Here is a 72,089-nt window from a genome sequence, read left to right on the forward strand (position 1 = left end):
TTGTCACCTAGTTAAATTTCATTGAAATAGCATTCCCTTTGAAGTAATATAACCTCTCTCCCTTTCCTCCCTAGCTTCAAATCCTTGTATTTTCAAGAGGAGAACCACATTTGGCCTTTGAATAGTGAAGAGCCATATTGCAGAAAGTAAGCAGAGATCCAGCAAAAAAGTAGAGAGGACTGGAAAAATATCTTTGATAGTACTTAATTACCATTTGAATAATATTTGATAAATTAAATACATTTAAGATTATTGTTTCCCACGTATTTAAAAAGTGTTCCCCTTCTGTTACCTAAAATATCACAAGTTAATTGCAGCTGTTAGAAACTGACAGCTATACAATATTTGGGGAAAGAGGTTACACAAAGCATTGACAGATCAGCAATACACTTCTGACTGCCACTCTGGCATACTGGATTTCAGTCAATGAAAAAGGATTTTGTTTTGAGGTATTGATGTTACAGCCTCCAAATACCTCAGTAACATTGTAGCCCTCCAGACATTGCACAGCTAAAATTTACAGCATTTCTTATCATTGGAAATAACTAGGTGAGCACACAGGTTCTCCACCATTATTCCAAAATCTAAAAGAAATGTAAGCTTTCCACCTAAGTCCTCTAAAAGGCACATACTATAAACATATAGAAGTCATTAGAGTTTAGCCATAACATGAAATAACAGAATCCAATCATAGCAGTAAGTTCTGACTTCATAGTACCGCAATCTCAGAGACATCGAGTTTAATATAAATTATGAAACATTGTTGGCAGGCATTAAAATCTCCAGGAATAAGGATGGCATAATTTTCCTAGCTAATTTATGCCATTTTGCCACCACTCTCACCGATAAGGTGACTCTGAGTGGCTTACAAATAAGAAAAAGATAAATATAAAAGCAATTAAAATGTTAACTACATACAAAACTAGAACCAAGGAGATTGATGGCATGGGTATGAGATCTTCTTACCCTGTGCAAGATTTTCTTGCTTTCTCCAAAGATAGGTTTTTGGTGTGTTTTGTGTGTGTGTGTGTGTGTGTGTGTGTGTTTGTGTGCGCGTGCGTGTGTGTGCATGCATGTGCATGCATGTGCATGCGTGTGCATGTGTCTCTGTATAAACTAAGCCTAATCTTTCTATCAGTTCCTGATTTTCTCTTCTATGAAACGAAAGGCTCATGAAATGGGAGGGGTCATTAAGTAGTTGATAACATTCAGTTATTGGTGTTTATTCAGAAAATTGAAATTGGCAGTGGTGAATTTTTGATGTAGTAGTAATATATAATTTATAACTCAGAATAGAAAGTTGTGACTGTGATGGGAAGTTTTCAAGTATTACACAGTAAATAATGATCTATGCAATGAAATAGTAGAAACTTTAGTAAGAAAAAATGTCACACAAACTAGTAAATAATACTCAGAACTTATTAAATGTAACCATTTTGTACGGGTAAGACTACCTATATTTTAAGTTGATTTGGTTCATTCATCTTTGCTCTCATTAGTTATTTTTGCAGAATGTTAGTCCAGTTGTGTTAATGATGCCATTCTTACTATTTTCCCTTTTTTAACTGAAAGGTTTCTTCTACTTTAGTACTACTATTCCAAAAGTGCACGCATAGTACTACACTTGTTTCATCAGAGGATGAAAGTAGTTGTCATGTGAAAAAATAAAACTGAAAATGTGGCAATATTCTTGAAGAATAATGTTTAAACTTCTGCAGTATTGACTAATGTGCTCATGTCAGAACAGCTCTAAATGAATATGCATTTCATTTCGGAATACAGAAATAATGCCACAGGGAGAGCTCCATTTATGTCAAATGTCATTTTTGTCATTGTGAACAATGCAGAGTCCTTACACGTTATGCTGAAATAGCAAGAACAGATATGTGAGTTATGATTATCAGGAAAAAAAAATTTTTTTAGTGAAGTCAAAGGTCAATGAACCAAGTCAAAGACAGGCCAGCAGCAAGCAGAAAGTATTGAGACTCCCAGCCTTATCTGGAATCTTTACGACAAGAGTATCAAACTCACAGGATAAGTCTCTAAGTCATTTTCTGTAACCCACAGCAATCATCTAGGTGGCATGGGGACAGCAGTCTAATGGCTTACCTCTGCTTGCTTCAGCAGATCTTTGGGGAACAGGGAGACCAGTTATTCTAAGCCAACCGGTGCTGCTCCCCAGGAAATTCTGCCTGCTCTTTTAATCATTCCTGAGGTGACTCCAGGCTCTTCAGGCAGGGGCAATGGAGAGGGGTGGCTTGACTAGAGAAAAGAAAGTGGGGTGGGAGTGTCTGGTCTTAGGGAGAATTAGGGAGGAGGGAGGAGGAATCAAAGGAGCAAGCTTTAGCTATCCCACCATGTGGGTCTTCCTACTAAAGCAAAAACATCAAGCCTGAAAGCAAATGACATCTCTCCATTAGCAAAAGAATGGTGGCTATGACTGGGATGTTTTCCTAGACTATATCGTCTAAGGCAGGATTTTTTAAAAAATATCACATTTCACTCCAATAATAAAACCAAATATTGGTGTTCGTGACAGTTGAAAAAAACAAAAAACCCACCATTAGTTAAATCACAAAAGTTAAATACAGGTAGTCCTTGACTTATGACTACAATTGAGCCCAAAGTTTCTGTTGCTAAGTGAACATTTGTTAAGTGAGTTTTGCCACATTTTATGACCTTTCTTGCCACAGTTACTAAGAGAATCTCTGCAGTTGTTAAGTTAGTAGCATAGCTGTTAAATAAATCTGGCTTCCCATTGACTTGGCTTGTCAGCAGTTTGCAAAAGGTGATCACATGATCCCGGGACACTGCAACCATCATAAATATGGATCAGTTGCCAAGTGGCTGAATTTTGATCAGGTGACCAAGGGGACACTGCAATGGTTGTAAGTGTAAAATTGGTCATAAGTCACTTTTTCACTGCTGTTATAACTTTGAACATAAATGAACTGTTGTAAATTGAGGACTACCTGTAGCTCTACACCACAAGTAGATCTATTTTGCTGTGAAATTGTTATAGGTTAATTGCATTGTCAGTCATATGTTTAAACTGGATTTGTCATTTTAATCCACCTATTGAATCCTTCCCAAGGGCCAAGGATAGGCAGATGTGGATGTTATAGGTGTTGTCACAGGATGAAAACTTTTCCAACTAAAGCTGCCTTTTGCAAATGACTGATGGTGAATTTGTTAGTGCCAATGGTGTTCAAGTAGTGCTCCAATTGTTTTGGGATTGCACCCAAGGTGTCTACTATTGCTTTCTTTTGCCATAGTTACTCTATTTCTAACTGCAGGTCTTTGTATTTTGTTACCTTTTCCAGTTCTTTCTCTTCTATTCTGCTGTCTCCAGATACTGCAATTGGAACACCACTTGAACACCATTACATTGACAAATTCACCACCAGTCAATTGCAAAAGGCAGCTTTACTTGGAACCACTTACATCCTGCAACAATTTAACAGCATCAAACAACATCTGCCTATCCCAGTTACTTGAGAAGGACTTGATAGGCAAACAGAAATACCAAATCCAGTCTGAACATCTGACTGTACAACAAACCAAAATATAATAACAATAATAACAACAACAATAATAATCCTACTTTTTATGTGAAAAGTGTACTTGAAATTTCCTCTCTGCTGCAATTTTTCCAAGATATGCTAAAATGTATCTATTTCTAGGGAATATATTCAAATTTATTAGTTAGGAATAACAACCTATCATTTTAACCAATGGAACAAGCAAAATGACAACATATGATCCAGTGGAACGTTGAAGATCCAACAAATTTTCCCCACAAACTATCACATACTGGGTGATAATGAAGAGATAATTGTTCCAGAGATCCTAAGAGAATCATTAGGACAGCAATCTAAAGATAAATTTCTAATAAAGAAACTCCATCTCCATCCCGAGACTATTTCTCCCAATTATTGCTGAAGAAGAATACTTACATGGGACTTTATAGGGGAAAACAGTTCAACCTCTGCTCTTGTTTCTTATTTGATTTACATTGTTTGCTTTTAATCTAAGTTATACACTGCTCCTGGGAAGGAAAGCCATGGCAAATCTAGACAACACACTAAAAAGCAGAGACATCACCCTGTCAACAAAAGTGCGTATAGTCAAGGCTATGGTCTTCCCAGTTGCAATGTATGGCAGTGAAAGTTGGACCATAAAAAAGGCTGAGCGCCAAAGAATTGAGGCCTTTGAACTATGGTGCTGGAGAAGACTCCTACGAGTCCCTTGGACTGCAAGGCGATCAAACTGGTCAGTCCTAGAGGAGATCAACCCTGACTGCTCTTTAGAAGGCCAGATCCTGAAGCTAAAACTCAAATACTTTGGCCACCTAATGAGAAGGAAGGACTCACTGGAGAAGAGCCTAATGCTGGGAAAGATTGAGGGCAAGAGAAGAAGGGGACGACAGAGAATGAGGTGGCTGGATGGAGTCACTGAAGCAGTAGGCGTGAGCTTAAATGGACTCCAGAAGATGGTAGAGGACAGGAAAGCCTGGAGGAACATTGTCCATAGGGTCGCGATGGGTCGGACACGACTTCGCAACTAACAACAACAACAATACACTGAGATGTTGTACACTGTTTGGTGCAACTGAATTGCTGATTGAAGTTGCCTATAAGCCAGATAAATAAATGTAACTTTTAGGAATTAATAGTAAAATTAATCATGCTATTAATGCAAGTGAACAGTTGGATTATTGTATAAACCTAGAAATTGCTTCTCATGGGACAGCTTGAAATCAGCATACTCATCTCTCTGCAAATTGGTTACCCACATTGATTATTACCTTGATAAGCATGGGATTATTCTCCTACCATATACAGTATTACCAATAGTGTAATAAATACATTTCAAGATGGTGGCTTGCTAAGGAGGCAGCAATGCTTTCACAAAAGAAATATAGTTCCAATTTTTTCTTTCCATACTGAGTGTTGAAGACTTTATTCCTTGTGGTCATTAACTGTCAAGAACCTGGTAGAAGACAATTTTCTTCTAGGGACTGTTCTGAACAGGGTGAACTAGGGAATTAAATCTTCAAGATTTGCAAAAATAGGGACCACCACAGTGGGAAGGTAACAGCGTTCCGTGCGCCTTTGGCGTCTAGTCATGCCGGCCACATGACCACGGAGACGTCCTCGGACAAGCGCTGGCTCTTCAGCTTTGAAACGGAGATGAGCACCGACCCCTAGAGTCATAAATGACTAGCACTCATGTGCGGGGGAACCTTTACCTTTACCTTTATAGAAACCTATGTTCTATTTCAGCCAATCATGCATTTAGATTTTCAAAAGTATAGGGAGGCATGAAATTTAAATTAGAATGCCTATGGAATCTTTTCTGTATCTGGAATGCCATTTCTGTGTCAGAATTTTACAGATCTCTCTCATTCTCTCTCTCTCTCCCTCCCTTCCCCCTCCCTCCCCCATCTCTCCATTTTAACTATCTGATTACAATTGTATATTCATAGACATATATGCATCCTTTCAGGAACCAACTGCTAAATTTAGAAACTTGTTGAGAGAGATGTGAAGCTCAAAAGGCAAGATAAGTTCATAAGATGTTACCTGCTTTATTGGTTACCATCCAGATAGACATTATGTCCCATATTAATTTTGTTCTGGAAAACTATTTTTTCACATGCTTCCATTCTTTTGCACTACATATCTACTATTAAGAAATAAAAAGTAATAAGAAAGTGGGTATTCCATATTTCTATGATCACCAAAGGGAAAGAAAAAGAAAAAAAAGATCAAATTTGGAAAGACACCAATTTTCTTTCAATGACCTCAGAACCTGTCTTGATTCATATTGAAGATTCAAGAATCAAAGATGGCATAATTATATTCAATATTCAATAATGCCAGAAGTGGTAATTTTTGGAAGGAATTTAACCCTGCCCAATTGTTAGCCATACAGATTCAAGAGTCATACTGCATGTTACAAAAATATTCTCCTGAACTCATTTTATAGAAGATATAGCAGGGTTGAAGCACACAAGAAGCCTCCACATTTCCCAATACAAATACAGTATTGAGAAAGTGACTGAACAAATGCTGCACCCTTAAAAATTGAAATGTTCTGAATAGTTTTCAAATCTAAACTTTCAGCTGTATTTTCAAAAATAAGTTCTTACTTTGTACTATACTTGTTTTTTCTGGGGTGCCACAAGATTATGCTTTGGTGCCCTTCCTTGCTGCTTTTCTGATATGCCAAGAGAACTGACATAGCTGCTTGACAGATGGACGTTCCCAAGAATGACTTGCTTATCACTGATCTCAATAAGGTGCCAGGTTGGACAGGGAACATTGACCACATGTGATCTCCTCAGGGAAAGATTGTAGAAAATAAAATTTGATTTGTCCTACTGGAACAGCACTTTGTTTTCTGTAGGAACCTACCATCTAATTTCTGGGGAGCTAGGTGGGTAGTATTGCTTCTGGGCAAGCTTAGACCCTTCAACAGACACCTTCAATGTTGTTAGTACTTTTGTTTGCTATTAATGTACTATGTGAATTGGCCAAAGCAATAGAAGCAGTCTGGCAAAGTAGGATATAAAATTATAGAGATAATAAAGCAAAACAAGTGGCATTTATAATTTGCCTCCTTTCTCCCTCCCAACTTGCAGGTTTGAAAAGCAGCTAATGTAAAAGCAGCTTGATAGTGAGCATAGAACATGTTCAATCACTGCAATAGGGAAAGGCTTCAACATGTCCTAATTGTATCATGTGAAATGTAACAGGAATATTCTCTCCCCCCCTCCCCCAGCTCACATGACTTGATCTGCTTTGAGCTTAGCTTCAGAGTCCTGAGGACAGGGCTAAATGTACACTGGTGTTGGCAGGACCATCATAGAAGTGAAACACAAGAGATAAAAAAGTTAAAAGAATCTGAGAACCTAGGAAAGTGAATGAAACCCAAATCAACTTTGGCTTTGCTACCATACCACTTCTAGCCTTGTTTAGCAATACGCTTTTTGAGAGACAACCAAGAAGTTGGCCACCAACCAATAAAACAATTAGCAAATTGCTAGTGGGTTAACAAATACTCAGCAATTCCTACCCATTGACAGATATGAATGTGTCTTTGCCCATTCAGTTCTTGTTGGTTGAGATTTAAAGGTACCCCAAATCAATCCTGAACTGGCACTTTACAAATTAATGTCTTAGATGAGTAGGCTGGCAATGCTTTAAATGGTTCCTTGGGAAGATTCAGTTGTTAGAGTTCCCCAAACCAATATTTTAAAGATGAAATGAGTATTTTCTATCACTCTTTGATCATTTATTTTGGAGGGATGCTACAATGGAAAGGCTTGCTTCAAGCTTGACCATCATAGCTCTTTGTGGTAATAGCCCAATGTCATTTAAACTTCAACTCAATGATTGTGCCTTTCTGGCAGTATTCAGCATTAGTGATTTGAAGGGTTGCCCTGAGAGAACTTACCCCCAGTAACAATATTGGCAAAATGTAGATAAATGCCAGCTGTTATAAAAGGCTGGCAGAGTTTGGCTCTTGGCCAAAATAACATCGGGAGAAGTGGTTTATCAGAGTTGAAATAAGGTGCCCAGGTGGAGAATGCTTGGCAGGCAACTAGGTTGGCAAGGTAGCATTTGAAGAGCAGGTGGCACTGTGGGCACAGAAAAAAGGCAGTCAGGAAAATCTGGCAGAGGGAAGTTGGAACAGAAGAAAGTTGTACTAGTTTATCACAGTTGAAATAATATGACCCAATGGAAAAGGATTGAGAAGCAGAAATTATAATATGCACTCATTACTGGACCACTGCAGTCAACATCCTTTCATGGCACTGTATACACAAAGAATGGCAGACTAGAGGAAGCTGAAAAAAGGGGACTGACACACTGGAGATAACTATGACTTTTTGTTCTAAGCAGTAAAGTAACTTTAGTCAAGCCATTCCCAAGCATTCTTGACAAAATCCTCTTCTAACTTTAGCAGATGAGGTTACCTAGTATGGTAATGAAATGTTCAGACTAAACTGAAACAAGCTTGGAGGGCAAACCACTGCCAAAATCCGTCTTTCAGTCACCAAAGGTTAGTGCTTTTTCCATGGAAGGCTTCACAAAAAACATCTGGCTGAGGAAGACAGTGCAATGTCATAATGTTGGTGGCCTCATGAAATAGTCTTCACTGTGCAGTGGCTCACTCATACCAATCAAAGCCACTTGTGGATTTCTAACCTAGCCACTTGAGCTCAGATACATGGAGTTTTACGGAATCATCAAATTCTTGATAAGTCAGTGCAGTAGGAGTCCCACCAATCCCTGCTTTCTCCACAGCCACAAGCGGATGTCAAACGTGCTGTAATGTTGATCCATGGCTCAAAAATAAGTGGTCTAAAGTGCTAAATGGGCATGAAGACAACTGGTTACTTTGGACCTGTCACTGGCCCAGCCCTAGGAAGGACGCAATGGCAAACCATGTCCAAAAACATTGTCAAAAAAACTGCAGGAACTGGTCCAGGGTGTCACCAGGAGTCAACACTGACTCAAATACATAAAAACAAACAGTGCTAGATGCTAGAGTTTTCAAGTATCCTTGTCCCTCAAAGGCATCTCAAACAATTGGATCAGGTGAGTTAGAAAACCATCTGTAACAAATATTATTATTGTTTGTTATCATGGAATCATGGAAAGCTTCTCCAGCCCTGGAAGCTACTTCTCTGTAATATGGTTTACTGCATGCTTCAGCTCAGTATGGAACCTACCTATCATTTTGGCGTATAGATGTGCCCATTGATGGTTTGTCTTCTGCATTCCAATATTTTTCTCACCAAAATCTTGATGGAAATATATACATGACCTCCACTTCTTCTGCTCCAAATCTCAAACATGAAATACAAGCATGTGCATAGCTTTGCAACCAGCAATATCTTGCTTAATCGCTCTCTGCTTACAGTGAATAAGGAGACCAACGTTGTTTGACTAAAGATAGTGCAAGAGAACATGGTACACTCAGGAGCAATTATCTCCATTAGATGAGAAACACTTTTTTATCAGCTTATGCCAGCATCCCTCCTAACCTTTGTTAAGGGGATTTCTCACATTACTGTATGCCTTCCTCTTTATATATAAACTACAAGGCTCCTGGTTTGTTTGCTTTTTTGTTTACTATGGAATGTATAATGTATCCAACCCAACCCAATTCAAACACGAAGTACAACAGAATGGGCTACATTACCAATCTGAGCCAATACACAGGAAAAAAGCCAAGTCTATAAATGACTAATAGGGTTGGGGCCAGCCAGCTCTCAGGTGAGAATTTGCTATGATATCCCCTCATTATGTTATCCTCTTCTGTCAATTGCTCTTTCTTTATCATTTATATGATTTTCCGGATGGAAAGCTCCTCTGCTTCCCTATAAACAGACAAATATCAGAAAACAGAACAATGGGTTTTTTTGTTTTTTAAAAAAATGTTGTAGAATAGGAATGCAAAGAATTAGAGGGGAGACAAATAAAAGGGGATGAATAAAGGAAGCAGAAGACAGAGGTAGAGTGTCAAACAGTAAGAAATCATATATTATGTGATAAACAAATAGGGTTTTAATAATATATGGAAGAGATATGAGAGCAATGATAAAATGTCAGCATTAAAATCCACGCTTTAGGGCATAGTGAATAGCTCAACAAGCCTATTACTGAAGCATCAACTGAAGGTATAATAAAACATACAAATACTAATCTTCAGGGGGGAAAATTGAAATCACTGGGAAATGTTATAACTATTTTATGGATATCTCCTTACCCTTATATGCTAAAATTATTTTAAAATGTCTTAAAAGGAAATCCTATCCCAGATTACTAGAAACAATCTTGAATAGTTTTTCTTTTGACTATAATCCCCCTTAAGCCCATTTGTATTCTTGCAAGGAAAATAAGATGTACATCTTCATATTGCATACCTTCAGATTAATAGCAAATCCTATTGGGAGAGCATTTAATTGCATATATTTTGCCAGAAATATAAAATATCCTCTATTCTGATATCATTGGATGATGATGCTAAAGCCTTTGATGTGCTGGTATAGAGATATTGAAAGAATTAGTGACAGCTCAGCAGATGTGTAAGAAATTTATCCATGTATTACATTAATTATATAACCAGAATTAAAATTTATGGCTATATAATAAGGGGATCCAATGCAAACAGAGCCACCAAGCAGGGTATCCCATTATCATCCTTACTGTTCAGGTTTGCAATCGAACCTTTAGTAAACAAAATTTGGTTGAATAATAACATCTAGGAAATTAAGCAGTATAACGCTGTCTAATTTGCTGATAACGTATTTCCTAACTCCCATTGCAAAAACAGATAAAAGTATGTAAATTATGTTTTACATGTAACTGATATTTTTGGTTCTCATATGGGACTTTAAATATATTTTCAAATCACCTGTTCAACAACAACAACAACAACAACAACAACAAAGATGTTTACCATTCTGATGACTCATAGTATTTTTATATACTATTTGTATATGTGTGTGAAAATTCTTAAAGCTATCGATAAGACTTTTAAGATTAAAAAATCCCTAATGATATTAACAGAGATTAATATAATAATATGCTTAAAATTGTGGCTACCATTATAATCAATACTCTTCCAAGACTCATATATCAATAATGTAATTCAGTAATTCATTCAGTAATTCTAATGTATTTTCAGTTTTATTGGAAAAGGTACCGTAAGTACCGCAAATACAATGCGTATATTGAATACAACAAAAATTCAGCAGTTTACTCAGAAGTAAATTTACTATGCAGACTATCTTGGTTTAAATTCTTGCCCTGTTTTTAGTGAGTTATTGTTATCTTTCATTCTAATACCATAGCCTTAAAAAGCATGCATTTTGATCAAAATCATTATTACTTAATACAATTGAGAAAATAGAGATTGATATAAGTTCTTCTGCATCCTGTTCTGATAGATGGCTTACTATAAGAGGATAATTTATTGATGGCAATTACATTAAACAACATCAAATACAAGTCATTTGTTACAAAAAAGCAAATGAAAGAAGAGACATAAACATTCTCATAAGGCACATATTAGAACTGTAAAGGATTATATGTATGGAAATAAATCAATAGTGTTATGGTCAGGGCTTTATTTGTCACAGAACGCTCAGAACGGAGTTCCGGCACCTTTTTTGGATGGAACCTTCTAGGGTAGGCATGGCGGGTTGTATGACATGTGTGTGCGTTCCGGCACCTTTTTCTTTTACAAAAAAAGCACAGGTTATGCTACTTCCTAGAGAATTAAAATGAGAAAATCTCTTGGAGGAAGGACAGTCTCAAAAATGAAGTTCAACATAATTTCCACAGTACAATCAACTTTATTTAAGGACCATGGCAGATTTATTCAAAGTGGTTCTCGATCTTTATTTTCTTGCAACTCTCTCTCCCTGCCCCTTCAATTATTACAATGAAAGTTAAATAATCACTTTCTGGAAACAAGTAGAAATTATTTTTGTTGGCTCATAGAAGTTTAAAGTTTTCACTTGGCATCTTGAACTATTCCCTTGAAAGTTATTGCCTTTCTAGTTTTTGCTTTTATTATATTTACTATTGAGAAATACATATATAAATATTTGCAAAGCAGGCTATATTTTAATCCAAAATCTTAACATGTGAAAGCTTAAAATAAGAAAGGCCAAGAAACAACAGTGAGGGGCTCTCTTCATGTCACTCGAGCCTTAGCAATTGCTTACTAGAAGCAATAGCACTTAGACTACTGTATATACTGCTTCACAGTGATTTACAGCCCTCTCTAAGCGGTTTACAGAGTCAGCATATTGCCCCCAACAATCTTGGTCCTCATTTTACCAACCTCAGAAGGATAGAAGGCTGAGTCAACTTTGAGTTGGTCACGATCAAACTCTTGGCAGTCAGCAGAGTTAGCTTGCATTACTGGCATTCCTAACACTGCACCACCACAGCTCAGTATGCTTAAGCCATTGCAATGAAATTCAAGGTGCTGGTTATTACCTATAAAGCCCTACATGGCCTGGGTCCGGGGTACTTGAGGGAACACCTGCTGCCGGCTTCAAACGCCCTTCGCCCAGTGCGCTCCCACAGGGAGGGTCTGCTCAGGGTTCCGCCGGTAAGAGACTGCCGGCGGGTGACACCCAGGGATAGGGCCTTCTCAGTGGGAGCGCCTACCCTCTGGAACCAGCTGCCGGTGGAGCTGAGGACTGCCCCCGACCTCCGATCATTCCGCCGGGGCCTGAAGACCTGGCTCTTTGAGCTCTCGGGCCCAGGCTGAGGAGAAAATTATTTTAATTGGGGTTTTTAATAGTACAGGGTTAATTTAATATTTTTTAACTTGGCTTTTAACTTTTGTATGTTTGATTTTTAACTCCCTGTAAACCGCCCTGAGTCCTCAGGGAAAGGGCGGTATATAAATGCAATAAAATAAAATAAATAAATAAATAAATAAATGTGCTTTACATGGGATGTAGCAGCTTAAATAGGTCTGAGTACATCCTGATTTGACTAGATTACATCACTACTTCAAGAGCTATTATAATCACCAGTAGTTTCAGGGTACACTTCAAGGAGCTGCTGTTACCTTTTCAAGCCCATATATTATCTTTAAAAGCCTACATGTCCCCTGGGTTTCTGCAAGACTATCTACTTTCTACTTTCGATAGTATATACCCATACAATAACTGAAAGCTCCCTCTATAAAAGCTTGTTCAGAGAGAATTACATAGGAATCCCCAATATGGAACAGACTTCCCTTGGAGAGTTGGTGGCTGCTACCCTACTGGTTTTTTTTTTAGGAAGGCTATTACAATAAGTTATTCGTGCAGGGCTTGGTACTTTGGATGTTGAAATGCTGTTTCCTATGGATTTTATGTTCCTGATATTTGTTTATCTATATGTATTTATATATCTATATCTATATTAATATCTTGAGTTAGATTCTCTCTCTCTCTCTCTCTCACACACACACACACACACACACACAAATACGCACACATGGTTTTGATATAATAATAATAATAATAATAATAATAATAATAATAATAATAATAATAATAATAAGAAGAAGAAGAAGAAGAAGAAGAAGAAGAAGAAGAAGAAGAAGAAGAAGAAGAAGAAGAAGAAGAAGAAGAAGAAGAAGAAGAAGAAGAAGAAGAAGAAGAAGAAGAAGAAGAAGAAGAAGAAGAAGAAGAAGAAGAAGAAGAAGAAGAAGAAGTTGGAAGGGACCTTGGAGGTCATCTAGTCCAACCCCCTGCTAAGGCAGGAAACCCTATACCATTTCGGACAAATGGCTGTCCAGTCTCTTCTTAAAAACTTCCAGTGTTGGAGCATTCACCACTTCTGGAGGCAGGTTGTTCCACTGGTTAGTTGTTCTAACTGTCAGGAAGTTTCTCCTTAGTTCTAGGTTGCTTCTCTCCTTGACTAGTTTCCATCCATTGCTTCTTGTCCTGCTTTCAGGTGCTTTGGAGAATAGCTTGGCTCCCTCTTCTTTGTGGCGGCCCCTGAGATATTGGAACACTGCTATCATGTCACCCCTCACCCTTCTCTTCATTAAACTACACATACCCAATTCCAGCCTGATTTACAAAAGTTGGATATGTATGCTGCTTATTAGCAACTGAAATAGCTCACAAACTCAGTAAATTAATTAATTAATGACATTAAACAAAAACATTGCAATTAAATGAATTGTGGCAGAATCAGAGTTAAGTCAAATATATCAGCTTAAGTGATATTTTATCCACCACCCCTACTCTATCTTTTCTTGTGCTGTGGCTTCAAAACTTGTTTAGACAACATGTTCACATTGTTAGAAAACATGAATGTACAGTAGATTCATCAAGATGTTTTGGCTGAAAAACAGGCCTCAACAAAGTAAACAAGAAAAATGAGCAATCATTCAGGCATTTCCTCCCATCTCTCATTGTGTGTTTTAAAAACCCTTGATTGATAGAATGCTATACAAAGAGTTTCTAAGTCCCGTTTTTAAAAGAGTTAGCATCATTATTTTCTTCAATCAAGAAGAACTGAGCATCTTTTCTCCTTAAAGGAAAAATTACCCAAAACAAATCCTTTGAGCTCTTGTGTTAAAACTTCATTCTAAGTAATTCTGAAAGGAAGTGCAAAGGCTGTAAATTTGAGCATAGTGCTTAAAACATAATAAAAGAGTTAAAATCAATAGTTAGTCATTGTTATTCCAAACTTGTTTCTGTAAATAGACAGTTGTTCAGCCCTTTTTAAACAAAATTGTAATCCACAGTGATGGTTAGTTCATTGAGGAAGGTTTATTTAATTTTTTTTCTATACTTTTTTTTTCTAAGATACAAGCAGAATTGAGTATGTGGCCTGATTCTTTATATTTGCAAGGTGTAACACTAGATTTATACTAGTGCTACTTCAAAATACACATTTGAACATCTCTCACACACCTGTACAAAATCTCAGGGTTCTAATTACAACATTGCATTGCACTGATTGCCAGTTTGTTACCAGTGCAATTCAAGGTGCTGGTTGTTATCTATAAAGCTCTTTGATCCAAAGACTTGGCTGGTTCTTTCAGTTAAATAATCTGTCTTCCCCATTGACTTTGCTTGTCAGAAGGTCACAAAAAGTGATCACATGACCCTGCAACCATCATAAATATGAACCAGTTGCCAAGCATCTGAATTTTGTTCACATGCAATGGTCGTAAGTGTGAAAAATGGTCATAAGTCACTTTTTTCCAGTGCCGTTGTAACTTTGAACAGTCACTAAATGAACTATTGTAAGTCGAGGACTACCTGTACATCTCTTGATCTTCAATTTGTGCACCTTTTGTTCCTTTTCTCTCTCTATTGCTTATCATTTTACTGTTATTTTTCTTTTGTTTTTACAGAAACATTTTGGGAACCATCCATAGGAATAAAGCAATGTACACATTTAATTAAAAAATAGTGTTGAAAAAGATATTTTAAAAGTCTGTTTAAGGTTGATGCTCAAAACCAACTCATACATGAATTTTAATGAAGTTTATTTCCAAGAAAAGATGGATTGAATTTACATGATAAGGTATTATGTTAACAAAATCAAAGCTACCTGGTTCAGGCTATGAATTTAATCAAATTGTAATACTCCCTTCTATGTTCTTTTGGCTTTCTTTTCTTCCCAATTTTTTTCCTCAAATTGAATTATATTCTGAATTGAACTGCTTTCTTCCTTGCTCCAGGAATTACATTTCAATGATACAGCAGTGCTGTGTGTATGTATGTATGTATGTATGTATGTATGTGTGTGTGTGTGTATGTGTGTGTGTATGTGTGTATATACATGTGTGTGTGTGTAATGGTGTGTGTGTGTGGCATGAGAGGTGAATGAAAAGTAATGCCACCAGCTACATAACTAGTTTAAATAGGAAATTTTAATAATTAAATATGAAAATAGTCATTGAAAGAAGCTCTTTGGTTACCTGTATCTTATGTACATGGACAAGCTCCTAAAAGCCATCAAGAAAGAACTCTATAATTTGTATCTTCAGCCAAGTTCTGATAGTCCTTTCTACTTCTTCACCTAACAGACACCTTTGAAAGTAGAAAGTGATGCTGGGTCTGCATAGTATAGCATGTTGGATAAGATCTAAGTTTGCAATGGTCTTTTGAGTAGCACTATCCTATACCAACACAACTTCTTTTCCATGCTTCTGAACCTTGCTTAATCATATTCTTTTCAATCTTTTTGGTATTGCAAAATTGTGCTTTGAGTTAACAGTGATGCCAGGTCAAGGAAAGCGATCTGAATAATACCATCTGCATTCTAAACAAGCAAATGAACTTATAACCATGAGTTTAGCTGACAACCTCCAGGTTTTCAACTTCTTTTTGCAGGTGTAGTTTTATAAATAATATTCCATGGACTGATGCTTCATTTCTGTGTCATAATGATGAGCCAATTTTTTGTCAGCTGTCTTGATGCTCTGAAGAAATTCCTCACTTTCATTCTTGTAGCATGAAGACAATTACTGGCAAATTTAAATATTTGAAACTTTCACCTCTGCCATCAACATGCAAGGAATTCATCTTCTACCAAATCTTCTGATATTAAAGGACATTAATACTGTGACCCACAATTTTGCATAAGCACACTGTCAAGCACTTACTGCAAGCTTCTATTTCACAAACAATAACATAACAATCTTTTCTCACAGCAGCTTCCTGCCAATGGAAGTGAAAGAACAGATGCTGAAGAATGCATCAGAGCTTCTAGTATGTCAGTACTGCCATCTGTTGGCAACATATAATATTAGATGTATTACTTTTCATTCAAGCCTTATAAATAGCCTTTGCATACAAACCCTATTCCTTGCTTGCAAAACTTGAGTTGGGGAAAAAGTACCTATAAAATGAAATAATGTACATTTTTATGTTTATTTATTTTTAAAATGAACTGTTATAAATAGGACAAAAGGGACATCTCTATATTCTCATCATACATCTCCTTATCTTGGATTGTTAGCTATGCTGGGGCCCATAGCAAATTTCCAGTGTTCTATGGCAATGTTAAAAACCTCCATGCAATTTTTCAAAAAGTGTTCTTCTCCAAGGAGAATTCTACCTTTCTGTCTTATTCTGAGTGCCTAAGAATTTCTTTCAAATTTTATTCTTTAGATTATTTTTATTGTCAAAATGTGAATGTTATTTTTATAGATGATCTTTATTGCTGAAACTGAAGGAAGGTAATCGTTGGGGTATATTGTTTTCTGCTTTATATCTTTACATCATTCTGAGGCTTCCATGTCTGTTCATACTTTTTGGTCTGAAAAAGGCCATAGAATGGTAAAAATCCAGAGAGGCCACAAACTACTGGACAGATGGTGGAGAATGAAAGCAGATAATTGACCCATAATTCTTGGGCATCTCAGATATAAGTGCAAAAACAACAGAATCTATCCAAATTGCTAAGTCAGTGAAACACATCTTTCATTGAGACTGGAAAGAGAAACAGCAATTGAATACATTTCCTTCGTAGCAAAATGAGATAGTTGGAATTCTCATTCTCTCCTGTAACTGAATTATTTTAGTGAATTAGTTCTGAAAAATGGTTTCTGTTTAATTTTTAATTATTGCTTCTATTTTTCTTTCTAAAAATTGTAAGTCTTCTTGGGGAAGGTTCATTTGGAAACTTGAAATTATCTGTCTGTCTGTCTATCTATCTATCTACCCATCCATCCATCTATCATTTATCTATATCTATTAGATTTTTTAAAAAAGAAAGATTAAAAACTAATCAAAACTAATGTAAAGTAAGAAAAAGAAAAGAAAAAGAAATAAAACTAAATGTTCAAGAAAGAGAAAAAAAGTAAAAGAAGAATATGGGGGGAAAAGAGTAAGATGTAGGTTTCAATCTTCTTTACAACAGTTATAAGTATAATTATAAATTTACCTCTTACTTTATGGTTACAACATAAATCTCTTATTTCTATTTCTGTTTAATAATCAAAACCGTAAGTTTATTTTTTTTTCTGTTTCATGCAAAAAGTCTATAAGGCATTTCCATTCAGCAATAAACATAGATATTGTCTTTTTTCTTATCTGCGAAACCAATTGTCTCAGCAAGCTCTATCATCTTTACCAACGTCCCTCCATTGTGGGTAGTGCCAAATATTTCTAACTTTGTACATACAATAATCTCGCTGCAATCATCATGCACAAAAAAGAAGTTCCATAACCCTTTTCCAACTATTTCTCCATCAATCCCAAAAGAAAGCCTTCTCTTCTCAGTTGAATATCATTGTTCAAAATCTTCTGAATCCATGTATGTATTTGAATCCAGAATCTTGTAGCTTTTTTACTTGTTTACCAAATAAAATGAAATGTCTTGTTCATATTTCCAACATATTATAGACTTGAAATATCTTTATACATTTCTCTGGTGACAATTACCAACAATACATTATTTTATAAAAATTATATTTAAGATTATAACTGTAAATTTCAATAATTTTGCCACATATTTTCTTATTGTTCCATCTGGGTAATATAATCAAAATTTGGGGGCCCACTTTATCATACATTCGTTTGTTCTATTTCACATTTCAATAGAGGTTTATAACATTTTAGCAATTACATGTTCATCATTTCTACACAATTTTATTTCAAACCCAGTCTTGCAATGTCCAAACCCATGAATTATTTTGTTTACTGTAAATCTTTCTAATCATTGTGTGTAAAATAACCATTGACATCTATACCTCTCTGCAACCAGTTCTTTTCTTGATTTTATTTTGTATTCCCCTTGATAAACCCAAACATTTTACCTTCTTCTCAGTCTAAAAACCCATTTTATTCATCAATTATGTTTGCTCTTCTATTTTCTATTTTGTTAACTTCTTCATCTTCTATTTATTTCTCTTAAAACCTTCTAATGCACCAAATTCTTTTAATTTGCCCATTAATATTTCAATTCCCTTTAAGTGATCTTGCAAAACCAACTTCAAGTCATACACAAAAGCCCTTAACTACAAGTCTCTTTTTAAATCTTTACTCCCACAATCCTCTCATCTTGACTGATATCACTATTCAGTATTTCAAGAATCAAAATAAACAAGAAAGGAGGCAGTGGGCAACCCTGTCTTGTTATTCTCAGTGTTTTGCAAGGCCTTATTAGATCTCCATTACTGTGAAGTATAAATCAATCTTACCCATTTTCCCTCCCAAGTTCATATTTTCCAAAACTTTGAACAAGAAAGCCCAGTTCAAATTGCCAAAGGCCTTTTCTGCATCTAACAAGGTTGATTGATAAATCAAAAGCAAAACAAGAAACAAGAGCAGTAAATTGGTGTTTAGTGCATGAAACAATAATGCTATTTTGTGATACAAAATACAGACACATACAAAACAAAACACTAAGATGCTCATGAAAGAAAATTTCCAAAGTATTTTGTGAGCTTGATCATTAAAACAAATTGGCAGAAGCATATACTGTAAGCATGAGATTTTTTCCCCCTTTCCTTTAATCCTCTTCTACTTTTGGTTACACTGAATAGTTACAGCATTTAATTAATAGCCCTGTTTGCCGAATAGCATTGAGGGGGAATGTATTAAATGCATGTCATTTGCCTTGTCTGTGGCTCTATAGAAGTTGACAGACAGCACTGTATACATATCAGTTCAGAATTGAAAACAAAGCTGCTATTTTTTCTCTCTCACCCTCTTCTATTACTCTGATTTTTGCCAGGCTCACATGACTCTTCTATTCAATTTCTGTTTCAACCTGTGTATGACTTTTTGAAATTTAAGAACTTTCACATTTTTTTAAAAAAAAACATGAATTTGCAAATGCATCCTCCCTAATATAAATTTGGAAACAGATCACTGTTTTTCAAAGAAAAACTGCTATGTGGGAGAAATATGTTAACTTCATTCTAGTTGTATACCAGTTCAAGAAATGCGAATTATGAATAGTTTAAATATTTTACATCTTTATATACAACTCCCTAGACTCCACATATTGTAGAGTCAGTTTAATGTAGAGGTTAAGGCATTAGGCTAAAAATTGGGAGACTAGCAGTTCTAGTCGCACAAAGCCAGCTGCATGACTGGACACAATTGAACAGAATAATAAAAAAAATCAATATGACTGCTATCTGAGCAGACATGCATTGAACTCTGCTAGTGGTCATTTAGATTTGGTTATCAGAAATGAGCTAAAAATAGATGAGACGTACAGGGTCCAAACTAATTATGCAAGGAGACATAATCTTATGAAAGAAGTACATATGAGATTGGTTAAAAAAATCGACCTGGGATGAACTACTACATAGATCAAGAGAGGAACCACTAGATTATGGAGGACAACAAATAACAATTCTCAAACAAATACCTAAAAGAATGAGAGACTTGAGATGAGGCTACCAATTTTTGACATCGAAACTGATTAGGTACAATGTGAACTTTAGATGGCTAACTCCAGAAGGCATCCTAGTCACGTGGCAAGATAGAAAGTATAGATTAGACTCGATAGACAAGGCAGAAGATTTTTATAAGCTCCATTTTAATAATGAAGATGAAGTAGAAGACCAAGATGGAGGGGAAATAAGAGAAAGGGATGCAAGACAGATGGCTATAGAAGGGAAGGTACTAGAAACAGAGGATAGAGGAAATAAATCTGGAGAGATTACAGAGAAATATGAAGGCAGAGACAAAGAAGCAAAAGAGATCCACACAACGAGAAGCACAAGACCCAGATATAAGTAAAATAAAGGAAGAAGAATGCAAGACTCTGTCACTGAATATCAATGGTTTAAATTCGCCAATGAAAAGACGGAATTTTTTTAATAAACTTATTCGTGAAAAACTAGATATAATAGCAATTCAGGAAGTTCATATAAAAGAACAACAAAAACATCTGTTAGATCAGCCAAAACTAGGAAATATATTTGTATCATTAGATCAACAAAAAAAGAGGGGGGTGGTATTATATGTGAATGAGAAACTGGTAGCTAAACAAGTTTATAAAGATAGAGAAGGTAGAATATTGATAGTAGAGGTAGAAATAAAACATAGGAAAGTAGCGATAGTAGAAATATATGCCCCGAATAGAAATCAAGAACAGTTTTTCAAAATGTTACATAATAAGATACGTGATATAGATTACCATGAGATCTGTGTGCTAGGAGACTTCAATGTTATTATCGATAATAATTTGGATTACAAGGGTAATAAGACTAGGAAAAGGAAAAGAAGAACACTACCAAGATCCTTTTTCAAATTGGCCAAAGAACTAAACATTCAGGATATATGGAGAGAAAGGAATCGTGAGGCAAGGCAGTATACATACTGCTCTAATCGACATAGCTCGTGGTCTAGGTTCGACACGGTGTAGCTGTCAAGGGAAATTAACTCTGAAGTCGAAGATGTGTGTATAGAGACAAGCACCTGGGCAGACCACAATCCTGTGAAATTTAGCTGGAAAGGGTCCAAAAAACCATCTAGATGGACTATACAAAGATCAATATTAAAAGAAGATGACTTCAGACTAAAGATGGAGAGGGAATTGGACTTCTTTTTTAAAGAAAATAAAACTGAAGACACCTCTGTCCAAAATCATTGGGACACTGCTAAGGCAATTATGAGGGGTGTAGCTATAGCATATATGGCGAAAAAGAATAAGGAGAAAAAGCAACAACAGAAAATGTTAGAAGGGGAATACAAAAGATTAGAAACAATACTCCAACAAGAATCACAAAAAAAGAATGTAAAACGACAAATGGACTTAATTAAACAAAAACCTAACATTTTAGGAAAAAAATTAGCACAACAGATGAGACGTATAAAACCGAACCTCTTCGAAAATGCAAACAAACCTGGTTGATTGCTTGCACACAAATTGAAAAAACAAAAGGAGAAAAGTTGGATTAGTAAATTAAGAGATGACAAAGGGAGAATACGCTATCAAGAAGAGGAGAAAAAAAATTATAGGCCAGGAATTCTATGAGAAATTATACAAGGAAGATAACCAGGAAAATGAAGAGAAAGCAGAGGAATGTTTCAAAAAAGCAATACTACCAAAAGTTACAGATGAAATAAAAAATATGTTGAATGAAGAAATTAGGATGACAGAGGTGATTACAGCCATTAATAAAAATAATAATAATAAAGCACCGGGTCCTGATGGTCTTCCGACAGAAATCTACAAGGAACAACAAAACATCTTAGGACAACCTTTATTGAATGTGTTCAATGCGGTCCTGGATGAAGCAAAAAATCCAAAGTCCTGGTCAGAGGCGAATATTGTTCTGATCCCAAAAGATAAAACAGATCATACATCAATCCAAAATTATAGACCTATATCCTTACTTAACTCTGACTACAAGATATTTACAACAATTATAGCTGAGTGATTAAAAAGATTTTTAAAAGATTTTATACACATGGATCAGAACGGATTTTTACCCAAAAGACAAACTAAACACATTAGGATAATATTGGACATGCTAGAATACTATGGAATACATAGTGGACAACAAATGGTGTTACTATTTTTAGATGCTCAGAAGGCCTTTGATAATGTTAAGTGGTCATTTATATATCAACAGCTTAGGTATACAGACATGGGTGAAAAAATTATAAACATAATTAGGGCAATATATTCTAATCAGGAAGCCAAAATAATAATAAATGGGGAAGTTACCAGGAAATTTCAAATACAAAAAGGAACATGACAAGGATGCCCTCTATCCCCATTATTATTTATACTGACGCTAGAGGTCCTAACGAGGATAATTAGAAATAAACCGAATATAAAAGAATTAGAAATTAAAAAATATTTTTTTAAATTTCAAGCATTCGCGGATGATTTGGTCTTTTTTATGGAAAATCCACAACAATCGGGACCGAAACTGTTGGAAGAACTAGATAAATATGGTCAAGCCGCTGGGCTTAAAATAAATAAGGGTAAACTAAAATGATTGTTAAAAATATGACAAATAAACAGAAATAAAATTTGGCTAGGATTATGGATATAGAAATAGTTAAAAAGATAAAATATCTAGGAATTACTATTACGGCCAGATATACTTCAATCAAAGAAGACAATTATGATAAAATAATGAAACAAATAAAGAAGACCTGGAAAGATGGGGAAACTTGAGTCTTTCACTGTTAGGGAGAATTGCTGTTGTAAAAATGAATGTACTACCTAAAATCCTATTCCTGTTCCAAAATATTCCTATACAACTAGATCAAAAATTTTTTGGGAACCTGAACAAACTGACACTAAATTTTATATGGCAAGGGAAAAAACCGAGGATTAAAATGAAACATTTGCAGGATGCCAAAGAAAATGGGGGTTTAGGACTACTGGACTGGGTAACATACTACCATGCAGCGGCCCTAACCTGGATTAGAGAATGGATAATTTTAAAGAATAAAAGATAATTAATTTTAGAAGGCCATGACTTGCAGTTAGGCTGGCACGCATTCCTATGGAATGAAAAACAATGGCTATATCAGCATTTTCAAAATCATCGGATTAGACAAGCGCTACTCAAAATTTGGAATAAAATTAGAGAACAAAATTACATTAAAGTAATTAAAATGATTAAAATGAAACATTTGCAGGATGCCAAAGAAAATGGGAATTTAGGACTACCGGACTGGGAAACATACTACCATGCAGAGGCCCTAACCTGGATTAGAGAATGGATAATTTTAAAGTAAATATTCAAGAAACTGCATTGGATAAAATCTTATTGGGGCCAGATGAGAAACAAATAAGGAAATTGTATAGTTTGTTATTGGGGTATAAAATGATTGAGGAACAAGTTAAAGAACCAATGCTGATATGGGCTAAAAAATTGGGACATGGTATTGATCTTGATATATGGCAAACTTTCTGGGATAGAAATAAAAAGATAACGCTGGCGTCAGCTTACAAAGAAAATTTATATAAAATGTTCTACCAGTGGCATCTCCCTCCAGCTCGATTAGCTAAGATGTACAAAACTATATCCCCTAGCTGTTGGAAATGTTCCGAAGAAATAGGTACTTATTTTCATGTTTGGTGGTCCTGCAATAAGACGCAAATGTATTGGCAAAGAATATGGATATGGATAGAAGAAATATCAGGACAGAGTGTAGATTATAGACCAGAATTTTTCCTATTTGGCATAATAACAGAGAAATATACCAAAGAAGAGTTATATATAATGATACACATCATCACGGCAGCGAGAATGACGTTCGTCCAGAAATGGAAAAATAGTGAAATACCTGACGAGAGTTAAGTGATAAAAATTTGGGTTTGCACAGAAATGGACAAGTTAACTATGGAAATTAAAAATAAAGATCAGTCAGATTATTACAAAATTTGTAATAAGTTTTACCTATGGTGGGAACAGAAAGGAAGGTCTAAATAGAGATATACAGGATGCTGATTTCACACATTATTAGAATAAGATGGTTGATAAGATCGAATATTGTATAATTGTATATAAATTATGAGGGACGCGGTGGCTCAGTGGGTTAGGATGCTGAGCTTGTCAAACAGAAGGTTGGCAGTTTGGTGGGTCGAATCCCGAGTGCCGCGTAACATAATGAGTACCTGTTACTTGTCCCAGCTTCTGCCAACCTAGCAGTTCGAAAGCACATAAAAATGCAAGTAGAAAAATAGGGACCACTACGGTGGGAAGGTAACAGCGTTCCGTGAGCCTTTGGCATCTAGTCATGCCGGCCACATGACCACAGAGACGTCCTCAGACAAGCGCTGGCTCTTCGGCTTTGAAACGGAGATGAGCACCGGCCCCTAGTGTCAGAAACGACTAGCACGCATGTGCGGGGGAACCTTTACCTTTATATAAATGATATGTACATAAAATGTATATATGTGTATAAAATACAAAAATGATGTAGACAAGAAGGAATGTCAGACCGTTAACACTTTGTCCAAAGTTTTAAATAATAAAATTTGCAATAAAAAAATGAGCTAAAAAGAATCCATGAATCCTAGTTGTGAAATAATAGTTGCAGTTTGCATTGGACAGAAGCAGCTTTGGCTAAGTTTTCTTGATGGATCACTTTTACAATTTCTCCATTTAAAGACGTTCTGATTAACCTCACCCACCCACCCACATCAATGATAAACCAATCCAGATGGAGCTCAACTCTAAACTGAAGTGATCTGCAGTTCAATGCATTTTCTCTCTGTCTATTTTTAAACCAGAAGTAGCATAGGAAATGGCAGGTTGGAATAAAATAATAGCTATTTTGTCTTTAAATAGATTACCATAAGACCTTTTTGTCACAAAGAAAAAAAAAGTGTGTTTTAATCAGTACTTCACTGTCTTACTCCCCCTATTCATGTGCAAGCTGCTTTTCATTTTTAAGATCTCATCAACATGCCTCATTTGGTTTGAGTTTCAGTTATCCCGATGCCTCTGCACGTTTTAGAATTTCTCAGTAGCAACTGAAAATAAGTAAAATTGTTGAGCTGATCTAGAGAGCTGCAGAACACTAATAACTTAAGTTTTCTGTGAATTTTGTCAGCTTCCCAGTTTCCAGAGGGCTAATTCCACTGTGTCATTTCCAAGAGACAGAGATTAATTGGGCACTTTTATCCAAGCATTAGTGATTAGGAAAGCATTTCTCTCATCCATATCTTCCATCATGGGCTCTATTCGCTCAATAAAAAGATGTGCCCCAAACCAATGTGTTCATTTTTCAATATAGTATTATGTGACAACAGGTTACTGCTTTTGTAATGCTATTACTCTTACTGTCAACATGAATGCTCTGATGGGCTGTCTCATTAGAGAGGAATGCGTTGGAAGTGAATAAAAAAACTAGTTTCAACAATAGATTGACCTCCAGAAAATATGTGTGATCTTTCTTTCATCAGAGACATATCAAACAACAGTAAGGAAGCTCCCAGTATGTAACTACACTGCATTTTGTAAGGAATATAGAGACGCAATTCAAAGAAACAGGCTCTGGGAATATTTAAAGAATCACTGATATCCTGGTCAGTATATTTATTATTTATTTATTTATTAATTCGGTTTATATACCGCCCTATTCCCGAAGGACTCAGGGTGGTTTACAGGGCAGAATTTAAAAACAATACAATATAAAATTAAAATAAAATAAAATTAAGTATAGCCCCAAAAAGTCAAAATCACAATTTAAAATCATTAAAACCCCTCAGTCCAGGCCAGATAGCTCATAAAAGCCCTGGTTTTTAGGTCCCGGCAAAACGAACGAAGGTCGAGGGCAGTCCGAAGTTCCGTTGGCATTTCAATATAAATGCTAAAAGATTGTTTTGGGAAATATAAAAATAAACTTTAAAAATTAAATAATTGATAAAGGATAGGCTTAACCACATAACTCCCACAAAACAGATGTTGAAAGGACAGTTCCTGTGATAATCTATGTAAAACAGAAGAATAATTCCATTATTCTGTTTGGGGCTATTGCTCTTAATTAGGTCTAGTTTATTTATATGCTGGAAAAATATGTTGTAAACATTATGCCAAAATAGTGATTAATTTGTGTAAGAGTTGAAGCCTGATGGAGATAGCTTTACATTTATTAAATTGTTGGTTTTTTTCCAGAGACTAAAAGTTACAGAAACAAATGCCCAAATCATGCATGGATAATTTGATTATTCTTCTGAGAAGAATTTGTGTTCTATACAATCATTTTGTATTATTAACTGGCTGACTTTATATTACAAAATTATTACTAGCATATACTGCTTGAAAATTGAAAATGACAGCTAGACTGTAAAAAAGGGAACTTTTAATTTATTTATTAAAATTGGCTTTGTAAGAGAGATTATGAGCCTAAGGTAGAACTAGGAGTCATGGTTTCCTAGGTTCTAGCTTAGTACATTTACTGATATGTGAGAAAGTTCTTGAGATAGGAGAAAAGAAATGCTGCCTAGGAAATAGTCAGATAACAGAAGACATAGCCTCCAGCTGCATAATAGGTAGAGAAAGGGGTTCAGAAGGAATCCCCCCTATATTCTCAGGCTGTGAAGGAAATGGTGGAAGATATGTAGTTTCAGACTTGCAAGATTCCATTAATATAGCCCTACAATAAAGTGGAACTAACTCATCTGGTCATGTTTCCTATCTGTTCTACCTGGGAAGGTTGACATTAACCTTGCAAGTATGGAAGGCCAAATCTCCCATCCTATCCTTTACATTCTGAGGAACTAGGGAGGGTCCCTTCTGAACCCCTTTCTCCACCTATTATGCAGCTGCAGGTGTGCCCTCTTGTATCTGACTGTTCCTAGGCAGCATTTCTTTGCCCTGTCTCTCAAGGTCTTTCTCACATACTATTACAATTCCTACAACCTCTACATCAAATTTGTTTTCAAATATGAAAATAGTTAACAAAATATCTATTTAGTATATTCTACATAAGGAATTCAAGGTACATACAAAATATGTTCTATAATAATGTTTATTCTTAAAGCAATTTCCTTGTGAGATAAATTAGACTCTCCCAAAGAGTAATCAATAAGTTCTGTAACTGAATGGAGACTTGAATATGGGTGCCTAGCAATTCATTGTGAGTTCAGGTTCTTTATAACTAGAGAAAGGAATAATTATTTTCATCTCTTTCTTTCTAATCTTGTTGGTAGCAGTGCAGTATTCATTCATAAGTATCTGCAAGATTTTCTTTCTTTCAGTATTGTGGTGATTATTTTCACAATAGTGGTAAGAACTTGCATTATTTGTCATTTTCATTTGAGTTTCTAAGTTCACTCATCAGAGGGGAAAACCTATTGTTCTTGCTGATGTTTTAAAATTATTGTAAATCATTTACTACACATGTCTATGGAATACACAAACACAGGAATATGAAATTACTGCTGGATCTGTCAATATTGTATATTAGGGTTTTTCAAAACTCTTATTTTTCATGTCCTAATAATGAAGAATGGTAGGTAGTTAGCCTTTTCTATCTAAATGAATGATAATTAGAGCAGTGTGGATATATTTATGTGTATTTCAATATATAGTTGCTGAACAATTTCTAATATATATGGTATAAATGCACCCATATTGTGTTCTCATAAAAAATAAAAATGTTTTGGACAGAAATTCATAATACCCAAATTATTTTTAAATTTTATATTTTTTTACTCTACATTGCTTCATTTGATAGAAGAATCATTGTTGTTTGCTTTGATTATTATTGTCGATCTTTGAAACAATTGTAATAACATTATTGAGCTTTAGAGGTCTACTGTAGTTCTGCAGATCTACTATGCTTTGTAAAAATGTAGTTTAAAACTAGAAAAAGGCCCTGTTTATTTAAACTTTCTGTATTATCCTAATATCCAAAGTTAAAATGTAATATTTCCCTATGGGAAAATATTAATTCATTTCATTTCAAGTAATATGTCTTAGAAAAGGCCAGCTTTTTGTCACACCAAATGATCTAAATAATGTTTTGCAATCATCTGAAATGCCCCATGGAAAGCAAGACATTGCTAGCTAAACAAGTCTCTGAAAGATGCAACCAAATGCCTCTAGCTTCTCAATATAATATTTTTTTTTCCTTTCCCACAAGGCATTATATAGTTAAACGATATATGACTAGAAAGAAAGGAATTTAAGTACAGCTAAGTGGTATTCTTTTTATCTGTCTATATATACATTTTATAATAAAGACATCATTCTTTACTGTGAGGTCCAAACTTAAACCCCCCCCCCATATTCTGTCAAAAAGCCTGGTTTTTGCTTCCCATGGAAACCCATCAGGTAGGCAATGATTTGCCAGTGTGATAGCAACCTGGTCCACTGAAGGGAGGTTCACCATTGAGAAGGGTTGACAGAAAGTCTCTGCAGGGAGCTCATCGTATCAGATGGGACACTCATCTGACCTCACACTGATCTCACTGGATGGGTAAAACCCTTTTAAAGTAGGTCAGGGGTAGGCAACCTCGGCTCTTTGATGACTCATGGACTTCAACTCCCAGAATTCCTGAGTCAGCTTATAAAAGAGCCGAGGTTGTCTACCCCTGAAGTAGGTGATCCCTGAACAATTTATGGCTTTAAAAATAATGAGCGTCACCTTAAATTACACCTGGAAGCTGGATGGCCATGAACATAACTCTCAAGGAAATGGTGTTATCTAGTCATATTTACAGGTACCCATAGCTATCCAGTCAGCAATGTACTAAATTTAAACATCAGGTTCATATTCAAAAGGGGACCAATATAGAGCAAATTGCTGTAGTCAAATTTATTTTTTATTATTATATGGCTTCCCAACTCATGATGACTCCAAGTAGTTTATGGAATAAATATAAATATTTGTACGTATAAATATGTATACAAAATCCTAAATACAAAACCCAGTAAACCCTTGGTGACAATCATTAGACAAACCATTTGATGTGCTCTGTGTCATCCCAGGATCCTCAGGCCCACTGACAAACTCTTATCTTCAGGATCTTTTGAAAGACTATCAAGGTGGGGGCTAATCTTATCTCCACATGGATGCTATTCCACAGGGAGCGGGCCACCATGGAGAAGAACCTAATAATTGGTCCAAAATGATGGGCCACCTTAACAGGGAAGAGCCATCACATACCCTGATTCCCCACTCTGGTGGATTGGATAGAAGTAAGCAGTGCTTTTTTTGTAAAAGAAAAAGGTGCCGGAACTCACACATGTCATACAACCTGCCTTGCCTACCCTACAAGGTTCCATCCAAAAAAGGTGCCGGAACTCCATTCTGAGCGTTCTATGAGGGAAAAAAGCCCTGGATGTAAGTGGGAAAAGTTGGTCCTTCAAATAACCTAGCCCCAAGCCATGTAGGGTTTTAAAGATGACATCCAGGACCTTGAATTGGACTGGAAGCAGATTGACAACCAAAGCAGGTGACATGTCTGCAAATCTAGATTTGCACAAAATCGTGCAGGCTGTCTTATTTTGAATCAATTGAAGCTTCTGGATATTTTTCAAGGGGTGCCCCTTGTAGAACACATAATAGTAATCCTGAGGAGAGGTTACTATGGTGAGGGTAACAGGGAGCACGGTCTCTTGGTCCAGGAAGGGCATAACTGACACCCAAGCTGCAGTTGTACAAAAACCTTCCTGGCCACAACTGCCACCTGCTGCTCAAGCAGGAAGTGGATAGTCCAGCAGAATCTCGAGATTATGCATCATGTCCATCTAGGGCAGTGCAACTCCATCCAAGAGCAAAGATGACAGTTTTTTATGGGTGAAAGAATCCCAAACCCAGGGCTATTCTGTCTTCTCAGGATCGGTTTCAGCCCTTAACAGCCTCCTGACATTGTGTGAGAGAAGTCAAGAAATGGGTTAACAAACCATGGGCTGAGACATACAGCTGAGTATTATCAGCATATTGATGAAATTTCACCCCATAGTGACATAGATCTCACCCAGCAGCTTCATGTAGGTTGTGGAATGATAATATTTGACAGGTTATTTACACTTAAACATACAAAAGTTTTGATTCATTTATTCAGTGTTTGTGTGTGTGCCTGCGCGCAGATGCTATTTTCATCACAATTGCTATTTATATATACCTATCTTTTTTCAATAACCTGAAACATAGTGCCTATTTTATTTCCATTAGTGAAATATTGTAAACTGAAAAATAGCATTATTGAATACCATAATTAGAAAATTAAGCATCTGAACATCATCAAATGTCTATCTAAGGAACAGTGTAAAAAGTGTTGAACGGGCTTTAGTAGAACATCTCATGTCGCAATTTTAGCAAGGGCACAAACATTCTAAGGATTAAACACTCATTAGGCATATTGAATTTTTTAAAAAACTAAATAGATTTGTTGTTGTGTTGGTGATGGCAATTGCATGTTCCATTTTAGTTGCAAAACCCCAGATTTTTCTTTAAAAAAATACATTTTTCTACTTAATCTGATGTTCAGTTAACAATACAGATACTTGTTCTTTTCCTTCAGTACTAAAGATAGAAACTAAAAGATGGAATATTTGATATTCAATTTTGTACTTATTCATCTTCCTAGGATTTTAAATTGTCAAGATTCTTTGCTGTTGGATAAAATTAGATTGTCAAGATTCTTTGCTGTTGGATAAAATTTATATCATCATGAACCATGAAACATGATTCCCATTCTCTACCTCTTGGGGAGTGTATAGCAATTTACATGTAAAATGCCTGTTACAAATGTAATAACAACGAGATTGTCATCCATAAAAGTTTTCTGTACTATTCTCTTTTGAATCTCCAAATCAAATAAAAGCCAGTGATGGAAACAGGAGACAGGTATTTACTTTGAATCTCGTGCAGAAAATTTCATACCATTCAAGACATTTCTACACTGTACATTTTTATAATATGAAAAGGATTATTTCAAATTTCTATGCACATCTTTGAAGCACAACATTTTTCATTTTTCAAATAAACATTCTCAAAGTCAATTAGAGATGTACTGTTATATGCATGGAAGTTAATTCCTTTTGATTTCTGAGAAAGCATAAAAGTAGTTGAATGTGTCATCATTGTTTCCTTTAATAAACAAAGAATTCACTTTCTTTTCCCATTTTTCCTCTTTTTTAATTAAAACACAGCTTAAGAGTGACAAAAATTGTTTCTGTAATTTACACCAATTGCTTATAATTGCTTATATTTCCTTTCTGTAAATCTTTTTTTCAATTGAAATACACTTTGTCAGTATAGATTGTAATACTTTCTTTTCTTAGGGCCAGTAATACAATTTCAGAAATGTTGTTAAGAGTTTGAGAATAAATCACAACAGCTCCTTTTCTGATGTTCCTTTGATCTCTAAAGCAATTCCCACAGAATCAATTTTTTAGAACATTCAATGCTCATTTTGATTCTGGAAGAAGTCAGGGATTTGTCCCAAGGTGAAGAAGAGCAGATAAAGTTGGGAATGAAGTTTGCATGGCCCAGCCTCTATTTCTTCACAGTAGCTGAAAAGGTAAGACAGAGTATGATGATTATGATTTTATACCATCAAGTCCTTGTTGACTCCTAGCAACCATATGGATAAATTTTCTCCATGATGATCTGTCCTTAACTTGGTCCTTCAGCTCCAGTTCAATGTTGCACTCATCATTTCTGTAACTGAGTGTATCCACTTTTCAGATGCCATTCTCTTCTTTTTCCTAACACCTTTTCCAGCATTAGAGCCTTCTTCGGAGACCTAGGTGTTTACATAATGTGTCTATAATAAGATAATTTGAGGCTGGACATTTGTGCCTTGAGTGAGAACTCTGGGTTGATTTGTTCAATGATCCATTTGTTTGTTTTCAATGATATTCTCTGGAATCTTCTCCAACACCCAAGTTCAAAAGTGTCTATTCTCACAGCAGGCATTTCTTTCCCAGCAGGTCCATCCTAGCCCTTCCCCAATATTGTTTGAATGCCTGAAGCACTCAGGGTGTTAAGTCGTGGGCTCTGGAAAGCAGGAATGATGACACGAGGCTGAGTACAGAATAACTCATACTTTTATTCTTGCTGGAACTGTACTGAAGCTTGGGCCACAACCAGCCACAATACATAGTCTAGCCCCTAGGCGGCAGCCAATAGGTTTGAACCCACGCTTGCTGCCTGGGGCTGACCAATTGCTCCTCCAGCAACGCACGTGGTGTAACACCACAAGCCCAATACATAACACAGGGAATGGGTGTATCATTTTGTATGAAGAAAAATCTTATGTGATGGAAATATATTACTGAATTCAATACATTGTCAGTATTATGTCTAGAGCAGCTTCATACACGAATGAACACATGATGGTATAATAACAGCAATTAACATGTAAATTCAATGTTTGCATCAAATAAACCTAATTTTACTTCAGAAAATATATTCCATTCAAAGATCACTTAGTGATATAGCTAATAATTAGAACTTTGATTTATCATTTATTAATTTTATTATTTTTTTGATGCTATAAACAATATACTATTTTGTTCCTCACAGAAAAATGGATTCAGTCTTGCATTCACTCTGTTTGCAACTTTTTAAGAAAACACACAATATGCTAAAGGGGATTATAATAATAGCTTAATGCAATTATTCTATTAATGTATTAAACTATCTTTAGCTACATTATTGATGTACAATACTCACCAATTTTTTCTAGAAAACTATACCAGTTTCACACATACCCATTTATGTGTATCACACATTAATATTGCATTTTTTAAAAATCAGGAAAAAATGATATGAGTGGGTTGGAATCCACCATCAAAAAAAAAGTCAAACATGTTCCCACCTCAAAAACACACTCCTTCTTTTAATTAAAGTAAATATTGTGATCTAGAGAACTGAATAGCGGAATATTGTTAAGTACCAACATAATAAATTATCCCTACTTTGTTCCATTTAACTTTCAAGGAGTGTTGCTTATGTCCAACACTGACCTAAAAGTTCAACAACATTTCTAATGCTGCCCCAATGCACCATGGACAGTTTCAAGGAAGAAAAATGCCTACTGTCTTTCACATGCTTAAGGTAACTTTTTAGGTCACAGTCTTATCTGCCACCTTCAATACTACATATAAAAACACTACTAAAATTGAAAGGATTTGATTTGAACTAAATGGTGGGAGGGAAACTGCCCTGAGGCAAAGCATCCTAACTTGTTTGTCAATAGAATTTGACTGACATGTTGACTGAATAAATCGTTCAGCATTACAACTTCTTCGCCTATGGATAATAGAAAAAAAAACCTACCCTTTATATTACTCTATATTTATACGCTCTAGAGGCAGTTTAAACTCCCTCATGGCACCCTCAAAATACCTCCAAGTTTGTATTCCTTAAATGTGACAACAGAGCATTGAACACTGCCAAAGTATTTTCTATTTTCCCTCAATAAATAATAATAGTGTTCATCTGTCTAGTTCCCTATGTCCACAATGTGGAAAAATTAGCCTTAAAATTCCAAGCATCAACATTGATTCCATACCTCTAAAAGCCCATGGGAGAAATGTATGAGGGGTAGAGGGAAGACCAACCAGCTCAAAAATTGTTCAAATTCTTTATGGTACCTGTGGTGGAAAGTAGTCTGGATTCCCAGGAAATGGGGGGGCTGTATTCCAGATTCATATATTTCATTAAGATAGATACATCTATTAATTTTCATTTTTTTTATTTGAATCCTGCCTTTATTATTTTTTTTTACAAATAACTCAAGATGATGAATATATCCAACATAACTGTCCTTACTCTATTCATACGCCCTCCCTCCCTCCCCACAACAACCCTGTGAAGTGAGTTGGGCTAAGAGAGAGTAAGTGGCCCAAGTTCACCCAGTTGGCTTTCATGGCTAAGGCAGGACTTGAACTCATGGTCTCCTGCTTTCTAGTCTGGTGCCTTATTTCACTTATGTATAAATGTTTGTTTTTCAGTTTGACTCTTGCTGTGATGTTTGGGTGGGGAAATTGCCTATCAAATGTGACAAAACAGGGCACTATCTTTCAGTTTTCAGGAAGCAATGGAATTGGATGATAGGGAGAAATAGTAGAAGGAGGAGTTCAAAAATATACTTTGCACCAGAGCACTTACTAAGTGATTGTAGATACGCTATAAACTTGTTTAAGACACAGAGAATTTCATAAAATTCTAAATCAGAATGTGTGTAGTGGGTGCAGCAAGAAAAACAGATTCAATTGCATCTCTCAGATTTAATGGGGAAGGGGGAAAGAGAACAAGAAAGCCAAAACATTCTGTATGAAAATTCCCATAAGACATGTGGTGGTGCAGTTGTTAGAATGCAGTATTGCAGGCTAACTCACTGCTCACTGCCAGGAGTTCGATCCTAACTGGCTCAAAGTTAAAGCCTTCCATCCTTCCAAGATAGATAAAATGAGGATCCAGGTTGTTGGGGGCAATATGTTGACTATGTAAACTGCTTAGAAAGGGCTATAAAGTACTATGAAGAGGTATATAGGTCTAAGTGCTATTGCTAACATTTCTTAAAATTCCTAGCAATATTTCTTAATATTCCTCGAATCTTCTTTGTAAAATTTATTATAACATTCCGAAAAATGTTTCCACTATTGGTCTTGAATGCATTTGCTCTTTCCCCCTTCCAGACTGATGAATTGGAGGTTCTCTTGGGCTTGCAGCTACTGCATAAAGAACCAGTCACAAATGTGTGTAAGAATGCCTTTACACAAATTTATTTTGTGCACCAATTTACCCTTTCCTCAATGGGAGGCCTTGGACAACCTGGTCACTACATGATTACACTACTACAATGTGCTCTACATGGCATTGCCCTTGAAGACTATCTGGAAGCTACAACTGGTTCAAAATCTAGTAGTTGAAAGATTTTCTAAATGTGAGTTTAGGTTTTGGCAAGACCTCCATGAAAAGCAATCAGTAATAATGATGTGCAGTAAGCTATTTAGAATGTCTGTATACATTACTGCTGATGCACAGAAGAGATGATACAGAGACCCCCCCCCTCATTTTAATTTTATTAGTGAAGTTGAAAGCATTCACTTACAATATGAATTCCATCAGACAATATACAAATGTAATTTAAGATACTCATCCTTGCCTGTGAAATTTGTAATTTTAGAATTATGTTACATTAGGTATATGCAAATTTTTCAAGGGTACTATTTCATTCAAGGAAACTTCAAGTGAAGAACCCTTTGAAACGTTCTTCAGGAAATTGCAAAAGGTAAAATAAATCTTTATTGTTTTTTCTTTATTCTTCTTCACTGTTCTTGCTGCCTCCTCCAATAATGATCAATACCCAGAAGAAGCTCCTGTTTCTACCTTTTTGTGACTGCTGAACATTGCTAGAAGATGTCTTCACGTATTAATGGACTGCTTAAATTGATTTGAACATTTTAACATGCCAACAAAAGTTAAAAATATCCAGATGGAATCTGAGTGAGGGGAACAAAACATAGCTATTAGCAGTGGTTTTCTTTTTCCTTTTACATGCTCAAATTCTAATTGTATATAAATATCATAAGCCTGATTATGTTTATAATCTTATTTCACTGCCAATCAATCATATTATTATACAGTATAAATTATTGGTAAAAATTTAGAATATTGCAAGTGTCAAGTGAGGGTCTTGTGATGGGTCTTATGATGGGGAGGTTACATCAGATCAGTGTCATTGGGAAGTGAACTGCTGGTGGGAGGGCTTGTGTGGGTTGGCTGAAGGTTAGTGCTACACAATCAACCACCACACAAAAACTAACCCTGCCATACACAAAAGGGGTGTTGGAAATGACAGCCAGAATTGTCCAACCCCTAGGAATAGCAATAGCCCACAAACCCACAGCCATACTCCACCAGGAATTATCCAGAACAAAAGACAAAATACAGAAGGATAAAAGAAACAATGTAATCTACAAAATCAACTGTAACCATAGACAACCATCATGTCAATTAAAAACCAGGATCCACAAACACCGGCTAGCAGTCAAACACCACGATCCCAAATCCCTAATCTCTACCACACAAAAACTAAACAATACCAGTTTGATTGGCGCAACACATAAATTATTGGGTATGCTACCACCTGCCATGCTTGTATGTTCATCGAAGCCTGGCACTCCACAAACAATTCCATAAACAGACACATCAACCTACAACCAGCCTACAAAACCCTTACAATCCAAATCAATCACAAAGCCAACCAGAGACAGCACCGATCCTCAACCAATCCACGCAAGCCCCCCCCCAGCAGATCACCTCTCAATGACCCTGACCTGATGTAGCCTCCCCATCAGAAGATGATCGGGAGCTTTCTTGTGTGCTTCATCTTAGCTTGGTGCACTTGGAAGAAAAGAATATTCATGTGCAAATGCTGCTTATTGATTTTTAGTTCTGCCTTCAACACAATCATTCCTCAGCATTTGGTGAACAAACTGGGCCTATTAGATTTTAACACTCCTTTATGTAACTGGATACTGGATTTCCTTATCAATAGGTCCCTGTTTGTGTGAGTTGGAAGAAAGGTTTCCAGTTCCATCTCCTTAAATACAGGTTCCCCACAGGGCTGTCTCTTGAGTCTGTTACTTTTCACTTTGATGACCCATGACTGCTGTGCCTAATCTGCTACAAATCATATTGCAAAGTATTCAAATGATGTGGCAGTGGTGGGACAACAATGAAGATGAGGAGATCATTGTTGATTTTACAAAGAGCTGGCATAGTCATACTCCACTTTGTATCAAGGCTGTAGCTGTGGTGATGGTCAACAGTATTAAGTATCTGGGAGTACAGATAACTAAAAATCTGACTTGGTCTCTTCATATATCATCTTTAGTGAAGCGTGCAAACCAGTGTCTGTATTTTCCTGCATTGGATGAGGACAGCACATCTTTTTTCTTCTGTCCTGGCCACTTTTTATAGAGGCACGATTGAGAGTATTTTAACTAAGTGCATCACTGTTTGGTTTGGTGGTAGCAGAGCCTCAGATAGAAGGTCCAGTGATAAGGACAGCTGAACAGATTATAGGAAGCTTGCTTCCCATTATTCAGGATACTGCTTACAAGCACTATGTGATTAGGGATCAAAGCATTGTTAGAGACCCCACACACCCACTTCACGGTCATTTTCTGTTGCTCCCCTCTGGGAGGAGGTTCAAAGTATTTCTACCAGTACTACTACCATAGATTTTGTATCAGCTTTGTTCCTTATGGCTTATGCCATCCATCTTGTAAATTCACAGGATTCTTTTTTCTTGCCATGTATATATCTGAACTAGACTGTGTTGTTTCTTTGTGTCATATATGTGTGTGTATGTGAGTATATGCATAATTTTTGTCATGTTTATGTAGTGTATATTGGAGGTGGTTACCCTTGGAGAGCTGAATGCAACAAAATTTCATTTTAATGTATGCTGATTAGTGTACATTTAAAGTGACAATAAAGTTATTCTATTCTATTCTATTCTATTCTATTCTATTCTATTCTATTCTATTCTATTCTATTCTATTCTATTCTATTCTATTCTATTCTATTCTATTCTATTCTATTCTATTCTATTCATCTGAGGTTTATGAATAAAACTAGAGGCATCCAATAATACAACAATTCAGCTAATCAAGCTGACTTTCTGATTTGGAGTTTTAGTGGATTTGTCCTTCACAGTGAATCTCTGAACAGATAGTTGCATTGGCTATATATTGCAGTGTTTTTGCAATCCCAGATCTGGGAACTTACAATAACTAATATTTTTTTTTCCTTCATAAATACTCAAATAAATATTCCTTGGGTGAATGTTCCATGAAATCTTGTCCCTTTACTATGAACTCATTCTTTCTCTGTCTTTTCCATCCAACTTTTTTCCTCTATTCTCTTTTTCATCCCATCTTTTCCTTTCTCTCCCTCTCTCCATATTTTCTCCTTTTTAAAATCAACCTTTCCTTGATATTACCAGCTCCAGAAAGGTGCCTGCCATCTCTTTCAGATAAATTGTAGCATTTTTTTTCCTGATTTCACTATTTATTATTTCCAGACAGGCTTCATAGGAAACCAATCATTTTTGGATGATGCTCAAAATGTGGACTTTCCTGTATCTATCACTTAATAAACTTGTACATATTCAGTTTATTAATAGTTCTTTCCACTATTTTGGCATGTGAACAATATGAACTAAACAATGAGAGGGAAATGACTGAATATGAGAATATGACTTTTAGATTAATAATCATTTAGAAGAGTAAAATTCCTCTAAATAAATAAATAAATAAATAAATAAACCTTTATTGTCAAAGTACATGTGTACATTGAGATTAGCTGAGCCTCCCACCGTGCTCTCTCCCCCCAACACACAGTGACAACAAACCCTCCATCCCACCACACTATGTGAACCAACTACACCACACACCGGCCTCCCAAGTCAATTCTGCATAAGATTATGTCCCATTTAAAAGCCTAACAGCCCACGGATAAAAGCTATTTTTCAGCCTGTTGGTACGGCTGGCTATATTCCTATATCTCCTACCGGATGGTAGGAGAGTAAAGAGATACCGTCCAGGGTGTGAGTCATCCCTGAGAATCTTCCTCACTCTTCCAAGGCAACGAGCCCTGGCGATGTCATCCAGTGGTGTCAGGGAACAGCCCACAATGTCTTGTGCTGTGCTCACTACCCTCTGTAATACTTTCCTATCCACGGATGTCAGACCAGCATACCAAACCACAATACCATACGAGAGGACGCTCTCTATAGTAGACCAGTAAAAGAGCTGTTGTTCTACCCTGTTCTTCCGCAAGACCCTAAGAAAGTGAAGCCTCTGTTGGGCCTTTCTAGCCACCTGAGTTGTGTTAACTTTCCAGGTCAGATCTTCACAGAGGTAGACTCCCAGAAATTTAAAGGAGGAAACTCTCTACACAGTTCTCTCCGAATAGGAATAGGAGTATACAGAATACAAGCATATATTCTTTTTATCAAATGTTTGTACTGTATATATATTTTTTATATTTTACTAGAAAATGTTAGTAGATTGAGAGAAGAATATCTCCATTTAAAAGACAGGAGGAAACTAAGGTATAATATTTGAGAGTGTTATGAAATGAAACTATACTTGGAAATAATTCCATGAATAATTCCTACAGTGAATTTTATTAAATGAAATTAACCTTACTGTCACACTGAGATGGAAAATATTAGAGAACACATTTCTCTTCTGCAATAGTTGAAAAACAAGTGGGTTCAGGTTTATAGACAAGTGCTGAGAATGCAGGCCTTCTAACCTCCCTGAAAATATCTCTTAGAGCCATAAAGGTAAAATGAATCATGATAAAAACAATAAATAAATAAATCTCTCTCTGTGAGTGTATGTGTGTGTGCCTATGTATATAGAAATGTATATGTGTGGCTGGCTGGCTGGCTGCCTGGATAGTGATAGAGATATAGAGGTAGAGGTAGAAATGGATATAGATATATGCATACACATACACAAAAGCTCTATAAACCTGTACGTGAAAAGGTATACTCCAAGGAGGATGCATACAGCAGAATGTGACATGGTCCTCTCTATGTTCATTATTCTGGTTGCCAGCTATTCTCTTTACAGTTTTTGCTCTCTTTTATCGAGCTGTAATGATTGCTAGGAGAATAGTGCCAACACTCTTCTTGTCATGTTACAGCCTCACAATCGTAACAGCTCCTTAATTGCTGCACTCCTCAGAATTTTGTCTGCAGAGTTTTTCATATGGCATATTATGAAAATGCCTATAAAACTATCATCCTTGGTGGATTAGATATAAGATGTGTAGACAGTTTTTTTAATTTTTATAATTTTCATTCTCTTCACATATTGGTAGACTATTGGAATTCAAAATGTAAAAGTAATCCATCAATGAATCCTACATGTTTCAGAAATATCACTAAATCCAGTAGCATACAGCTGAAAATTTTTCTCAGTTCACAAATTGGTCTCAACAATGCCTACACCTGACAAAATGTCATGTAAAAAAGGATATATTTTGTCATCTTGTGTTCAAAACAGGAAGCATTGGAGAAAGTGTCATTCAGCAACTCTACTTTGCACATGCAAAAATATAACTTTGAGATAATGGAATAAGAAGAGCTGAACAGAAAAATTGGCAATTTTTATAAAGATTAAAAAAGGAATCTAGTCTTAATTTTCAAAGAATTATGCAAGTGCTTAGAATATTTCAAAGACTGCTTTGAAAGTATTGGGGTGTGAAAATTCAAGTTACTATTATGATACAACGCCTTTTTAAATAACTGTTGGGAAGCTTGACAGAACTTTCAGTGTAGTCCTGTCTACTTCTATTTCCCCATCCTGGAACAACTCCCAGGGCAACTGTGTGAGCTAGTATTATTTATTTCAAAGATTTATATTCTCCTTTTCAAAAAGTGCCTAAAACAGATAACAATCCATTAACTAATAATCATAGAAGCCATACAGCAATCATAACAGAATCATAGAAGCCATACAGCAATATAAAATATACTAGACTAAAACTAACAGTATAGGCATATATTTTAGATCACTATTCCATGGCCATTTTTTCCCCTTAGAACTGATTTATCCCTTAAGGGAATGGAAAGAAAGACAGCTTCACCGGGATCTATGATTACAAAGAATATTCTACAAGTGTCAATTGAACTTGAGTAGAGGTTCTCTCAGACTTTGCCTCTTCAAATGCAATGTTTCTAACTTGGAGACATTGAGCATGTGCAGAGAATGAGCTTCCTCTATGGCAGGGGTGTCAAACTGCTGGCCTGCGGGCCGGATGCGTCATGCTGAAACCGTGCCCACTCCATTGCAGGCAATGGAAAAAAGGTTGCAATAAGATGCGAGTTTGACACCCCTGCTCTATGGTATAAGTCTACCTGATTGCAGCTCTCACATCTTCAAGTCAGTACTCAAAATAATTCAATTACTACTTGAAATTTTAGAGGGATGATCAAACTTCATTCTTAATATGGAATTATTGGGAATGGAGGAGGGGGAGAATAAATATAAAGAAATAGATGTTACTTGAAAAGCTGTACTAAACAAAGCAAGACTGGGCTTTTTCTTACTTCCTGCCTGCTTTAGCATGAGTATGAACTATTAACCATTTTGTAATGATGGAAACACTCAATGTCATCTTCAACTCATCCCCCAACCTGATACCAAACCAAGTAACCACTACTCATCTTTTCTTGCCCCACATCAAAAATGGTCTCTTCCCTAATTATATCAGTGCAAGTTTCACCGTGTAGTCCATCATCTGCTGTAGGTAGCCATGGAAATGATCTTGGATGAACTATTTAGAGCCTAATGTTTCAAAATGTGCAAAAATATGCTTTGAACACAGGAAAAAAATAAAGTGTTAGGAAGAGACCCAGCTTGAGTCCTGCCTGAATCATTGGGGTATTACACAGAAGAAAGAGAAAATGCAAGGTTCTATCACAAGAGTCTATCTCAGTCAAACTCAATATCATTAAGAGCCACATCAGCATTGCAGTTGCCCTCACAGGGCCGGGTGGGTATGGCCTGGGTGGGCGTGGCCTACTGGGTGGGCATGGCTAGAGTGCATATGGCCTACTGGGTGGGCATGGCTAGAGTGCATATGGCCTACTGGGTGGGCATGGCCAGCTCTACATCGTTCGCATCAAGGGTGCCTATGGGGGCCTGGGCAGGAGTGGGACAGATCTGAGGGTCTATGGCAGAAGGAGGGTCTCTAGGCCAGGGCCAAGGCAGTGGGGGTCGTTCCCTCACTGTTTCCAGGATGGCTTCGCGGGCCACATGAAACCACTTCGCGGGCTGGATCTGAAACAGTGAGGGAACGGCCCCCACTGCCTTGGCCCTGGCCTAGAGACCCTCCTTCTGTCATAGACCCTCAGATCTGTCCCACTCCTGCCCAGGCCCCCATAGGCACCTTTGATGCGAACGATGTAGAGCTGGCCATGCCCACCCAGTAGGCCATATGCACTCTAGCCATGCCCACCCAGTAGGCCACGCCCACCCAGGCCATACCCACCCAGCCCTGTGAGGGCAACTGCAATGCTGATGCAGCTCTTAATGAAATTGAGTTTGACTGAGATAGACTCTTGTGACAGAACCTTGCATTTTCTCTTTCTTCTGTCTAATACCCCAATGATTCAGGCAGGACTCAAGCTGGGTCTCTTCCTAACACTTTATTTTTTTCCTGTGTTCAAAGCATATTTTTGCACATTTTGAAACATTAGTCTCTAAATAGTTCATCCAAGATCATCTCCATGGCTACCTACAGCAGATGATGGACTACACCAGGGGTGTCAAACTCAAATTTCATTGAGGGCCGCATCAGCATTGCGGTTGCCCTCAGGGGGCCTGGTGGGCGTGGCCTGGGTGGGCGTGGCTAGAGTGCGTATGGCCTACTGGGTGGGCGTGGACAGCTCTATATTGTTCGCATCAAGGGTGCCTATGGGACCCTGGGCAGGAGTGGGACAGATCTGAGGGTCTCTGAAAGAAGGAGGGTCTCTAGGCCAGGGCCAAGGCAGTGGGGGCCGTTCCCTCACTGTTTCCAGGATGGCTTTGCGGGCCACATGAAACCACTTCGCGGGCTGGATCTGGCCCCCGGGCCTTGTGTTTGACATGTCTGGTCTATCTCAATAAAATATATTTCTAATCTTCTTATGAAGTCTATTTTCTGACACTTGTTTTACAAACCTTTCCATCTTCTTTTCTTTTTCTTTTATATCCTCTTTTATCTTTACAAGTCTTTGATCCATTCTTTTTTCCAAAGTTGTTAATTTAGATGCAGTTAACTTATTGCCCAATTCCTCAAACATTATCTGAAATAAATCTAGTGAATTTCTCTCTGTGTGGGCTGCTCTAACCATTCTTTCTTCTTCTCTGCTGTTTTGTTGCTTTTCTGGTGATTGCCATTGTAATATAGTAATCCAAAAGTGAAAGTGTCTCAATTGCAAGGGAAAAAGTAAAAAGCAAGCTCCCCCAAAGTTTTTTTTTTTTTTGTATTTTGTCTTCCGGTGCTCCTAATATATTTGTCTCAAATAGCACTCTATAATTACAATCAACATAACAGTCTGGCTTATATTACCTTTATCTTTTGTTTTGTAAAATCCACCATTTTTCTGCACTCTTTAATAATAAATAGTAATAAATTTTAGTAATAGTTTAATAGTAAACAAATATTTCTGTAAAGTTCTTGTTTATTTATTTTAATTCCAATTTGTTCAAAAGCCCTTTCACCAAAACTAATCTTTCAAAATAATTATCCCCTTTATCTATTTTAAACTTTCTTATATGCACTCTTTCTTAAGCTTTTTATCAATTTTTTTAAAAATCTTTAACTCCCCCCCAACTTTTTTTATTTTTTAATCCAGATATTGACCCAGATATTGATATTATTTTTAATCCAAATATTGACCCATCAATTTTAGGTGTAAATTAATTGCATCCAAATGTGTTTAAGAAAATGAGACTTGTGCAAACCTTGCACCCATATAAGCTGCAGTACAGCTGTGAGCTTGAATGAAATCTCTTGACTCCAGGCCACTCATCTCATGAGCTGACCACAAAAAAATCTCAGTTCCTGCTATTTACTTGTGAGGAGCAGTCATCTGTAATGCTTCATGGTGAGGATTTATGGCAGACTATATGTCCCTGAAGAAGTGGGGAAAGCACTATGATAGTGATCAGAGGCCAGTTGCTGAATTCTGGTTAGCACAGTCTTTCTAGATAAAGGAGAGATTGTGAGATTGCCCTCCTATGGCTAGGTAGTTTATTGTAGGTCTTTGCTTTCTATTGTCAATAATAGCATTCCATTGTGTCTGTAAATGTTTGGGGTCTAAAGCACAGATTATAATCTTCATCTATCTGTAATAATATAAAGGGTTCTTTTCTTTTCTGGTGTTTTTAGGGACAACCACCAACCCCTCTCTTAAATGCCTTACATGTCTATCTCAGCTTTTTAATTCTGACACATGAAAGACTATCAAAGATAATGAGTTATGAATATAGCCAACGACTTGACAATAATTCCTGGAGTTGTCTAACAAGCAGAACTGCCACTCTTCTGTTTTGTAATAAGTATTAGGTTGAAGACAATTTGAACAAGATGTGGCTTGGAAAGAGTTATGTAAGAACTTTTGTACCATCCATCTAACAAAATATAGAAAATATAACACATAGTTGCTATCCTAGTAGTAATTAGTTTTTTTAAAAATGTGAATCCCTATATACCATAAACTATAAATATGTGAGAAATCAAGGCAATGAAAACATCCCTTCTTTCCACTGCCTGAGTATCTATGCAAAAAGAAATCAGACTGGAACTTTAATTTTATTTCAGCTTAGTTGATAAGTCAGTATCCACCATTATGTGTAAGAATCTCAAAGCAAATCAGGTCACATACAGCACAGCCTTAGCATTTAGTCTCTGCTGCCTATTGGAAGGGAAGCATCTCCTTAAAAAGGAAAAAGAAATGATATTTCAGATTTAAAAAACAACTGTAGCCATTTCTATAAATAGGGTTTTTTTTAAAAAAAGAAGATACAATATGCATTGAAGAAGGGAGTGGCTTTTGAATACCGGTACTTCATCTCATCTACCTACCCCCTTTTCTCTACTGTACAAGTCTGTTGTAGCTTGACCTTATTTGCCTTAGCAGTGAAAGAAATAACTGGAAGAATACTCAGGGGGAAAAGAGTGTTCTAAAAAACCACATCACATTGGAAATTAAAAGAGGGTACTTGGTTTTCAGGACAGAAGATAAAACTGGAAAAATGAAGATTTGGGTGAAGTAGATTTTTTAAAATCAAAAGTTTCCAATGTAGAACTTGATTTGCTTCAGAAATACATTAAAATTACAGTAGGATTTCTGACAACATGAGGTGTCAAAAACAAGAGCATGTCTATGTTGAGTCAGAGTTTTGGTCACTGTGATGTGTTCCCTAGAACCAATAAATTTAATAAATAATAATAACAACTATGCTGTAAAGCAGGGGTGTCAAACTGCCAGCCCACAGGCCAGATGCGTCATGCTGAAACTTCGCCTCACTCATTGCCTCACACTAATTCACAGTAAAGCAGTTTGAATGGAAATTAAAATATCTATGTTGTATGTATCACTCCGCTATAGGAAATAGTTTTTTCTTAATAAATCTTACTAAAGAGATTGCAAGGATTATGCCAGAAAACTTTGCCTAAAATTTTCTGTTTTAGGCAGATGCCAAAAGGCCCACCTACTTAAATTTAGATATTCACTTCAGTTAAAATAGAGTGCACCTACGGATAACTAATATTGATATTAACAGAGGGAAGTGGTTTATTTGTAGAGATGTTTTGCTCTCATTATCACAGCTGATGTGTTGTTCTATATACTATATTGATTTGAAGAAACCACAGTGGCAGCCCACTTGCTATGAAAAAAAATAGGATTTTGCTTGTTTTCAGGTTTCTGAAAAACCTCAGTTAACATTTTTAGTGCATTAAAAAGTTGTCACTGTGTTTTACAAAGGAATAAAACTAGACAGGAACTGTTTGACTTTGAAAGAGAGCATGGAATGTTTTATACCGTTCAGAATCTCTCCCAGGGTCTTTAATATTAAAAAAAAAACCAACAGGGGCAGCTGGAAATGTTATCCTATGGGCAGAGGATAACTGCATTTTTGGGAAATGAAAGATGCCCTAAGATGGTTTAAAAGTAAATCCCCCAGTCTCCAAACTAGAGTTGTTGTTTTTTACTTTAATCCCATAGAGATGAGAAAATATATTTATCAGCAACTCAGACTTACATTTCTTACATTTAAAGTGTGTTGTCCAAAAAGAAGATAGGAGGAGGAATGGAATATCCTGTCAATGTTGTTTTCATCAAATTTAGTTTCTTACCAACTGCAAATTTGGATTGGAAAATCAGGAGTCTGGTAGCACCTTTTCTGTCAAATCTCTACTGACAGATTTGTATGAGAAGATTTGCTTGAGCCTTTGTGTGTATTTGCATTATTTATTGACATAGTTACAATACTTCATAACAATAACAATAGCAACAAATTCTAATAATTATGCTAGGCAGGAGTAAGAGACATTGTTGGGTAACTGCTAAGGATCCATCACTTCACACACTGCTGCCCTGGGTTCCTATTTCCAGTATTTCAGTGAATGCAAGGCTGAAATCATACTTTCCAGAACTTTTTGTTATGCTGTAGCTGTTGTGAGCCATTGCAAAATGGAAGATGCTCAGCACGGTTCATCTTTTACCAATCCTCTTCTTTTAGCAAATGTACATAGGTCCATCCAAAGCCATCATAATATGACCTTGAAAACTACAAGTATTCCTTGGAGCAATACCCATGTTTGATAATTCACTAAAAGATTTGTTTTATTATCAAATGCAAATCCTTGTCCTCTCCTTTTCTTCCAGTCATGTTGCTTATTCTGAATAAGGACAAGTTATATGATAGAAAAGACAAATGAAGGGTTGGAAATAATTCAACAGGAAAACTGAATGTTTAGCCCAGTTCGAAAATCTAAGGCAAGTATATACAATGTATGTCTCCTAAGGATAATGTGACTAATTTTTTCAGCAAGTAATGGTAGGGAATATAAAAATATTTCTTTAGTGTTAATTAATCACTTTGTTAAATCTTCTTTCTTATTTTAATATACACATTCTAGATTTAATTTAGTTTTTCAGCTGTGTGTAAAATTAAACTACAGTAATGTAACAACCACAATTGACTGAATCAACTGATAGCACAAATTCATATCCTGGGCATATGAAGTTATAATAACAAGCTATTTCTGGAGTTCAAATCCAATTTTGTTTTTAAAATATTAGCTTAAATGGAATAGGTAAGAGATTAGGAAACAAAGTAGTTTTTTTTTAAAAAAAATATGCTGAAAGTATATTCACACATAATTTACAATATGAAATTCAAGAATGAGGGATAATATTTTCCCAGTCTTGACAAACAACCCTAAAAAACTAATAACATTATGTAGTAATATAAATTTTAAAAACATATTCATATCTCCCAATGCAGATGTCCTTGTGTGAAAAAACTCTTCACCATATGGCTCCATTTGGGAGGAGGGGGAGAGGTAATATTTTAATTGACATTTCTCATCTTGGATTGACAAGGCTCTTTGATTTAGGGAAAGCTTTCAGCAGTGTAACAGCGAGGGGAATAATTTTTATTTTCTTCTTCAGGTCTGTAGTACTAGAGATGTTTCAGAAGAAGTAAATCAGCAAGAGTTGCCTATCTTCCCTTTCATGGTCACTTGCTTTTGCAGGATTAAACTCTGCCAATCAGAGAATGGATACTGCTAGTTACAACCATTTCAAACAGATTTATAAATAATGATAGTGAAAGGATAGAGATGAAAGAGTTTACTATAACTTTTTCTTCATTGATAATTACTCAATTTTACTCATTTTCCCCAAAAAGAGCAAAGGCCTATTTCAGGGGTAGGCAACCTTGGCTCTTTTATGACTTGTGGACTTCAACTCCCAGAATTCCTGAGCCAGCATGGCTCAGCTTGGAAATCTCTCCCTTTCCCCTCAGCATGGCTGGCTCAGGAATTCTGGGAGTTGAAGTCCATGAGTCATAAAAGAGCCAAGGTTGCCTACCCCTGGACTATATCATAATAATGCCTAGAATTATTTTAATTAATTTATTTATTATTTATTAATTTAATTTCTATACCACCCTTCTCCCAAAGGACTCAGGGCGGTGTACAGGGCAATAAAATGCAATAAAAATACAATATACAAAAGTTAAAATGAGAATTAAATAGAATAGCCCAATTGCAGTAAAAAGTTAATTAAAATTACAATTAAAATACCCCAAACCCATCAGACCAGGCCGGCTTGTTCAAATAGGTGAGTTTTCAGGTCACGACGGAAAGAGCGAAGATCAGGAGCCATCCGGAGCTCAACCGGTAAATGATTCCAAAGGTCTGGCGCACCCACAGAGAACGCCCTCCCCCTGGGGGCTGCCAGCCGACACTCTCTGACCGACGGCACCCTGAGGAGGCCCTCTCTGTGGGAGCGCACTGGACGAAGGGAAGTTGATGCCGGCAGCAGGTGCTCCCGTAATTAATCCAGACCCATGCCATGTAGGGCTTTATAGGTCATCACCAGCACCTTGAATCTCACCCGGAGGGCAACTGGAAGCCAATGCAGCTTGCAGAGTAGAGGTGGTACATGGGAGTATTGGGAGACCCCCAACACAACTTGCGCGGCCACATTCTGCACCAGATGAAGCCTCCGAGTGGTCCTCAAGGGCAGCCCCATGTACAGAGCATTGCAGTAGTCTAAAAGAGAGGTCACGAGCGCATGAGTACGCAAGGCATCCCGGTCCAGATAGGGTCACAACTGGTGCACCAGGCGAACCTGGGCAAAGGCCCCCCTGGTCACAGCTCCTATATGATCTTCCAGGGAGAGCTGGGAATCCAGGAGGACACCCAAGTTGCGAGCCCTATCTATGGGGGGTAATACCTCACCCCCCATGGTTAAAGATGGAATAAACTGAATTTCCTGAAATGCCGGCACGTACAACCACTCAGTCTTGTTGGGATTGAGCCGAAGCCTGTTCCTCCCCATCCAGACCCGAACCGCCTCCAGGCAATGGGACATCACATCGAGGGCATCACTGGGGTGGTTTGGGGTGGAGATGAAAAGCTGGGTATCATCAGCATACTGATGATACCCGACCCCAAAACCACGAATGATCTCACCCAGTGGCTTCATATAGATGTTGAACAGGAGAGGTGAGAGGACCAACCCCTGAGGAACTCCACAAACAAGAGGCCTTGAGGCCAACCTCTGCCCTCCTGCCAGCACCGACTGCGAACGTCCCAAGAGGTAGGAGGAGAACCACTGCAAAACAGTGCCTCCCACTCCAAACCCCCTGAGACGCCGCAGTAAGATACCATGGTCGATGGTATCGAAAGCCACTGGGAGGTCTAATAGGACTAGGAGCAACCCCTGTCCCAAGCCCGCCAGAGATCATTCACCAACGTGACCAATGCCGTCTCCGTGCTGTACCCGGGCCTGAAGCCCGATTGGTATGGGTCCAGATAATCAGCTTCCACCAGGAACAGAGGGAGCTGATGCGCCACCACGCTCTCAACAACCTTCACAAGAAAGCGAAGGTCGGAGACCGGATGATAGTTGTTCAAAATAGCCGGGTCCAGGACAGGCTTATTGAGGAGGGGTCTCACTACCGCCTCCTTCAAGGCAGCGGGAAAGCTACCCTCACTCAAAGAAGCAGTTATCACTGCCTGGAGCCAGCCTCGTGTCCCCTCCCGAGCCGCATAAACCAGCCAGGAGGGACACGGGTCCAATAAACACGTGGTGGATCTCAGCCTCCTCATGATCCTGTCCACATCCTCTGGAGTCACAGGATCGAACTCTTCCCAGATAACATGCCCATGTCACCACTGTCAGACTTTGCCCAGTTGGAGTCCAGTCCGGTCCGTATCCGAGCGATTTTGTCCCAGAGATGTTGGCTAAACTCCTCAGCACGACCCTGCAAGGGCTCCTCCCTCACCTCCTGATTGAGGAGGGAGCGGGTCACCCTAAACAGGGCAGCCGGGCGATTATCTGCGGGTAGCAAAGTAGTTAGACCTTGCCGTCCTCATCGCCACGAGATAAGACCTCATAGAGGACCTTAGTCGCAATCAGTCAGATTCAGACTGGCTGGATCTCCAACAGCTCTCCAGGCCCCGTCTCCAACGCTTCATCTCCCGGAGCTCCGCGGAGAACCATGGAGCCCACTGGGATCTGCGCTGGGTCAGGGGCCGCATGGGTACAACACGGTCAAGTGCCTCCGTGGCTGCCTTTTCCCAGGCTTCCACCAGGGCATCGGCCGAGCTGTGAGCGAAGGCGGCAGGTGGGGACCCGAGCGCCACCTGGAACTGCTCAGGGTCCATTAAGCGCCTAGGGTGGAACCATCTTGTTGGTTCCGTAACCCCGCGACGGGGAGTGGCGAAATGGAAGACCAGCTGCAGGAGATGATGATCGGTCCATGACAGGGGCATAATAATTGGAGAACCCCCACCCAGATCATCTAACCATCGTCCAGATAGAAAAACAAAATCGAGCGTGTGACCCCACCATGAGTCAGGCCCTGAATTACTTGCATCAGGTCCATGGCCATCATGGAAGCCATGAACTCCCGAGCCAACTCAGATGATCCCCCCAGGGATGGCAGGTTGAAGTCCCCCAAAATCATAAGTTTGGGGAATTCAATCACCAACCCTGAGAGGATATAGAGAAGCTCAGGCAGGGCTGCTGCTACGCGACTAGGCGAAAGGTACACCAGCAGCAAGCCCAACTGAGCCCTAGGGCCACATCTCAGGAGGAGAGACTCACACCCAGATATTTGGACTATTTGGATATTTAATAAGTTTTTATTTTGATTGAAAAATATACCCTTTCTATAGCTCCCTCCTTATAACTTGATAAGATCAAGTGTGTGCACTTTGTGGGATTGCTTTCTAGCATCTAATTGTGTGTATCTTATTGGCATTAGCACTGTTATATACAATCTCTTCTCTGAAAAGCAAATAATTCAAATACCTATCATTAAAAGAATAAGCATATGCATTTAAGAAATAAAGGTATATTATATATTTATACCCCTTCATGGATTACTGCCTTGTCGTGGCGAAGGGGCTTGCGTAATTCAATGAAGCTATGAGCTATGCCGTGCAGGGCCACCCAAGACGGACAGGTCATAGCAGAGAGTTCTGACAAAACGTGATCCACTGGAGAAGGAAATGGCAAACCACTCCAGTATCTTTGCCATGAAAACCCTATGGACAGTACCAAAAGGCAAAACGATATGACGCTGGAAGATGAGCCCCTCAGGTCGGAAGGTGTCCAATATGCTACTGGGGAAGAGCAGAGGGCTAGTACTAGTAGCGCCAGAAAGAATGAAGCGACTGGGCCAAAGCCGAAAGGACGCTCAGCTGTGGATATGTCTGGTGGTGAAAGGAAAGTCCGATGCTGTAAAGATTTTTTCTCCATAGGAACCTGGAATGTAAGATCCATGAATCAAGGAAAACTGGACGTGGTCAAACAAGAGATGACAAGACTGAACATTGACATCTTAGGTATCAGCGAACTAAAATGGACAGGAATGGGTGAATTTAATTCAGATGACCATCAGGTATACTACTGTGGGCAAGAATCCTTCAGAAGAAATGGAGTAGCCTTCATAGTCAATAAAAGAGTAGGAAAAGCAATACTGGGATACAATCCTCAAAATGACAGAATGATCTCAGTTCGAATCCAAGGCAAACCATTCAATATCACAGTAGTCCAGGTCTATGCCCCAACCACCAGTGCTGAAGAGGATGAAATTGACCAGTTCTATGAAGCACTACAGCACCTTATAGAACTAACACCAAAAAATGATGTTCTTATCATCATGGGGGATTGGAATGCTAAAGTAGGAAGCCAAAAGATAACTGGAATAACAGGCAAGTTTGGCCTTGGAGTGCAAAATGAAGCAGGGCACAGGCTGATAGAATTCTGTCAAGAGAATACAATGGTCATAGCAAACACTCTTTTCCAACAACCCAAGAGACGGCTCTACACATGGACATCACCAGATGGTCAACACAGAAATCAGATTGACTATATGCTCTGCAGCCAAAGATGGAGAAGCTCTATACAGTCAGTAAAAACAAGACCAGGAGCTGACTGTGGCTCAGACCATGAGCTTCTCCTTGCAAAGTTTAGGCTTAAACTGAAGAAAGTAGGGAAAAGCACTAGGCCACTCAGGTATGAATTAAATCATATCCCTGTTGAATATACAGTAGAGGTGACAAATAGATTTAAGGAATTAGATCTGATAGACAGAGTGCCTGAAGAACTATGGACAGAGGTTCGCGACATTGTACAAGAGGTAGCAACCAAAACCATCCCAAAGAAAAAGAAATGCAAGAAAGCAAAATGGCTGTCTGAGGAAGCTTTGCAAATAGCTGAGGAAAGGAGGGAAGCGAAAGGCAAGGGAGAAAAAGAAAGATACACCCAATTGAATGCAGAATTCCAGAGAATAGCTAGAAGAGATAAGAATGCCTTCTTAAATGAACAGTGCAAAGAAATAGAAGAAAATAATAGAATAGGGAGGACCAGAGATCTTTTCAAGAAAATTGGAGAAATGAAGGGAACGTTTAATGCAAAAATGGGCATGATAAAGGACCAAAATGGCAGGGACCTAACAGAGGCAGAAGAGATTAAGAAGAGGTGGCAAAATTACACAGAAGAACTATACAAGAATGAGCTTAACGTCCCTGATAATCACAATGAGGTGGTCACTGACCTCGAGCCAGACATCCTAGAATGTGAAGTGAAGTGGGCCTTAGAAAAGCTGAGCAACAACAAAGCTAGTGGAAGTGACAGTATTCCAGCTGAGCTATTCAAAATCTTAAAAGACAATGCAGTAAAAGTGCTACACTCAATTTGCCAGCAAATTTGGAAAACTCAACAATGGCCACAGGATTGGAAAAGATCAGTTTACATTCCAATTCCAAAGAAAGGCAGTGCCAAAGAATGTTCAAACTATCGCACCATTGCACTCATTTCTCATGCTAGTAAAGTCATGCTTAAAATCCTACAAGCTAGACTTCAGCAGTATGTGGATCGAGAACTACCAGAAGTGCAGGCAGGATTTCGAAGAGGCAGAGGAACTAGAGATCAAATTGCCAACATACGCTGGATCATGGAGAAAGCTAGGGAGTTCCAGAAAAACATCTACTTCTGCTTCATTGACTATGCTAAAGCCTTTGATTGTGTGGATCATAACAAACTGTGGCAAGTTCTTAAAGAGATGGGAGTACCAGACCATCTTATTTGTCTCTTGAGAAACCTATATGCGGGTCAAGAAGCAACAGTGAGAACTGGACACGGAACCACTGATTGGTTCAAAATTGGGAAAGGAGTCCGGCAAGGCTGTATACTGTCGCCCTGCCTATTTAACTTATATGCAGAGCACATCATGAGAAAGGCAGGGCTAGATGAATCAAAAGTTGGAATTAAGATTGCCGGAAGAAATATCAACAACCTAAGATACGCAGATGATACCACTCTAATGGCAGAAAGTGAAGAAGAACTAAAGAGCCTCTTGTTGCAGGTGAAGAAGGAGAGTGCAAAACTTGGGTTGAAACTTAACATTAAGAAAACCAAGATCATGGCATCTGGCCCTCTCAATTCCTGGCAAATAGATGGGGAAGAAATGGAGGTAGTGACAGATTTTATTTTCCTGGGCTCCAAGATCACTGCAGATGGGGACTGTAGCCAAGAAATTAAAAGACGCTTGCTCCTGGGGAGGAAAGCCATGGCAAATCTAGACAGCACACTAAAAAGCAGAGACATCACCCTGTCAACAAAAGTGCGTATAGTCAAGGCTATGGTCTTCCCAGTTGCAACGTATGGCAGTGAAAGTTGGACCATAAGAAAGGCTGAGCGCCAAAGAATTGAGGCCTTTGAACTGTGGTGCTGGAGAAGACTCCTGCGAGTCCCTTGGACCGCAAGGCGATCAAACCGGTCAGTCCTAGAGGAGATCAATCCTGACTGCTCTTTAGAAGGCCAGATCCTGAAGCTAAAACTCAAGTACTTTGGCCACCTAATGAGAAGGAAGGACTCACTGGAGAAGAGCCTAATGCTGGGAAAGATCGAGGGCAATAGAAGAAGGGGACGACAGAGAATGAGGTGGCTGGATGGAGTCACTGAAGCAGTAGGCGTGAGCTTAAATGGACTCCAGAAGATGGTAGAGGACAGGAAGGCCTGGAGGAATGTTGTCCATAGGGTCGCGATGGGTCGGACACGACTTCGCAGCTAACAACAACAACAACAACATATATTTATAAAATAATGTTATATGGATTTTTTCCTTGACAGATCATAAAGGATTTTAAACTAGCATTGTTATTGGCTAAAGATGGGAATTCTGACACACTTGGACTATATTAAATTATGGAAGACTAATGTCACACTTGGTATTGCTCACATATAGTTTGCTTTAATTAGGGCTTTTTTTCTCATAGAACGCTCAGAACGGAGTTCTGGCACCTATTTTGGATGGAACCTTGTAGGGTAGGCAAGGCGGGTTGTATGACATGTGTGAGTTCCGGCACCTTTTTCTTTTACAAAAAAAGCACTGGCTTTAATGTACATAGAGATTTGCTCTCTACTTAATGATTATGTCTATGTTAAGGTTTATTTAAAAACCAATCCTTATTCATTTATTATTATTGTATACATGTGTATGGAAAAAGTACATATGTTTGTAAGACACTATTAGAACTATCAGTTTGTTAAGATAAGTCATGATTAGTAATTATCCAAACAGCAGGTGTGCCATTTCATATTCCCTTTGAAATAAATAAATGGTAGAGCTAAATGAGAAGAAAGAAAGAAAAATCAATCTGCAACATATTTAAAGCTTTTTCATAAGGCTGGCTATTGTAGCTGTATTTTTTTTTTACATTTTACCTGAGATGTGAATTGTTGTCTCTTTTTAGCTAGAATATAATGATCATTATACTTTGTGATGTTTCTGAAATAAATTTCATAATAACATGTAAGGTTGGTATATAGAGGTGCTAATAAGGCCCTGAAGGGAACAAGCATTTTTAGTAATAAGTGTTAGGTTTCATTTTTCTTTTCCTTTGGTTATTGTGGGCATGTTGAATGCAGTAGCTATAATGGAGTCATTTTATTATTTTCAGAATCAGACAGTCTTACTTTCTCACCAGTCTTGATATCATTATGAACTGTGCATTTATAAAATATCTTAACTAATGACTGGGTCTGTAATAGGACAGAGGAAGTTTTTGTTTCATTTTCTCCCTTATTCAGATATTTTAAATCTCACATTTGCCATCTGTTTTGGAAGATACGTATGGAAGGAAGGAAGGAAGGAAGGAAGGAAGGAAGGAAGGAAGGAAGGAAGGAAGGAAGGAAGGAAGGAAGGAAGGAAGGAGTTCTCAAGAACATATTAGTGTAAGCTTGTTCAGTCTCAGAGACAACACTTGGAAGAGGCCCTATAGAGGCCATTACAATGTCAATTTAATTGGATTAATTTTGGACAACCAGATAATATTCATTAAAAAATGCTCACTTGGATAGCAGAATATAGAGTTCGTCATCATACTCATCACACAAGCCAAGGAAAAGGATGGGGTAAAAATGCACTCTTTTTTAAAAATATATGTTTTGCATCTTTTTGCTGCATAGATTACCTGCACAAAGGACCAGTTTAACAAAGAGATGAAATAGTAGACAAAGGTCGGAGTCCAGTGCTTTTCTTGTAAAAAAAAAAGGTGCACGAACTCACACACGTCATACAACCCGCCTTGCCTACCCTACAAGGTTCCATCCAAAAAAGGTGCCGGAACTCCGTTCTGGGCGTTCTATGACAAAAAAATCCCTGGGTCAGACTAAATCTGTCTTCACTTACCTATTTGTTTATATAAAATTTGCATTGTGCCTGACTCAATGACTCTGAGCAGTTCATAACTACTAAAATGAAAAATATAATTATAACAAGTTCAAAAAAAGTAAAAGACAGTGAGAAGTACAGGAATAAAGAAAATGGGCTCCACTCTCTCTTGCCAAAGGCTTGGTGGAAGAATCATGTCTTCAAGACTGTTCTAAAGAACAGCAGAGGAAGGCGCTATATGGATCTCAGGGGGAACCTCAATCTTGATAGGAACCTTGCACATACTGAGGTCCTTTGGCTGACATATTTATCAGGCTATAACACTTATGTGGCAATTTCACATTGCTCTTCCAATGATACAATTATTTTTATTTCTATACAAATGCTTGTTCTGGAGCAGTCTAGCATAATCCAGCATAGTTTACAAAAGAATAAAGAACATTTTTAACAAATCTTAGAGAAAACTGTTAGACATTCTAAAATAAAATAAAACAAAAATGTAAATTAAATGTTATTTTTAAACAAAAGTTATGCTGTTTAAACTGAGTTCAAATGGAAGCTCCTAAACTGCTTGAGGTCTTTGGCAGCAGCTTTAGCAAGAGTGAGTATAATATGTGATACTTTTCTTCCCCATCTTCAAAAGATCTATGAAATTAAAATGGGGATGTAATACATTCCTATAATTATCTTATTTGCTACTACTGTTGATACCTATCTGAACACTACAAAAGTCTCTCTGCTAATCTGTGATGTAGTTTTATATTATTTTCTCTATTGGACTGTGATTCCATATGGCCTCATTCATTCCCCACATTCAGTTAGCAAACCTACTTTTTCAGACTGCAAAAACATATTATGTTTATCACAATTATTTGTGCTGCTTGTTTTCTGAGACAATATATGAGAATTCAACGTATAAATACAGTCTGAGAACTGCTTAAAATTATTGTGTGTGTCTACTTTCATTTTACAAGGAAAAGTTCTAAATATCAAGTTTCTCTGTAGATAACTTGTAGCTCTCTGCAGGGTCATCATGCATGATGGCTTGTCCTTCCTTTGGTGTGGAAGAAGGCAGTCCATAGATACAATAAATACTATTGTTTATGGTACTGTACATAGTGTTAGTATCTGTAATTAGAATGAGTTAGTGTCTTATTAGTAGTGAAAGGAAGTAGAGGTGATGAGATAGTCATAGCATGGTCATCCCATAGGATTATCAGATAATGCAAAAGCACTGTGGCTCAGTGGCTTAATGACGCTGAAGATGGTCTCTCTTCCAGCAGTTCAAATCCTAGCACTGCATGGCAGGGTGAGCTCCCGTCGCTTGCCTCAGCTTCTGTCCACCTAGCAGTTCAAAAACATGTTCTATCCAAGTAGAAAAATAGGAAGGACTCTGGTGGAGGGACAAGTTGGTGCTCTGTGCTGGCAGTCAAATTCCTGCCTGCTCTGAACCTTCCCGGTTGTGACACCCATTTGCAAAATGGAGCCTTAGATAACACTGCAAGAAGAACCATTCATCTTTCTTTCTGGTGCAAAGCCAGCTTGCTCTCCTGCAGTTCACCTTGGGAAGTGCACAAACATGTCCTACAACAGAGCTGGTAAATTCGCAGCCAAACTACTCCTCCTTAATAGCCTTGTGGTCTTCTGGCTAATGTAACATGCTATACATTAATTATCATCATCATCATCTACTGCATTCCTATTGTAAAGGTCCATATCATAGGCAGTCAGGGGATTTCTTGGAGCTGAAGCTGCCAAGAAGCTACAAAGCCCTATCCTACTATGATTTATAATTAATTTTCTTTTTATTTATTTGTAACACTTTGCATGGTATTTAACAAGTAGCCTTGCCCAGTTCAGGGCTGTTTGCATTCCTTTAGCTAGAAACTCAGTGATTATTGTAGCTGTTCATGCCAATAAAAAGTATTTCATCTCCAACACTGGTTCCTTATTTAAGTGGCCATTTTTCGCATAACAGTTCAAATGCAACAAAATGCAGCTTAGTAGATAAGATATTATACATTTAATTTTTGAGAATGACACAATCCCTAAGATGTTCAGGGAAAAAATGTGTAAAGGCAGACATAAGAATTCCAGTAGGATTAATTGCTGTGATAACTCTCATTTCTTTATTTTAAGGGCAACTGCTTCATGAAGCCAACACATAATATATTTCTATTGCTAAATATATACTTGAGACTTTAGAGGCTTGGAGTTTGGAGATAATTTGTTATGTGTATGATAATGTAAAGCAAACTGCCTTCATGCAGGCTTATTTTCTGATAAACTGATTAAATATTTTAATGCAGTTTTATATTACATTTAATATTAATTTAAACATTGCATTCATAACTTATCAAATATTTTGTCACTTTCAGATAACCTACAGCACAAAATGATGTAACCAAACATAAATTTTATACTAACAGAAATTTGGAAAACTCAAGTGACTATATGGTATATTGATATTCTGAAAACATTGAGATTTATCTTGTAAGCAGAATCCATGGTCTAAAATACTTCAATACTTAAAACTAAACAATCACTTTTTAAATAGTGGACTGAGTGAAAATCAGACTATTATTTAAATACCCATGGAGGCACATTTTTTAAAAAAGAAAATCACCAAATTTTAATTTGTACATACAATGTCATACAGTCAAATATATAAAATAAATATAACATTCAGAGGCATATAAATATGCCAAAATATTGTGCATGGATATTCAGGATCAGCAAGTACAGAAAATCAATGGGTATTTCCAGCATAGGAAACAGTGATTTAACACTGAAATTCTGAAAGTTTGAACTTTATTTCATAAGATAATTTTGATGCATAAGAATCAAAGTTATGGAGGCAGGAGGTAGCCAACAGGTTAAAAAATCCAATACTTATGAAGAAATAATCATACAACACAAATATTTAGGCGTCATCAGTTGTGAAATTAAAACCTGAAAAAGCAATTTGTTGTATACCTCCCCAGACATCAAAAATTAAACAGTTAAAAATTAAACCAAAACCTCAGGTGTCAGATTGCTACAGTATCCATTTGGTAGCAAAGCATCCATCTCCTTTGAGGTCATAACAAAATTACTGAAAGAATGGCAGTGGTCTATAGTGGTTCCATCGAAGCAGTTCTGTAATGAAGAGAGAATACAGTTAAGCATTGCCCTGTGAATCTTCAGAGCAGAAACCTGACATTATCTACCACAGCATCTAGATAACTGACAGATACTTATTGTTCTACTCTTGTGAATGAAATAGAGTATTACTGATAATTTAGCATTTAGGAAGCTGGAAAATTATGAACAGTCACACAGAAGCTGTGCTTATGTGTGGGCTGTATGTGTATGTGTCTTTGGCTTTTATATTTACAAATTAAATGATAGTGAATCTTTGCAGATCTGTTTCTGTTTTTAAATAAAAGCTAAAGACAGTCTTTTGGCTGGAGATCTTAGCTTAAGGTTCAGTGCTTCCAAGTTGAAACTGCATAAACAAATCAAAACGTTGACCAGGTAATCACACTAGATAATCACATAACACTGAAGTTATGCCCTGTGCACTTAATTATAAACTTTTGAGTTGTTTGTGTTAGTGGATGAATGAAACATGTTAAAGAGATCAGCAAATTAGGAAAAGACCAAAGACAGGCAAAACCCTCTGGCAATACATATATATTTTTCCTCTTGAAAATCAAGGTTAGATCAAGATTACACAATTACCGTACTTTGTTTTTATAGGTTCTCTGTTTTACACATTTTTTATCCTAAACTCCAGAATAAAACTGTTAGATGCATGGTTTTCATGAACAGATACAATTCAATAAGCCAAAGACAACTTAATCTATATATTTCTCCCACCAGGGTGTTCATAGATTAAGATTTTACTTTTGACATAAACATGCACTGCAGTTCATCAATAACAAGGTCAGATGGGATAGTCTGATACATTGAGCAGTGATGCAAGTTAATTTTATGCCTTCTATCTGGCAGAGCCAATTGCCTTGCAACACTACTAGCATAAATTAATGGTGTTTACAATAGTTTTAATTTATACTTTACAATTTAAGGTCTGACCTTTATTTTTTTTTCCCTCCATTTTTCTGACCAATAAAGTCAGAATGAAGGAAGATGCTTAAATTGAATTGTTGCTCTATGAGGAAGCTTAGATTTATTGTAAATTGTACCGTTTTCCATTTTTTCCTTTATGTTTCATGTCAGGATTTGTGAGGAAGTATGACTGGTGCAAGAGATGAAACAGTAGGGGAACAGCTAGCAAATGGTGCTACTATATATGGCTCTGATTAGATTAAAGACATTGATCACACTTAACGTAAACTCATTCAAATCCATGGGTCATGTAGTCACATGTACCATAGATTCAACATATCTATTATAAGCCTGAATAAATCTGGATTCAGCCCATTGAGATAAAATTAAATCATACTTCCAAACTGCTATATTTGATAGAATTATTCTACCAAAATAGTTGCAGATTGAGAACAGTGTGAAGACACAGTATCTAAAAAAATATTGTCTATTCATGACATTTTATTCTGTTTTAGTTAGGAAAAGCAAGCGCAGTCATGTCCTGTTGTGGGCTTTACAGTCAACAAGTTGACTTTGCAGAGACAAAATGCCTCATTAGATAGGACTTGTATGACCCAGCATGGTACTTTTATCTTCTTTGAAGAACATACTAATTTGACTGTATGGCCCAAAATGCCCTTTAGAAGGAAAGCCAGCATTAACCCTTTGAATAATCAGTAATTTGCCCTTGAAAACAATTCACATATTTTATTTTAATGAGCAATTGTATACATAATGGTATTGCTTTTATTTATTTATCCACTTATAACCACAGATTCTTTCTACCACATTGACAAACTCATTCACTTGGATTTTGTAGCCGGTATGGACACTTACGAAATATGGCATGATTTCTTTCTTCTTATGACTTCTATTGCTGTTGAACAGACTGTGCCCTTGTTGTCATATTCCCTAGGTCCATTATTATCTATAAAATCATATTTAGCTTTATTTAATACTCTGAGCTTATCTTGTCTATTTACCATGCACTAATGTTATACAATAATGCCATGAAATTTATTAGGCAATGTTCTCCTTAATGTTTTATTGACTAAGCCTAATTATAGCAACATTTTACCTCCTTCTATAGTACACAAATGTACATTTCTCAATTAAACAATTTCATCACCAATTATGTCAGGATTCAGTTCAATGCCATCTTGAATTTGCAATGATCAACATATTTTTTTACCAGTCCTTATGAGTGCAACCATATCCCAGCAGTGCATCAAACACGCAGTGGTCACAGAAATAGAATTTCTGCTGTCAGTATCATTTGTACAGCTAGTCATTCCAGCTGCAGCAATATTCTTTCACTTCCCACTTTTGTTTCATGAACAAACACTATCCAAGTCCACCCAAATGAGTTTCCTTGCTAAATCTTCAACATCCATGGTGAGATGCTTAACGTCATTTTGGCACCATTGTTTTTCCATGCACAGCGTAGCAAGAAGAAAGAATTTTCAATAGATTAGTTATACTATTCCTGATCCATGCTCTTGGCAGCCAGCACACTTCACAAGCGGATAGATTCAGTCTGTATGTACTGAATTTCTTATTCTATTAATTAATTCCCAACTACCACAATATGTTTCTTCTTTCTGCTGTGTAAAGCTGCATACTCTCTGGCCTTCAGAATCTATCATCCTGTTTCCTATTCAGCTGTACTTCTTTTTCTTCACTCGCCTTTCAATTGGATGAAACTTTTTACTTAAAGTTCAGTGTTACAGAGTTCCAGCAGTGCAGAATGTATTCTACATTACTTGTTTCTAGTTGTCATTCTCATCCACTGGGCTTTCTCCTTTGTTTGAATTTCCTTATTATGGATGGTTGCTTCTTCTCTTAGCTTCCTGTTGAGGAACCACATTTTTTTGGCCTAATAAAACTCCATTCATTCACATGAACTGAAGTGTGACCATTTATTGTCCCAGTCCATGTATCCTCAAGCACCAATACAAGCCTACAGTACCTGAAAGTATATATTAGCTTGTTTTCAAGCAGGAATACAAATTTGCCACAAGCACTGATTATTCATGTCTGTTTTGAAAGTAATAGAAAAGCTCTATTTGTTTCTTTCTTCCTTCAGGATATATATATATATATATATATATATATATATATATATATATATATATATATATATATATATATATATATATATATATATATATATATATATCCAAAGGGATGCGGTGGCTCAGTGGGTTAGGATGCTGAGCTTGTTGATCAGAAGGTCGGCAGTTTGGTGGGTCGAATCCCAAGTGCCGCATAACAGAGTGAGCACCTGTTACTCGTCCCAGCTTCTGCCAACCTAGCAGTTCGAAAGCATGTAAAAATGCAAGTAGAAAAATAGGGACCACTACGGTGGGAAGGTAACAGCGCTCCGTGCACCTTTGGCGTCTAGTCATGCTGGCCACATGACCACGGAGACGTCCTCGGACAAGCGCTGGGTCTTCGGCTTTGAAACGGAGATGAACACCGGCCCCTAGAGTTGGAAACGACTAGCGCGCATGTGTGGGGGAATCTTTACCTTTATATATATATATATATATATATATATATATATATATATATATATATATATATATATATATATATATATATATATATATATGTATGTATGTATGTATGTATATATATAATTTTAATTGTTTCTATATTTATAAGAATTTATATTATTTTTTATTATATTAATTTATAATTTATATTATTTATAATCATTTTCATATTTCTATTTTTATTACATTGTAAGGAACTGAGAGTCCCTTTGGGCAGCAAGATGGGTGGCATATAAATTTAATAAGTAATCCTACATAAATAAATAAACAATCCTCCTTGTTAATCTCTTATGTTAGTCAAGTACACAATGTTGACTTAGATGTTTCTCTGTGAGGATATTTAGTGAATCCACTTCCTGGAAACTGGCTGCTGTATATTATTCCTAGCAGCCCTTGGGCTTCTTCAGCAGGCAGCAGTTATTCACACAAAATGGGCAACAAGTAGGCCTCAGGAGAATAAAAAAATCCTTGTTTATTTATTTCACATGGCGTAGTAAAATGCAGCATAGTGCATAAAATTGACAGAAATCTCTGTGATCTGCAGTTATTGAAGAGATGGTCTTTTCAATCCCATTTCTATGCGTATATCTTTTTTTAAGTGAATAATTTTTACATTGAATTCTCACAATAATTTTAAACTTTTTCCAGAGCTATACAAAAACCATATATTTTACAGTGGTTGAAACTGAAATTTTTAAGCACAGATAATAATTACTTTGTGGCTATTCAGCATCTAGTTATAGAAGAGGAAATCTTTTTTCTGCAATTTCACATTCTTGAACCATCATTCTATCCAGCCCACTTAATATGAATTTTTAAAACATCATACTAAATATATATGATTCATATTATTCAAACCTGAAGCACACTATGACAATGATCACAGTCAATGGATGGCAGCCTTGGATCTGAATACTAGTGATCTTCATTTCATTTATATCTCTCAATGAGGTGGAATGCTGTACTTATTCAAATCTCAGTACAATAATGTTCTGAAAAGTATGGGCAACACCAGCCACATACTTTATGCAATAAACAACATTATTCTGATCTATATGTTCTCTGTGGAGCAACACAAGCATAAAGGGTATATTCAACTTCTATGAAATATAACCCTATTAGAAAAGCCAACTGAATTACAGGGACCTTGAAGCATAAAAGCTGCCAGCTATATTAGAATTATGGCCTATTTTTTCTTAAATGAGGCAGAGGGTAACATTGTACTGTTCCCTCAAAGAGACTAGCATGAATTGCGCACATTAAGGGTAGGGTTGTGCCTTGTAAGATAACGTAACAACATTAAGTGGAACACATTTTTCCTTTTTATGTGTTAAAACTATATAAAACCAGGCTCTAATCTCCTCTTTCTAACGAGCACAAACAAAGAAATTCTCCTAATAGAAATATTCTTCTGTGAAAGATAGGAATATTAACAAATTGTAAAAATGATTTCATATCAGGGCAAAACCACAGTAAAGGAGATGTTTTTTTTAAAGAACAGAATAAAACATTGATAATATTTTGCCCTTATTTTCAGTGAGACTTAAATTTTGTAACGTGCTCTTCAAATGTCATGTTTAGAACTTAGGCAAAAGTCCTCTATTCTGTTCACTGAGCAATCATATTACTGAAAGTAATATGGGCAGGGGGAAACTAGCCAGTGTGAAGCAGTATCTAGGGGAGAATTAGTTTTCCTGGAAACTTTTATCACTGAAAAAATAAAGTAGGAGGGAGGAATAACTTAATAAAACCAAAAATAACTCTATTTTAATGCCTAGAAGTTGTTTTTTTTCTCATCTTGCTCTTTCATCACTTTCATTCTTTTACTTGGGGATGAAAGTACAGTATGACTTTCATGGATGAATATATTCAGTGCAGTTTCTAATAAGCTTAAGCATTTTATGCATTTTTTTTCTATTATAATAGTCATTTTAATTCTTTGTGTGAGCAGCTGCATGTGCTGGACCTCTAAATTGTTGAGCAGATCATGGTTGTCATAGCAGTTATGAAGTAATTACCACCCATGATTGCAACAAGATAATGCTTCAACCTTTAGGCAAAGAAATGTGAAATTAATTACATATTTGCAATGTGGGAGAAGACCTTTCATATATCTAATGGATAAGAAAAGATATTGAAAGGAAATTAGCATTAGAATAACAGAGTTGAAAGGGACCTTGTAGGTCATCTAGTCACTCCCCCACCCAAGCAGGAGACCCTACACCATTTCTGACAGATGGCAGTCCAGGCTCAGAAATGTTTCTGCCAGTCTCCATGTTAGACCAAGTACTTCATTCATGTTCATATAATTACTGGTTGATAGGAATAATATAGCAATGTATCAATCCACAAAACGTATTATTTGCTCAGAAGGCAGTAGGGCTACATTCAAGTAAATACAAGAATATCAAGATTAAAGAAAGTGGTACCAGAAGAAAATGCTAACCTGAGAAAAGTAAATAATAGGCATTATTCCAGATATAATTTATTGAGAAGTGGAAATTGTTTCTGAATAGGGTTTAGATTTCTCACAATATTCTGTCCAGAGTATACAGTATAGAGGTGAAATAATTTCCTAGAAAATGTGCATATTCCCTTTTTGGACTTTTAATAGTCTCTGCTATTTAACAATCAAAAAACATTTTTAAAATTCATTCCATAATTTACATAATAGATAACAGGACATTATAATTTATGAACACATACTTACTGATAACAATATAGACAATATCTGAATTTATCTCTGGCAGGTCAAATAAGAAGGAATAAATCAACCTTGCCTACACTTGGCCTGCAACCATCAACATGCTTCCCTTGGTTTTAAAGGAACATAACCTTAACTCTTCTCATAATAGACAGTGCTAAAATTGTGATGGAAAATATCCAGATTGTTTTCTTTGATGTGTGATGATTTGTGCTGTTTAACAATAAAGAAAAAAAACTACATGTACCTCCAAGTATGATAAGGGAATATATAGTCTTGCAAGAACAATAGCCATAAACTAGTTTCCTTCAGACTGCTAATGAATTGGTTTCTTTCTTCCACAACCTTTTCAGAAATAAATTTATAATATGCCTTACTGCAATGCTCTCCAATTTCACTTGTGGGCCTGAAAAAAAAATGCTGTCATATTTGTTGCCTTCTGCTTTAGTGCAACTTTTTTTCTTCTCATTTCCAAACAATGAATCAAGATCTGCCCAAAGAGGGGCACAACCTATTTGTACTTATTGCAAATTTATTTCTGAATATGTTGCACAGAAAATGATACTGGACCCAAGTAGTATGTAAAGAAGAAAAGATGAAAGTGCTTTTATTCAGTGAAATTTTGGTTTAATTGGCAAGGTGAAGAAAACTAGCCAATTGGCTGATTCTAAAAAGAATAAAAAGAGTCAGGGCTGTTAATTAGTTTGATGGGAAACCTCCAGGGACCGCCAAGGCAGTATGCTTCTACAATTGCAGACTTCCCCAATTTATCTGAATGAGAGCTCCATTTGCCACAGCAGATGGTAGCACCTGATATTAGAAGCTAAGCAGGGTCAACTTTAGTTAGCTCTTGGATGATGCAGTACTTAAACATTTCAGGATTGTACACTGGGCTGAAAGTAATAAAGTGGGGGGAGGGGACAATTCCACCAAGAAAATTACATGTGTACAGATCCCAGGCACAGTTTTATTTTAAGCTCCATTGGCCATAGACTGATTAAGGCATTGATTTGAAATACAGATGCTTGAAAACACTACATGAAAGAGCAATATTTGCAACATCCTGTTCTCAATATCTCTGTATCCTGGCTAACCCATCTTTTAGTCTCCCAACCTTTTGTACATTCAGCTAAGAACTCTGAAGGATAGATTTGCATTAATTAAGTATGAATAGAACTTTCTGTTCTGTTTAAGATTAAGCTTTAATAGGCTCTCAGGCTGAGTCTTTAGGTGTACGGATGAAACATTTCATCCCTGCCACTTTTGGTGATATCTCTACATCCCATAGATCTTTCTATTTTGTAAGGGAAGCTACAAGAAAAGCTTGCTAATCATGCTACACGTGATTTTAAGCCCTCAAGCAGTCACAGAGTGGCATAGTGCAATAACTACATCAGACATGTCAAACACAAGGCCCGGGGGCCGGATCCGGCCCACGAAGTGGTTTCATGTGGCCCGCAAAGCCATCCTGGAAACTGTGAGGGAATGGCCCCCACTGCCTTGGCCCTGGCCCAGAGACCCTCAGATCTGTCCCACTCCTGCCCAGGCCCCCATAGGCACCCTTGATGCGAACGATGTAAAGCTGGCCATGCCCACTCAGTAGGCCATACACACTCTAGCCATGCCCACCCAGTAGGCCACACCCACCCTGGCCACACCCACCCGGCCCCCTGAGGGCAACCACAATGCTGATGCGGCCCTCAATGAAATTGAGTTTGACACCCCTGAACTACATCCATGTTTACTAGATAAATTTATATGGCACTTAAAAATACATTATACTATATTTCAGAAATTATCATTCAGTATCTGAAGCATAAAAGCAAGCTTGACTGAGCTACCTTGAATCATTTCATGGTTTTAAAATCTGGACCCTGGAATAACCTCTGTCATTCATGACATTCTGCTCAAATAGCGTCTTGAAAGAGACACCTTCCCCCATCTTCCAAGCAATGGCAAGCCACATGGCAGAGGGAGTATAGTCATCACAAAACAGCTGTTATGGACACAGCCCCATAACACTGAGAGTAGCCTGGCTTTCCTTGTTTCCCTAGCCTGTGACACAAGGAAGATTCAGTGTGTCTATAATTTGCAAAGGCACTACAGTCCCTAATGGAAAGTTAACAGCTGGATGTACTAGGAATGGATTCAATGACTTTCACAAATGAATGATTTAGATGCATCACAGGCATATGGTTTGATTTTCCCCACCACTATGTTTCATATGAAATGCAGATGAAGTTTCCATTATTGTTTGTTATATAAATTTGCATACAGAGAGGGGAAAAACCCCTCTATTTTGCATTTGTTTACAAAAATGGTTTCTTCAGCACTTAAATGTCACATATTTAGAATAGGGTAACTGATTAATTACTAACTACACAAACATTTGCTATTGAGACATTAATAAAAAAAACACATGCATCTGAAATTTGCTGGAGGGGTTAGATAAAGCAAGCAATGAATTTTTCATGTTTTAAATCTATGGGCTTACTGGGGCAAATTATATTATTGCTTTTTTTGCTAAACCACCTTGAGGCTCAGTTGATCATCCACAGTCAAAACAAGCTAGTTTTCTTTCTCAGTCAAATATTTCTTGCAAATATTATCAGCTAAAAACACTGAATAAGAAGTTCCATTTATGAAATTATCAGAATAGAATGAAGTACAGGTTGTCCTCAATGTACAACCATAATTGACCTCAAAATTTATGTTGCTAAGCAAGACAGTTGTTAAGTGAGTTTTGCCGCATTTTTTATCCCATTGCCACACTTCTTAAGTGAATCATTGCAGTTGTTAGAAACATGATTGTTAAGTGAATCTGGCTTCTCCATTGACTTTGTTGATCACAAAAGATGATCCACAGGATGCCAGCATACTGCAACCATGATATATATGAACCAGTTGCCAAGATTAAATTTTGATCATGTGACTGTGGGGATTCTGCAACAGTTGTAAATGTGAAAAATGGTCATATATCACTTTTTTCAGTGCCATTGTAACTTTGAACAGTCACTAAATGAATTGTTGTAAGTCGAAGAATAGAAATTTGTGGTAGGAATTTTTACAGACTTACAAAAATATCTGCAAGATCTCTAACACCCGCTCACTTTCAGTCTTCCTCTCACACAGAAAGACTGCAAAATTTGATAGGGATGCAGGTAAATAATTTTAGACCATCCTTCCCCAATTATCCCACAGGTATGTTGGAATCAGGACAGCTGGAGACATGAGATGTGTAGCTAGATTTTCTACTCCCTCTCCCTTCTTTACAAGCGTGCATACCTGGTGGGTTAGAGAAAACAAACAAAATAATGTGGCCAGTTTGGCTCAGTTTTATCATTAATTTTACAGCATGAGGAGAACAATCTGGAGCTGTCTTCTGCTTGTTTGGTGCCAAATAAGCAGTTTATTTGAAAAGAAGGATTCTTTTCACATTTAAAATGAGCAGCTATAATGTTGATGATATCTGCCAGGATGACCTTTGATTGATATCTGGGGAAAAATATAGGAAGATATCATCAACCTTTTGATCATCAATGGAAGCAATAAATGCTTTTTTTAAAAAAAAATTGGTAGACTACTGTGATAACCAGCATCAAATTTGGTGGGTCCTAGCAAGCCAATTTCAGCCCAGTTCTTGGCTCCAGATCTTTTTAATTTTGTTTCCAACTTCTGCTGTTCGCTGCATAAACCAGTGAGGAATAAAAAAAACCCTGTGATAATACATTATACTGAATTTGAAATCTAAATAAACTTTGTATTTGTAGAATTTAAAGATTCTAGCTAATTCCAACTTTAATCTGAAGACGATTAGACAAATATTTTGCTAAAGAAATTGTTCCATTTTTTTGTATAGGACTAGAATGGAAACAGGAATGTTCTCCATATAAGTAGTAAACAATGCTAACATGTTGCATTTGCAACTGGAAAGGTCTTTCCTGACAGTGTAATACTAAATCCTCTTAGCTAGGAAACATGATCCGTTGCATGCAATAGAATTTATTTAGTAAACATTTATTTATTGAATGTACCTATCACTTCCCCCAATCTCAAAGAACTCTGGAACGTAGCTAACTATTCAAACCAGTACCAAAAATCAGAATTTACCGCAAAAGCATGGAACCCAAAGCAGACTGTAATACAACATTTTTAACTTATCTCTGAAAATTGTAGCAAGGTGAGGGATGAACACCCTTCTGGAGGAAAAGCCTTCCATTAGGTGGGCTATCAATCAGGTCTGCCATTCCACTCAGGCCTTATGGCTCTCACAAGGGAAGGGAACTTTCTGTAGGCCCCCCTCTCAGACTGGACCAGGCAGGCACTATATGAGCGGCTGATTTCAGAATTTTGCTGCTTTGTCAGCACCAACAAATTTTTCACGTTTAACTGTGAAAAATCAGAGAGGAAGACATTTAACTCTGGGATGCCCTCAATGGCCCTACCTCCATCCTCTAAGTCCAGTTCGTTCCAACTGTACAATGAAGGCAAGAAGGCAAGTGGGTGGGATAGTTAGCAAATTTACCTATGGGCACAAGGCAATCAGTTCCCAAAAGAGCAGGATCCAAATAATTCTCCATTTTTGTCAGAAAGACAAAAGTGGTGTTGCAGTACTGGAACAAAGCAAAACCACCATATTTTTGTAGCATGCATGTGACATCCCCACACACTTGGGAAAGGTATGAAGTAACACTGTTGCAACAAAGGTGTGAAGTAACACTGTTGTAACTGGGTTGCAACACTGCTGAATTCAGCCTGCCGCCTTGCCCCAAGCTGCTGCAGATAGTACACAACCATTTGTTGAATTGCTGTTAGAATTTATTACAGCACTGAAAGAAATGACGTATTGCCACTTTTTAACACTTACAACCTTATTGCAACATCCTCATGGTCCTGAGCTCAATATTCGGGCACTTAGCTATATATTTATGACAGTTGCAGTGTGAACACTATTTGTAACCTTCCCAGCTGGCATCTGACAAACAAAGTCAATGGAGGAAGTCAGATTGCTTAAACCACCACATGATTCATTTAACAACTGCAATGATTCGCTTAACAGCTATGACAAAAATTTCATTAAATGGAGCACAAGTCATTTAACAACTGTCTTGCTTAGCAATGGAAATTCTGGGCTGAACTGTGGTCGTAAGTCAAGAACTAACTGAACAGAAAAGCATTTTGTCACACATGTCTGATCAGGAATTATTTCCTTCCCATTGGCTAAAATGAGATTTTTTAAAAAAAACTAGCAGGGGATGAGATGAAAATTTATTTCTTCTTGGATTTACAGAGTTTTATAAATCTTAGAGGCTCCAGTGGTGGAGTTGTCTGTTAGGTTGGGTGGGATTCTTTTGCTGACACATCCTCTACCTCTTTCAGAACAACTACCTTTTGTAAAAAGATTACACTTTTCTGGTGGTTAGTAATCCACTTTATTTCCCAACATTTCAGACCAAAACTTATCTTCCACAGGCTGAGGACCTTTGCTTCAAGAATCTACAGTAATTCTTATTTATTTGGCTGTCCAATTCCTAATTCAGGGCAGAAATAGCTGTGGATAGGCAGTCCTACAAATAACCTAGCATTGTGGCTTTAGGACTTTATAGATAATAACCAGGACTGTACCTTGAATTGTATCTGGGAGCCTTCCATGAATTAATGGTGTCGCATGCATTCACTTCAATGTGTTTGGACCAATTGTATCTTCTGGATGGCTTCAAGGGAAGCCCTGTGTAAACTGAATTACAGAATTCCAATTAAAAGGCAACCAAGGCATTTGTCACAATGAGCAGAGTTGCATCTTCCAGAAAAAAAGAGCAGTTGGTACAAAATGTTTTGCTTACCACATGCTTCAAGCAGGAATCAGTAATCCAGGAGGATCCCAAATCTGTGCAGAGGCAATGAATGGAGGATCCAAACCCACCCAGAACCAATTAAAATACTTCAGATCATGGAGAACTCAAGTCTCATAGCCAGTCAGTCTTGCTAGCTTAAATTGTACATATCAATATATCAAATATCTCTTTAGAATATTTTTTCTGTGCTTAATAAGATACACATCTTATCTTCTACCAGCACTTTAAGTATCTTTTCTGCCATTTCATCTGCTAGACCACTTCCAAAAACCACAGGGATCTGTCAACAGCAAGAATCTGCACAGGCTCAATCCAAGCAATAATTAAGGCCTCAATTGAACATGAGCCAAGAATCAGGTTTATCCCCAAGCTTCCTCTGAAATTTTCCAGGGTCTACCTGGAGAAGAGTGATCAAACTTTCTCTTTCAATCTGTATTGAATGGATTGTCACAGAGAACCACAAAGCTAACAAGGCACTAATACTAACATCCTCCAATTCCAGACCATGTCACTTATTCTTCAAGAATATAATATTTTTAAACTTATTTTAGCTACCCACTCTAATAGACTCTGGTGGCTTAAAAACTAGAAATAGTATGTAACCCTTCATATGCATTGAGTCCTTTATGATCCAAGGCACTTTAGACTTCATATTCAAGGAAGTCAAGCTGAAGTCCCCCAAGATCTTAAATCTGAGAATGGTGAACTTGGTTACAGCATCCATCAACTCTTATGTGGAAGCAGTTATGCAGAGTAGCCTTATTATGGGCTAATCTAATTTTAAATAGCAGCATCTGGAAACCAGGGCCACCTAAGGTTAAATGACTCCAAAATCCAGGGAACAGTAGCATAGGATTGATAGTAAACATCAAAGCCACATTCCTGGTTGTCTAATCCAGGGAAAGTTGAAAGTGATTCCTTTTCTACCACTTTTTACTAATAGGTTTCAGGGCAAGCTGTTTGATTCTCCTTATAGGTTGATTATAACTGTTCTATTGGCAACACGTCTCAGCAGGTAGCCACCAGCTATGTAGCTTCAATGATCTTCCTCATACCAATTCAGAAGTATAGTGCCCTGGTGGCTCTGTTTTTTCTTTGAGCCACCTGCCTTGAGACATGTTCTCTCTCTCTCTCTCTCTCTCTCTCTCTCTCTCTCTCTCTCTCTCTCTCTCTCTCTCTCTCTCTCTCTCTCTCTCTCTCTCTCTCTCTCTCTCTCTCTCTCTCTCTCTCTCTCTCTCTCTCTCTCTCTCTCTCTCTCTCTCTCTCTCTCTCTCCTTCACTGTCCTGTTGCAAGGTTTGTTTTTAAACTTCTCTGTAGTCATTAATCTTGCTGACTGAGATTCTTTCCACTACATTCTCTTTAACTCCTATGCCTTTGCTGCTTTTATCTTCCTTCCTTCTCCAGTCCAGCTCTCCCCATCTGTTCTTACTAATTACTGGCCAGACTGATTTATGATGTCTCTCTAATAATTAACTCTTCCATCT

Source organism: Vipera berus (assembly GCF_964194415.1).
Source record: "Vipera berus genome assembly, chromosome: 6".
Taxonomy (NCBI): Eukaryota; Metazoa; Chordata; class Lepidosauria; order Squamata; family Viperidae; genus Vipera; species Vipera berus.